The sequence below is a fragment of the Pavona decussata genome, unplaced genomic scaffold, assembly GCF_977016875.1.
Source record: "Pavona decussata unplaced genomic scaffold, jaPavDecu1.1 SCAFFOLD_300, whole genome shotgun sequence".
Taxonomy (NCBI): domain Eukaryota; kingdom Metazoa; phylum Cnidaria; class Anthozoa; order Scleractinia; family Agariciidae; genus Pavona; species Pavona decussata.
Window position 1 is genome coordinate 1052372 of NW_028145697.1, and position 60948 is coordinate 1113319.

Consider the following 60948-nt stretch of genomic DNA (forward strand, 5'->3'; position numbering starts at 1 on the left):
GTTAAAAACTTTCACCGAAGGCAATCAAAATACTCTCTCGGATGAGGCTCCACCCACCGTATGCGAGCTCTAAAGTTAATGAAATTCTCCAAGGAAAAGAATTATCCGCATAATCCGAATTATAGGGGCTTGCAATTAACAAATATGAACTTATAAATGTGACTCAGAAGTTTGAAAAAGACTTTAAAAACGTTTTCTTGGCCGTTTAAGGATACGTGAAGTGGGCCAAAAAGAGGTACTATACTTGAACGGACGGCCGGCAGCGTTAGCTTTTGATGAGTAAACAATTCGTCTTGGGTAAAATTGGGCGGGCCAGTCACCGGGTTGGGAAAGCACAAAACGCTCACAGTAATACTGCATGTTTGTTGCCATAACGATGTCTATAGCTTTCCTAAAATCTGTTTCTCTTTGCAAAGACAACTGTACACAGTCAATTAGCATTGTATCGTTCATTTTTCGCATTTCCTTTATTTGCGTTTCAACGGCATAGTCATGTGTTCTGAGGCGTTCTTCCTCATATAGTGGGGCGAAAATGTTACTTGCAATCCAGGGTGCATTTTCTTCACAGCATTGAATGAAGGTGCTAAAGCACAAGTTTTTAACTTCTTCGTTCGACGACATGTTTCTTACCAGATCTTCCACAGCAATACTTTCAGGATTGTTCACCGGTTCCATAATCCCATTCCACTGCTTCTACGTTGAATTTTTCTTAATACAATCGTACACATTTTGTTCGCTTGGGACGTTCCTTTGATGGGCCGCTTTTTCGTGTGTACATTTGTGTAGTCGTCTATATTCATTACCAGTAATGTTTTCTGCTTTATTGCAAGATCAATCCACTCGTTTACAATTTTATGATGCTCTGATGAATCTTTCGCTTTGATTAGCTGACAATCGCGATCGCTCATTGATGTGCCAAGTATCTTTTCTTTGTTTAGAATGTTAGTTGATAGTCCTGACCGTACAAGTAGTTGACCATGGTCATGGTCATGGTCATATTGAAATTCGTTGCATTTTTGGGATAATCCGTAGGTCAATAGATTTAAAATTGCAACTGTACGTTTTTCTTTTAGTTCTTTCCTTTGTTTTGAACGCCACCTTGATGTCATAGCGTTTAATATTGCGTCGAAGGCCTCTTCTGCGTTACATTCCTTGCATTCGCGTTTGAACGCAGTAGGCTCGTAATTAGGAACACTTCCCTTTGACTTGACCTAAGGATTGACGATCACATAGTTCGGGAACTCCTTGCGCCTGGTCTGCCTTGGTTTTTGTCTTTGTGTCAAAAAAAAAAAAATAAAAAATAAATAAATAAATATAACTAAAATAAGAATGATGTATTTAACCAGTAAATGACACAGGCATACACGGAAAAACATAATCCGAGTGCTCCTATCAGGAGTCGAACCCTAAGACCTTCCAATTACTAGTTTGGGTTCTCTACCACTGAGCTACAGGGGACTCGTGGGAGCTAAGGCCATTAAGCTAGGTTAATGGGACAAACATCCTGCATACTGCTAGGATTGGAATGTCAATGTGTGGCATATGCGAAATGGAAATGATGTGATGGAATATGGTAAGACTGGTGAATAAATGAGAATGATGTATTAAATCAGTAAATGACACAGGCATACTCGGAAAAAAAAAATCCGAGTGCTCCTATCAGGAGTCGAACCTAAGACCTTCCGATCGCGGCGTGCAACTGGCGGATGTATGGATTACCGTACAGAATGAAATCTGAAAAAATTGTCTCCAGCGTAATGATGTTATACGCCCATTTTTAAGAGTTTTTCCTTTAAAAATTATTCCATGTTATATAGAAATAATACGTCAAAGGGGTTAGCACGAGGTCTAAGACATGGCAATGCCGTGAAAAAAATATTGACACGCACAATATGTAAAGACAATATGGAGTCTAGGTTTCGCCGGAAAAGAGCAGTTGTAACTTCAGCTTAAGTATAAAAAGCACTTACCAGTTTGCCTTGATAACAACGTCGGCATGTCTCGCGATGTCTCGCGATATTTTAAAAGCGGTGGTGAAGGCCAAGCCCTCGTCGCTCCACATTTACAGCAAAATCTTCGCTGCTTGCAACTCACAACATGGACACAAATTAAAAGTGCAAGCAAAACAAAACAAATCTTGAATTTGTTCATCTCTATTGTTTTTTTTTTTTGTTGTTGTTGTTGTTGTTTTTATTTTTTTTGGGGGGGGGGGTATTTGTTTGTTTGTTTGTTTGTTTTTGATATTGAATTTTTTTACACACTGGCGACACTGCAGCTGAAAAACTGATTAAAAAAATGTAACAGCAATAGATAACAATCGCGAAATTGTTGAGTGTTGCAAATCCGTAGTTACGAGAAATGCTGCGGACGGCGACTTGAAATTTCTCGCCAGTGCTGCCCGCCGTACGAGCTAATCTATGTCACATGATCGCGCGAGAACCAATCAGACATTTTTCGCCAGCGAAACAAATGCGAAAATTGGTAAATTGCCGGTTACAAAATACACAGTAAGGACAGCTTCAAAAATCACTGACTTTTTATTTGACTTGCGGAATGGTTTCATTGTACAAGTATCAAAAATATAACAAAAGTGATTGCATGTACTAAAACAAGGAATATCAAAACTGCCCAAAACATCCCAGACAATCCAAAAGTAAGTTAAGGGTTAGGGTTATGGGTTAGTTGTTAGTGATTAAGGTTAAGTTAGTGTTATGATTAACTTTTTTGGATGTCAAGGCTTTTCTGGGCAGTTTTGTATTCCAAGTGCTAGGACAAAACAAAATGGTCGATATATCTGCTTGGATCCAAGAATTACATTTAACGTTTGAAATATTGCTGAGGAAATATTGCTGAGGAAATAATTTGAAACTCTCAGTTCTTAACTGAGTGAAGGTGATAATAAAGAGAACACAAAAGGTATTGCAAAGTAGTTTGCAATGGGTCATACGCGAATAAATCAAAATAATAAAAACAAAAAATTATGGTTGATGCTGCCTTGTTTTTGAAAAGAAATTTGATGAAGATTCAGGGGTTTGGTCATGAAAGACAAAAATAAACAGGAATATTGAGGACAAAAAAAATCCTTAGAAGCAGATTTTCAAGACAATTGATCTCTGCGGGCCCTACAGAGATCAAATTATCTTTTTGTTTCAACCGTTCACAATCCAATTATGTTTCCAGTCATTTTAAACCAGTCGTTTGCATTGTTAGTCTTGCAGGAACAAGGACCTAACCCCTGCAAAATTCTTGGTAGACTCCAGAATACCAAAATAAACGCTTCTCAAATTGGCCAAAGTAAAAAGAAACGGATTTTCAGAATGATGCTGATAAAAAAATGAAGTTTAGTGAATTAAAGTTAAAACTGTTCATTAAGTTTGAAGAACTTCAGTGCCAGAGAATCTGGAGAAAGAAAACAAAAGTTAAAACTGATTAGGGAGGAGTTAACGCAGGGAACAGTTCCTTTCAATAACAAGTTATAGGCCAATTTGTTAAACCAAGTTTAAACGATGGCCTATGGTTACTTCTTGTTTAAAAGTGTTAGAAACAATAGTTAAACAATGGCTAAGATTCGGACCTCTTTCAAAAAATTGTCCAAAGTGAGTTTTTGTAGTGGTTGATTGTTGTGGCAAACTCCTTACACATTTAGCTATGCACGTAGAAAAACTGATAACGTCTGGAGCGTTTTCTTTTTCATAAACTCTTGGTTAAAAAGTGATATACCACTTTTTCGCACAACCTTTTATTACAGGGTAGAAGTATTTGTTTTACACGAAAATGAAGTAGACTTACAGACTTAATCATGTTGTGTGATTTATTTGCTTGGTAACCGTTGAAACCTCACTCACCTCGTTCTCAATCATATGCTGACGCTCTTCAGGGGACAAATTATGAGGCTCAGCATCAAGTATCAGAAGCCTGGAAAGGCCACTGCAATCGACACAAAATTACCGCATAAAACAAGCTCATAGCTGTTTAAGATAACTCAATACTGAGTTGACGTTAAGATTAACGACTTTAGGTACAGGGGAGAGATGCAGCCCCATAAGATGACCTACTCATTCAGTTGTTGTGATGATTGTATACAATGAGCAGTGTAAAGGCTCGCGTTTTGATTAGTCTTGAGGAGTTTGTGATTAAAGTGCACTGTAAGACGCAAGGATGGCGCCATGAGCCGCAGAAAGTTCCCATAACCTTCCCTATTAAACTTTTGCAATATATCGAGGTGATAGATTGTCGGCTAATCTCAAGCCTTGTTAGCCTTACATTAGCCAAGAGGCGTGTTGTCTCTTATAGAAAAATAAGACAACCACAAAAACAGATTCTTCTTAGCAGTAAATCGCCTGAAACTTTCTAAGAACACAGTGAATGGCCGCGGCGGCAGACCAATGAAACAAGAGGCTTCAAGGTATACTGCTATCCAGAAACAGCCACTGCACCGGTATCGCACAGGTGATAACTTACAATCATGTTCAAGCCTGAATGTTTTTTTTTTTTTCCAGGCTTTCTTTTCGCAGCTGTTTAAGGACGGTGCCTACTAATATGCGCGGTTTGTAAGTAAGCAGAAAAAGGAGATTTTAGCAAGGGCTATTGGTATTGGAACCCAAAAAGAAAATTGGGGGTAATCACGCATTTTCAGAGATAATTAAGCAACAATAATTCAAAACAGCAGTAAAATACAAGCAACGTATGGCGTTTTATTCCATATCATATTAAAGCTTTAAAAAATGCATGGTTACCCCCAATTTTCGTTTTGAATACCAAGAGCACTTCCTAAGTTCTGCTTTCTCCGCATAGTTTTAAACCGCGCAAAAAATATCCCTGTATTAGTATGCACCACCCGTAGGAAACCCGAGTATTTAAAGATGCACAGAGCGTATGCACAGTAACAAAAGTAGGCGCCGTCCTTAAGTTGCGTCTATAACTGCAATGGCTTTCCATTATTAATTATTTCATCCACAGTTCAAAATATATCAATTTGCATATTATTTTTTAATTCCACATCCAGAATCATTTTGAATTCTTGAAATTTTAGGAAATTACAATTACAATATAAAGGATTGATACCTTGTGAGTGTATCGACGTCTGCATCATTTGCCAAGTCTTCAATTGAATGTCTGTCATTACCATGACCCGCGACATAGTCTTCTCTCTCCTTGACAAGCTTGTCGATAAGCTGGGAATAGTAATTTACAGGACCTCCAGGGGCTCTTTGAGCAGCCATCATCTGTTAATTAAGAGAATCAAGAATTTCAGAGTAGTAGCAATCAGGGAACGCTAAAGCCAAGTGAGAAGTAATCATGAATGAACAAAAAGAAATATATCAGACATATATACTTTTTTTTTTCGTATTGAATTTGTCACAGCGTGGCACTACAGAGAAAAATCTTTAATAATTCATCAAGAGAAAACAAAGAAAGTCACTGCTGTGACCGTGGTTTGGATATGTGTCGCTAACTACCATAAAAAATTTCCCAACTTTAGCCTTGAATTTCTCTAAGAATTATTGATCATTTCAGAAGCCATATCAAACACTCGAAAGTGTGTTTCAGCAGATATCCAAACATCTCGAAGACGTTTGGCATTGAGTTCACGCTTTCTGTGATTCGCTTCTTTCTCGGTGAAGTCTAAAGGCTGGTTCACACGAGCAACGCAAACGCAAGCGCAAGAGACGTTCACATGTCGAACGCAAACACAAGCAGAATGAGATACGCACGCGCATTTCAGTACCTTAAGATGGCGGCAATCCCAGAGTCCGCGTTACCCTAGAACAGCACTGAGTCGAGAAGCCAGGACTCTGGGAACGAGATAAAAGATGGCGGACGAAGGCGATGTTTTAGGATTGTTTTTCTTTCTCGTTCTCGGCCGTCGTCTGTTAAGGCGAAGACGCCAAATGCAAAGGCATACCGTTTTCAAGCCCCACTTCTCTTCCTACATCACTCCATACAAGTTGCTTCTTGTTTTTTTCTTTGAATCCGCTGCAACTTTTTTCTTAAAGCACAGGATATTTTCTAACACTCTCTGCTAGTTTTTTTCGCATGAGGACGCCATCTTGGTTTGAACTAGAACCGCAGAGACATGGAACGAGTGTTGTTCATCTTACCGTTGCGTTTGTGTTTGTATTGCCCCGATTCACACGTGTGAAATGCAAACGCAAGCGCAAATACAAGCGCAAGGAAATGAAAAATTTTCCATTTCTTGCGTTGGCGCTTGCGTTTGCGTTTGCGTTTGCGTTGTGGTAGTTCACACGTATGTTTGCTTGCGCTTGCGCTTGCATTTGCGTTGCTCGTGTGAACCAGCCTTAAGGATAAAAAAACCCGACTTTTTTTGCAGTCTACAAGACGTGAGGATGGTCGCCGAATAACTTCAGAGTAATAAGTTTAAAGAGGACCTCCTGGGGTCGTGATGTGAGCAGCGATCATCTGTCCAACGAACTGAGAGATGGGATCTCCAGATATTAACAAAGTTCTCAAATACGATGGAAAAACGTTTCGAGTTCCGGATCAAATTGCAAATTCCTACAATGTAATTGGGGCATTCTCCAGCTTGAATTGGAATTTGGAAACGTTGGGTCTTTTTTAGGAGAGGGGAAAACCGGAGCACCCGGTTCTCCACAGGAGAAAAGCCTCTTGGAGCAACGACGAGCACCAAGAACAAATTCAACTCACTGATGACGAGAGTGGGAGTCGAACCCGAGCCACAAGGGTGGGAGGAGAGTTCTCTCACCACTGTGCCATCGTGCCCTCCTAAATACAAACAGACTGATACAACATACAAAGAGAAGGAAACTGAAATCAACCTCTTGCACCACTTCTGTCGGAAGTGACCTCTTCCTTCTTTCACTGTCAACTATTACATCTCTGGCAACTCCAATCTCCTCCTGCAGGGAAGGGCGTCTCTTCCCAGCAAACTGCTGTTTAATGGCGCGGCATTTGTTTTTGGATCGTTCAACGCTCTGTTTGTAGTCCCATTTTGGTGCAACCACCTCTTGCGCAGTTTGTAACTCCTCCAGAAAAGACAACCGGCGCTGGTTCCGATTGGATCCTGGAGCTGAGCAACGGGTTTTGATCACGCGCCTTCTTTCCTTCGCTTTCTTCTCATATTGTTTGTTTTTTGCATGCCCATCAATGATTCCCTTAGCAATCAACAAACTGTCAGCCAGGGAGTCTCTTCTCTGATAGGTTTCTCTCTTGATAACTTTTCTCCTTTCCGCATTCCGAGGATCTCGTTGCCAGTCATCTGCAAGTATCTTCGCTCGTTTTACACGATTACTCTGGTCAATGAACTGAATGTTTATCTGGTTGTTTGCACGCAATCCACTGTCATGAGGCTGCACATAACCCACACCTGTCTTGACTGCAAAAAAAATAAATAAATAAAAAAAACCAGTTAGCATTAATAGTTTAATAAAGAGGAAGTATCACGGGGATTTTGACCTTTTATTGTGAAAATGGTGCGACAACGCCTTCACTTAGTTACAAAATAATTCTATTACATCAAGAAAAAGAAATCATGTAAATTCCTGAAAAGAAAAAACTCATGACCTGCTCTAGTGCATTTTGGGAACGACAACACGAGAACTTGAAAACAGTTAATTTTTACACTAGGGTGATAATTTACAACAAATGTGAACAATACTTTTAGATTTCTGTTGATAGCAAAACGTTTTGAAGCTTTTGATACAACACCAAATTCCCATGATAGTTCCCTTTTAATGAGGCGAGTTGACGGCTAACAGTACAGCTTTCCATGTACCTTAACACCAAGTGACTTGTTTTTGTAACACGAAAATCCTTGTTCAAATCATCAGCCAGACATAATGGGTAAGTGGTCATTTAACCCCAGATTTAAGACATTTAGCCCTCTGGCCAACGTATGTCAAAAATGAAGCGACGTCTTCAATAGGCGATTGCGCGTTGACATTATTTTACTACAACTATCAGAATCCTCCTTGGTTTTCCTATGTTATGTAAATTTTGTAATCCCAGTGAGATTGAGATAACAATATCCCTAATTTGCAAAACGAAAACAACAAACAGCATGATTCTCGTAGTTGAAGTAAATGGCGTCATCGTGAAAATGGCCTTTTCATACATGTATGCCGTAGCGTTCTTGCGCCAAACCTAATTGCATAAATAATAATGTATTTTTTTCAAAATGACAAGGCTTGTGATTACCTTAATCCTGGTGGCATTACCAACGAAGTATAAGATTGCATATGCACACAAAACAAAAATTAAAAGAATTTGGTTCGACATTTCCATTTAAAGCTAAGCTTAACTGTGTCTAAGGTCAGAGCAGATTCCACGCTCAAAGCAACTGCCCGTCCTCACAGAGCTGGAACGGACTGCAAAACCCCGTATGAGACCCCAAAGGCGCATGACCTCCCAAACGCCGCAGACCAGCATTGGTTCCAGTCTAACTTAGACTAAATTACATTTAGCCGCATTAAAATGTACGACAGCAATGAACCAATCAAATGGATATGCATACACATATTTTTACCTGAACTTTGATAAGATACTGGAGTGTAGTATTCTTGTGGGGGAGGAGGTGGGGGAATGGGGACAGCTGCTGAAGCATATTTTGGATCTACTCGAATGCTTGACAGTTCATCACCATACATGTACCACCCTGATTCGACATCTTCTTGGTTCTTCATACGTTGACACATATGTGCATAGTACTTTCGAACTGGCCTGTATATTGAGAGGGTAAAAGCGTTTTGTTGTCAGGAAGCAATTTAACTTATAAAAGCGAGACTACTTAGTTTATATGCACATTTGCAAAAACAAAGCCCCCAAAAATTGCAATATTTGAGCAGGATTTAAGCAAACGTACAGTCAAGTACTTTCACTAGTGACTCAAATGATAAAACTTAAACACGACAAGCTTTCATATCGTCAAATGCAAACATTAGTCAAATCTGAGCTAAAACAACGAGTTATCTAAAAAATACTACAGGCCAGTTATGCCCTGAGACCTAAATAATGATGATGATGATGATGATGATGATGATGGCAATATTTTAAGAGGAGGCCTCCAATCACCTGATGGTGGTTTTCAGGAGGGTCCTCTAAAATAAAGGTTAAAAATACATAAAAATAAAAGTAAAATACAGCTAAAAACTGGGACACAACTAAGGTTCAGTTAAAGATACTAACTAAAGTTAATTGCTTTATAAGAATAATATAAAACTGAGTTGTTCATGATTAAAATCATTCAAAACAAAAAATGAAGACTTAAACACTTTCAGTAGGGATGCATTCAAAATTTCTGTCTGCAATCAATACAAGGAAAAATTGAAAAAACAAAACACTGTATGAACGTTTTAGGCTTACATGTACATTGAATACTGGCCCAAGATGACATGGCTTTTAACATTTAGGGCCAGCACTTATAAAAGTAGTATTTAAATCATGTAAACTTACCATGCAAATACAAAAAAGGCAGCCATAAGAAGAATAACAAGCGATCCACCTGTTATAAAAATAATCACCAATGTTGTTTGAGCTGAAGATGCATCCCCTTCAGCTGCCTTCTGTTTTTGTTTGTTTGTATTAACAGGGTCATCACGACGTCTAACATGAGCCATGGCAAAACCATTCCAACGGATATCAGAAGCAGGCATGGAAAATGGTTCATCAGTATCCTCTACATTGCTTTCTTCAGGTACAGCTTGTTCTTGCCATGAAGAAGAACCTTCGCCACTGCCATCCTCATCATCACCATCCTGAATATCAATGGATTCCTCTGTGGTATACTCCTGCTCTTTATAATCGTCTCCAACGAAGTATTCTTCTGGCATTTCTGACATCAGATGAAGGTCTTCGTCATCACTGACAGCTCTCTCTTGCCTTGAGGAACCTTTACGCCTGTCATCCTTGTCATCACCATCCTGAATATCAGTGAATTCCTCTGTGGTATACTCCTGCTCTTTATACTTGTCTCCAACGGAGTATTCTTCTTGCATTTCTGACATCAGATAAAGGTCTTCGTCATCACTGACAGCTCGCTCTTGCCTTGAGGAAGCTTTACGCCTGTCATCCTCATCATCACCATTCTGAATATCAATGGATTCCTCTGTGGTAAACTCCTGCTCTTTATACTCGTCTCCAACGGAGTATTCTCCTGGCATTTCTGACACCAGATGAAGGTCTTCACCATCACTGACAGCTCGCTCTAGCCTTAAAGAACCTTGACTCCTGCCATCCTCGTCATCACCATCATAGATACCAACAAAATCCTCAGTGGTATGCACCTGGTTGTTGTTCTCATCTCCAACAAATAATTTTGATGACATATCTGACGCCAGATGAAGGTTTCCATCATCATTGACTTTAGAGACAGCTTGTTCTTCATCGTCCTCGTCATCACCATAGTGGATACCAACAAAGCCCTCAGTCGTCCATGCCTGCTGTTCATATTCGTCTCCAACAGAGACGTCTTCTGGCATTTCTGACACCAGATGAAGGTCTTCATCATCAACTCCCTCTTCACCAGCAAACTCTTGTGCTGTCGCCTCTGGCATCTATAGATTGTGTAATAAACGTTTCATTTACATGTAAGATACGTATACCAACGGTAGAATATTTTTCAGCATCCTATGGTCCACTACATTTTCAACAAATTGAGTGAAATATGACTTGTGTATATTATATCATGACTAAATGTTTTAAACATTTATATAGCAGACATTCCTCATACAGTAGAAGCCTATTTTCAATCAGTGGCTTAAAGCCATGGTGAACAAGAGACTCAGTCACTGTGAAGATTAGCATATTATATGTCATATGTTTGTCCTTAGTGTCTGGCACATCACTTATCTACTGTGGGCTAATTTTCACACAGTCACAGCATTTTATTTTAGAAGTTTCACACGCAGCTCTTCAAGCACCAGTTCCGTACTGTGCGCATTATCCTAATCATCTGTAAAAATGCCGTGGGATAAAATCTCTAGGTGGATGAGAAAACAGGAGAAATTTTGAAGCTTGAAGATCAAAGCTGTTCAAGTTGGGAACTTCACTGAGAGTGTAATTCAGGCAAAAGATATTTCATTTTCAGCTCACACATACAGTATGACCTTTATTAATATAACCAATGTTTACTATTTATAGTTCATTTAGCTTAGCCTGACTTGGCAGAGACAAAACAGCAGCTTGTGTCAATTATTGTAGGCCAATGACTTTATCCCCCCCCCCCCCCCCTCTCCCCTCCATGGAAAGATTGCACTACTAACAGGGGCTACATCTCAACAGCTCATTTGGCACAGTGAGGGGGCTCTTTAACACCTTTACAATTTTGTATGGTCAAATTGTTGCCTCAGAAACTTAGTCATTAAGATAACTAATTTATATTGGTAATTGAACTGAGTGGAGTGCAATTTGGTCTGAAATCGTACGCGTGATTTCAAAATCAAACGAGCGCGCAGCGCGAGTTTGATTTGAAATCACAAGACAAGTATGATTTCAGACCAAAATTGCACGACATGAAGTTCAATTACCACTTAATTACATCCACTTTAAAATCACAGAGTATCATTGTCAATATTAATATTCTATTTGTGTTCATTTCCATTTTGATGGGCTATAGAAAGGATGCGATTTAGAGCAAAAAATGGTGCAATTTGGGAATAAATTGCACCATTTTGGACCAATGACAGATTCCAAGGATCACCAGTGATTTCAAAATGGATGTAATTAATAGTAAGGTGTTAAATAACATTGATAATTATGATAGGTGCTAAATGTACCAATATGAAATCAATTTTAAAGGTGACAGCAAGTTAAAAATTTACAATACCATTTCCTCTGTTTCTTCTCCTGAAGATGAACCACTGCCCTGTTCTCCATCTTCATCTTCACCTGAATCAAAGGCAAACCTGCAAATGAAAGGAATAGTGATCAGAAACATCAAGGCTTGGTTGCAGAACGCACAATGCCAAAAGCAGAATCCATAGAAGTCCTTTTATGCACTGGCTGCCATAACAACAACTTACAGAAAAAGCTAACCATCTGTATAATCAGTGCTTAACCCTAAACAGTATAGAAGAAGTGCTTAGACCTACATAACTTTGTTCATTGCTTAATGCTTAACTGTTATAGGTGGTGTAAAATGCAAAGTTAAGCAACCAACTATATTATTGAGGTCTTAAACCCCTTTGTATACCATTTAGGGTTATAAGCACTGATTATAAGTTGTTGTTATGGCAGACATTCGACATTATAGGCCTACATGTGCTATTGATTTGGTGTTTGGCGTTCAGTGTTCTGCAAAAAACTCTTGCAGTTTGGTCACCTGCCGGGTAACCAAAAGCTGACTGACTAGCTGTTTAATGTGGCGCTGCTGTTTATCACTGAAGTAGCAGAAAGTGGCAGGCTTATATTAACTTCAATTTTGAGCAGGTGCGGGTTGTGAAAATGAGGATTTACTTAATCTAGGAACTAAATGTAAGGACTTTTAGACATGCGGATTTTAATTATATATAGGGAATTTTAAAATAGGATTACGGGTGTGAGGATTTTACAGTGTACGTATATATCTATTATCTTATTATTCTTACTTATTACTTTGCACGACCCCACAAGCTGCAGAGCTTTAATTTTTATCATGCTGAATTAAAGGCTGTCTGTCTGTCTGTCAGTCTGTCTGTCTGTCGGTCTGTCGGTCTGTCTTACTTTGATTGAACAGAAGCCTTGATCCTGAACAGCTGATCTCCTTACTACTAAAAACCTAAAGCAATTGCAGTTCATCTACATTAAATGATAAAAGCACAGAAATATACCTTTTTGATCAATGGTGGCCAATTTACTAATTCTTTTCGATAGATGTTAATTAGTCCTACTAACCTTATTTTAGAGTAAATTAAATTTATATTGAATTTTGCAAGTGCTAACGAGGCTAGTGAGGCTAATCATGGCTCCACATATGTGAAAGAATAATTTAAAGGCCACCATTTATGAAAAAGGTCTATAGCCCTAGTGCCCACATTTTTGACAAAATACTTCTTGATTCAGAACAAGTCCGTAGTTCAGACCATTCCTGATTTTGCACTTTACCTCCTCGGTATGAATCCACCCTTGGTACTTAGCAGAATCTTTTCTGCAGCCCTCTCTGGGGCATTAGGAGAATGTATCTCCCTGGATATTGGGTCATGCCCAATGAAATCACCTGCGGTCACCTCAGACTGCAGAGGTAACACAGGTGCGGAAGTGTCCCGACTGGAGTATCCAAGCCAGTGACAATCACCTGCAGAAACAAAAGAGAGAAAAGGTATTATGTAACTGAAAAACAAATACCTGCGGGATAAACTTCTCAGCAAAGTTACAACTCCACCATGCCTTGGCCTCCCATGTAGCAAATAATTTCCCACAGTGTCAATCTTCCAGGCTGATCCCCAGGCATTATTATCATTATTATTATTTCTTTCTTTTCTTTTCTTTTTGACATATCACAAAATGCCCCATGGTAGGGACAAACAGGCTGTTCAAATGCTCCATGATACAGCTAAACAAAGCAAGTTGACGTCTTTATTTGTGGGCATACTTTCATTCTAATCAAAGCTACAGGTAAGCATAGGCTGAAACTAATTATTCTAAAAAGTTTTATTTCTCTGTAATTCTCCAGCGACCATTTGTATTTACTGATGAACTTATTATTATTCAAAGGAAGTGATTGTGCCAGTGAGGAGAAATACATGACACAGTCAACTGCCCCTGATTAGACCAGCAGAGGTACTTTGCACAACGCTCAATGCCGAATCCATAGAAGTCCTTTTATGCAATGGCTGCCATAACAACAACTTAAAGCTAACAGCCTGTATAAACAGTGCTGAGCCCTAAACAGCATAAAGAGGTGCTTAGACCTAAATAATTTCATTTCTTGCTTAATGCTAAACTGTTATAGGTAGCATAAAATGCGGTGTTCGACATTCGGCATTCTGCAAAATACCCCTGCCGGTTAAACAATGAATGATATTATTTAGGTCTAAGCACTTTTGTATACTATTTAGGGTTAAGCACTGATTATACAGACAGTTAGCTGTTAGTTTTGTTTATGTTATGGCAGACATCGGACATTACAGGACTACTATGAATTTGGCATTCGACGTTCTGTAAAATACCCCTGCCGTGATTAGACGAAAGTCTCGCCCACGGGATGGACAATGAGGCAAAATGCCCCACTAATATAAATGTCCGGGGAAGAGATGGGTATTGCTGGAGTTGACTGATGCGCAAGGGGGAACAAAAGCTAGCTCCACACATTCATAAAACCGATACTGATGATTGCGAGCCCAAAATTAACAATCTAAACACAAGAAACAAGGGTAAGCTAGATGTTCGCACAGCACCATACTCTAATGTATACATTTTGCGACTCAAACTCTATTCATGCTTGTTCTTTGTGTAACAGTAAGAGGGTTTAATATGACAGTGATGCATGTATAAGTAAATGGGGAGCTGTGCAGGACTCTTTCCGAATCAAGTGCAACATCGCTTTTTCATATGGCCTTCACAAACCTGGGCCCAGTTGTTCATTAAGCCCGATTAAGCTAATCCTGGGGTGCGTTCCATTGGGAAATCCGGATTTAGATTTTCAAAATCTAAATCCGGATTTCCCAATCGAACGTAAAATCCGAAAACGGATTTCACCTCCGAGAAATCCGTTCTCAGGGTGGATTTCAATTAAGAAATCCAAATCCGGATTTTTTGGATTTCCCTTTTTGTCGTTCGATTGGGAAATCCGAAAAAAGGATTTGCTAAACTGTTCTCGTGAGCAGCGTTCCCGTTCCGCGCCAATGCGTACGCATAATTAGCACGAGATAGTCCGCTGTTCACGAGAATAGTTTAGCAAATCCTTTTTCGGATTTCCCAATCAAACGACAAAAAAGGGAATCCAAAAAATCCGGATTTGGATTTCTTAATTGAAATCCACCCTGAGAACGGATTTCTCGGAGGTGAAATCCGTTTTCGGATTTCGCGTTCGAATGGGAAATCTGGGTTTAGATTTTGAAAAGCTACATCCGGATTTCCCAATCGAACGCACCCCTGGATTAACAACAACCTTGGTTCGAGTTTAACACAACAATAAAGATTTTTCAAAAAGATTTTTTTCCCTCAGTTTTGACGTTGACTTTTCTTTACCACTACCTTAAAATCAGAGATTAAAAACAATTTTAACGATCGAGCAGAAAACCTCGGTTAACTTTTAATCGTGGATTAACGTTAATCGGCTTTCGAACAACCGGGCCCTGATTTGATAACAAGCAAGCCCACTGCCAAGCGCAAAGCAAAAGAAAGTGGCTAAACGCTACCTTTCCCCTTCATAAATTTCACCCGAAATAACACCAAACCTACCTTGCAATCGCTAACATAGATAATTATGTACATGTAGGTTGCTAACGCTCCTTTAAAGCGCTGAGCAAGTGAGCTTCATTTCTTTCCGCAAGATACTGAAGGAAGCCGCCATCTTGGCCGCGACTCCTACATGTACATGAAGTGGCCTGGTGTAAGCTTCAAAAGTGGCGGGAAAAGTCGCGGGAAAAATACAGCGGGAATCCCGGCGTACCATAAGTTTCTTTATTCTTTCGTTTGTTTTGTTTTGTTTTGTTTTGTTTTGTTTTGCTTGCTTGTTTGTTTGTTTTTTCGATTGAACTGCAAGTTTTGGCTAGGTAACTGCGTTCTGGTTGGTTTCTCAAAAGTGCGCAGCGCGCACGTTTGAGAAACGAGAGCAGCGCGCTCCGATATTTTAAACTCTCTCTCCACAGCCGCGGATCCTCACATCACACCCGCAATGAATGCCCATATGCCGGTCTATTTTCTTTTCATTTTCTTAACTCTAGCGTTCTGTTTGTGGGTGTATAACGATTATCAGTGGCAACAAAAAAAAAGTTTAAAAAAAAGGCTGACTAATTAAGAAAGTAAAACCGCGTGCAAACCAAAACTGAATTAAATAGGAAAACATCCAACTTACCTTGTGCAATATATGCACAAGTGAAAAAGATCAAAATGATCCAAAGCTTTTTCATGTTTTCCTTACGGCATCGCTACGTGGTTTTTTTCAACTCGTTTACGACATTGCTACATGTTGTCTGTCCGAACTCAATCGAAAGATGACTGACTCTGTAAGATGCACGTCATAAAGATTAATCGCCAAAATTAATTTTTAAGTGATAATTAAACGTCACTAATTAACCCGCGGCACCCAACGAGAACGTTGAAGCAAAATTACTTTACATGTTGTTTCCTGAAAGGCAAATTTTTCGTAAGCTAGCCCAGATCTGTTCGATTCGAACAGACCATTTCCAAGTTGCTTTGAACCTCATTATGAAAGCGAGGTTAAGTGCAAAGTTTTGAAAATTTTCATATGAAAAGTTTTGCACCTAGCCTCGCTTTCATAGTGAGGTTCGCAGCAACTCGGAAATGGCCTAAGCTGAAAATTTTAGTGGACAAAATCTTATTCCCTGAATTTACAAGTTACTGTTGACTTTCTGAAAATGCTAGCTGGCCATTCAATCGGCTTTAAACAAAGAATTTGCCTCTACGAAAACAGAAGCGGTTAGTTTTTCAGCGCTGCGAAAATTTGAAGCGATTGGCCTTTCGCTAAAGAAAAGGCTCCTTTTTCTTCATAATTGAACCCTTTCACTCCCGTGATGTAAATGTTAATTCTCCTTGACTGACTGCCAAGCATTTCTTTTTAAAGCTAGTCACAACTTGGTGTTACATCAGTTCAACGATATCACCTAATTGGTTAATTTCATTATTCTTATCACCTATCTGGTCGAAAATGTATCGATAATGTAAGGAGATATTACATATTGATCACTCCTGGGAGTAAAAGGGTTAATCTGAATTTCAAACGTGGATCCGAACCGAGATATTCCACCAAAAAAAAAAAAAAAACGAATCATTAGGGCATCAACGTGCGTTCAACACTTTATTGAACCAAATGTCGGGGGATGGACGTTTGAACAGGTCGTTCGACATCGTTGAATGTGTAAAAAAATGTTGAAAGGTTGTTGGAAACGTGTGTCATTCAACATTGATACAACATTCCTTTGTTCTCGAAAATATTGAATGGCGTTGAAGCCGTTTGAACACTCCGTTCAACATTTGCCCATTTGTCCAACATCTGCTCAACGTTTGTTGAACGAATGTTGGTCAAATGTTGGTCAAACCGTTTAACCTGGCCTTTAGGTGCCCCTGACTAACCGACCCCAGCGATTGAGGTTAGGGAACACAGAGCTTAATTCCCTAATTCATATCAAACTGACAAAATCAAAACACTTTTATTTTTCAGTCACCAAAAATTGCTTTCTTTTGTTATCAAAGGGACGAAAAATGTCTTAAAGGGATCTATTCCCTAGAGTTTTCTGGGGACAAAATATTTAGCTAAGAAACCCCAACAGATGAAACTGTGTTAGCGTGCACAAATATTCCTTTTTAAAGCCCGAAAAAGATCTTGGACGACAAAGATATCTCCCTCAGGTGAACAAGTGGTCGACTTTTCCTCCAACTTTCCGGAGTTTCTCTTCGCATTCGACTGAGAAATCAAAGAATTACAGTAAATCTGCAATGAAAATTTAAGTACTAGAAGGAAACTAAACTTATTACCGGAGCATTGCACTAGTAAGGACTGATTTGGCTTTTTTAGTACTTATAAATAAGCATATATACGTCATGTTGTCAGAGCTGGTACAAATTTATTAAATATCAATTAGTTCATGCAGGGTATCAAAAACATACAATATTTTTAATTTTTTTTTTAGTAGTGTCACAACAGTAACTAAAATTTAAAACTGCCCAGTTATGTTCGAATCACCACTCCTCTTGATAATTGTTAGTTTGCATGGAACGTTTTGATATGTTAAATAAATTTCCATACACAAGTCAGGTAAGCAAAATGCCACAAGACATGATTATGCTTTTGTTTTGTTGTTTCCTTTTTTTTATTTATTTTTCAGTAGGATTTTCCTTGGCAATCAATGTAACTCAACATGGTTGCACAAGTGACAATACTAGTACTACTACTTGTGTGTGTGTGTGTGTGTGTGTGTGTGTATATAGATATATGTATTTTTGTTGACCTTACAATAGTTAACGATTATTCCACCAGCGCGTGTTGGATATGAGATGATAGATAGCCAACGAGGCGCGTAGCGCGGAGTTGGCTATAATCATCTCATATCCAACAAGGGTGAGTGGAATAATTGTTTAATTAAAAACAATAAAGAAATATTGCTACTAGGTCTTGCTGATTTCGCTTTGCAAGAACAACCAGAAGGCAATTTACAATATATTATACTGCGTAAACTTTATGCTATGATACTTGCAGTTTTTAGTTCTTTGCACACAACACAATTCACATCTTGTACTACTTTTGAGTGGTACTGCAGAACCTTGTCACAGGAGATTTCTGCAACTCCAAATTTTTCAGTTTTTTAGATTACAAAAACTTCTAATCATGCTCTGAAAAAACAAAGTTGCTTGTTAATAAGAATTACTTTTATTAGAAGAAAAGTTTAACACAATCTCTGCCTTTTAAAAAACTGAACATCAAAAAAACTAGCCCTCCAAAGGTCATGAAACTTATATTATTTTATAAAGGTTCATTGAGGTCCAAATTTCCTGTAACAAGCTACATAAATTATACATTAAGTAACATACAGGCCCCAGCTGTTCAAAGAGCAGGCATCTCTATCCAGTGGATAAATCGCTATCCAGCAGATAAAAATATGTACTCCAACCAATACATTTTATCCACTCGATAGTGATTTATCCACTGGATAAAGTGATCCACTCTTTGGACAGCCACCTGACTCAGATATACATGTACTGATATACACGCACATGTATAAAGCCCTAAAGTATGACATTACAAATATTTGAATTTTTGAAATTATGGGATTTGTTAGTATACTCGGAAAGAGCATGATGAAAAGTGCCTACTTGCCAAAAATCAGCATCTTGTGGGTGAGATATTAGCTCTGTTATGCACTGATGACTCCATACAAATCCTTCTAATTTTGTCTCAGTTCCTAACGTTAGGAACTGAGACAAAATTAGAAGGATTTGTATGGAGTCATTGAGGCATTAAAGAGCTAATATCTCGCCCCCAAATTGCAATAAGATGCTGATTTTTGGCAAGTAGGCATTTTTCATCATGCTCTTTCCGAGTATACTAACAAATCCCATAACTTCATAAATTTAGTTTTTATGACGTCATCACTTTTAGGACTGCAAATAAATTATGTCTTCTCTAATGTCATTCCACCTTACTATGATTCTTAGCACCATTTACAACATTTTCTTTTGAGACTGGTTTTTGTCCTATTGCATACAAATATGTCGCCAGCATCACCAAACCAGCGCCAGACACAAATGGCACACTAAGCTTGAAATTAAATAAATAAACAGAAGCAATACATGAAACTACAATTGACACCGCTGCAGAAAATCCCTTCAGGATGTTGTCAGCATACTTCACGACCACTCCAACCAAAAGTCCTCCAAACGCCTGCATGCCAATAATAGCCCAAACTAGCTTGTGGTAGCCAAAAAGAATGCCCTTTTCTTTAATCTTGTCTCCATCATTAATGTATATGCCAATACTGCCGATAATGATGCCAAAGATGGCAAGCTGGAAATTCCTGGCCCAGAGTGAAGTGCGAGAGCCCTTAAGGGTTTTCTCAAAGTAGACACCTTTAAATAAAAATATATGATGTCAACATAACAAAAGATGTATATATCAACATGCTAAGTAAAGCTAGTATTAATTGACAGAAAAGTGTATAATAATTTAATAACTTATAATAATTTATTTACTTATATAGCGCCCTTTAACATTAGAATGATCAAAGGCGCTTTACAATCCAAGAAAACTAATATTAACAGTAGATATTACAATAAAAATGCTATTTGCAATAGATAATGACAATAACAGTACTAAAATAAATAATAATAATAAATAAATAATGAATAAATGGATGAATGAATAAAAAGTAAATAAATAAATACAAAACACTGATAAGATCGTGATGCGAAACTAAAATGCTAGCTCAAACAGATAAGTATGCGACAATGCTGAAAGCTAGTCTGGAAAATACCCAATAAATTTCAATAAAAGCTCAGAATCCATAATGCTTCAACCATACAGCAAAGACTTGAGATGGTGGGCAATATGGATTCTGAGCTTTTATTGAAATTTCCCCGACTACTTTTTGGCATTGTCGCGTACGCTTTTACGCTTTTTTTGGACAACCTTTGTTAAAATAGCTGTATATACATGTACATTGTAATACAATATTGACCTAAAAATGCGATCTAATAGGAATCTAGTGTTACACTGTAATTAATTCCATAAGACAAATTTAATCGGGATATTAAGCCACAATGTGTTTTAGCCTAGAAGACACAAAGTCAACTCTTTTGTTTAAAGTTTTCACTGAGAATAAAATAATTATATGGTACATGTATTTTTTCTTCTGTGTTCAGAAATATAGTACCTTCACATATACATGTACTTGAACAACGGACCACAGCTACAAAGTACATGTACATGACATGTATGGCCTATCAGTGACCAAATACATGTATGTACCAGAATAGGGTTCCATTATTGTACATGTGTTCTTAAATCCAGATACATATTAGTTACTCAATGCTTTTGAGTAGTATACCCTGAAACATCCCAAGAGTGACTTGATGTTTCTTAGTATACAAAAGAAAAATCTAGTCAGGAGTGGGATATTCACGGTATGCCACGAGAAAGCACTGCATAACTAATTTATCCCATGCCACTCATTGAATTAATTTTTCTGTTCTACCTCTGGTTCCAGGAATATTTCAAAATTAAGGTCAAAACTGGGGTATTCTTCTTCCATGTTTTAGTTCTTGACAGTAATTTTTTTCTGAATGAAAATTTTCACCTGTCGCAGGCTCTTCAATCGATCTTTCGGCGGGAAAAATTTGTAGGCCACGAGGAATGCTGGGATTCTTTTCGTGGAATACTACTTGTTGTATACCGCAGAATATGCAAAGGGCGTCTAGCTTTCTAATTGGCTGTATTGTCTATGGCATGGGATAAATCCATAATATCACAGTCAGCAAGTTTTTTTTTTTTTTCATAATGAATGGAAGACCATCAGAATGAAGTTAGCACACTATGCAGCTGACAGAAAGAAGAATATTTGTGAAATAATGTTTGTTTTCCACGAAATGTGCCAAAATAGGATTGAATGTCTACCAGGTAATGACCCCTGTTGATGTCACATCACCGTGCTGACTGGAAAAAAAGGGTGGAGAGCTGTGGGAACACATTAGGAATATTACAGTCAATTCACGTCATGCCTGACCAGTATTTCCCAGAATGAAAATGAACATTTGAATTTCTCTTTGTGATGTCCAACATGTGATAATTTCACTGTAAATCTTTCCGAAAAAGACGCATAAGCAGAAAAAAAAAAGATTCAAAATACTTGGGAAACAAATTTTATTGTTATTCTTGAAATACTTAATGCTGTAATGTTAGGAAAATTCATAGCTTTATATCATCATTAAACTAGGGAAATTTCTACAGGAACTCTGAAATCTCGTCAGCGATGTTCAAAACTGACATGTAATCTATCAAACACAAGAAAGCTTGTGTCATCAGATATCCAAACACTGAGAAGTAGGTTGAAAAAACGAGGTGCAGCCGAGATTTTTTAAACGACTTTGAGGTGTTTGGATACATGTATCTGATGAAACCCACTTTAGAGTGTTTGATATGGCTTCTCAAATGATCAACAATTCTTGGAGGAATTCAAGCCTAAAGTTGGCAAAATTCTATGGTAATTAGGAACACATATCCAAACCACGGTCACAGTTACTGTAGTGATTTTGAACTCTTTCTTTTCTCTTGATGAATTATTAATGAGTTTGAGAAGTAAATTTCAAAACTCTGTTCAAAACTCTGTCACACATGAGGTACATGTAGATTGACTGTAAAAAAGGGTTGAAACTGCTGGAAAAGTGGAAATGGCAGAAATTCTAGGAAAAGTAAAACAACAGGAAACAAATAGACTCTTCGTGACCACTATTCCCTCAAACTTTTAAGTTTTAGGGCAAATCTTCAAATTAATGGCATCTTCATGATTCAGGAAGATGCCATGTCATACAATTCCGAACACACAAAACACACAAAAAAGAAGCCTCCTAAAATAAGCTGCTCTGAAAATAAGCCCCTGGGAGCTTATACGCAGAAATTGCTCTCAAATACTGTACAAAATAAATCAAAGCAAATTAGGCATACCTTTTTGATAAAGCCTTTTCTATAAAAAAAAATGATTCTGAACACTTTAACCTTTGAGCTAGCATATGTATAAATTAAGGTATGAACTATAAACTGGTATCAATGACTTTTTTTAGGCTACACGTATGTGTAGTCATGTAATACATTTCCAATAAAGGTTATTGTTGTTGTGTTTGAAGTTAACATGTCCCTTGGGATAACCTTGTCATGCATTTCTACTGTTATGTTCAAACGCCCATATTATCATCATTTGCACATTGAAAAAATTGTTGACACAAATTTAATTCCGGCCTCCAAATAAAAGCCCCTGAATCCAATTTTGAAATGCAAATTTCCCTCCAGTTACATGTATAAGCCCCTCCAAATATAAGCCCAAATTTTACAGCGGTATAGTTTCTTCTGATTCCTGATTATCGTGAAACAAATGCTGGTTTCAAACATACTAACCTGCAAATCCAGAGCAGAAACTTGATGCCACAACAGCAGAAAGACCCAGAAGAGGATTCTGTGTTTGAGATTTTGGCAATGGACTTTCTGTTGAAAGTGATTCTTCTGAGCTCTGTGCCACAGGAGGACCAACAGGCTGCAGCTGAACTACAGACACACCAACAAACAGCATGAACAGAGAAAGCCACTGCACTTTGCTAATGGACTTTCTCAACATGGCAACAGAGAAAAGTGCTGTTGTAAGAATCTTTAGCTGGTAAGAGACCTGCAGGTCATAATTACAGAACAAAATGAATTACAATAATTTTTCTTTGAGTAAACACAGCATTGATCCTTGGCTAGTATAATTTTTTGAATGAATAAAAAGAGATGGAAGCTGATGGCAAATTGATAATTATTGGCTATTGATAGTTGCATTAATAATACTCTATGTTTCTTTAAACAATCCCCATTGAAGGCACTCATTATAAATTTTGTAGTTCCCCATTCAACCTCAGCATTTACCAATCTGATGACACGATGCAATGTTTAGCTGGGTTTTCATAATGCCGTTCAGTTCAAAAAACTGCATGGGAACTCCCTTGCAAAAGAGATCAATCAAAGAAATACCACTATTTATTAGCCAATAAAAGACACAACAATAATAACTTTATTTATCCAGGGTAAAAATCATCAAGCAATGAGAAAAATAATATTACTAAAAATTAACTAATACTTAACAAACCTATGGAGCTCTAGTTATAAAGAAGAAATCATGATGATAATAAAAGGCGCCTGCTTTCCACGAATGCCGTGCAATATGCTAAGGATTAATGTTCATACTTCTAAAAAAAATCACTGCAGCCAGATCTGAAGGAGGAGAGAGTTCACGCTTGTCGCAGCTCAGAAGGTAGACCATTCCACAGCACTGAACCTCTATGACTAAAGTTGTTTTTGACATAATAATATTGGTTCGGGGCAGTGGAGTACATGTAGCTAGCTTGCCCAGGGAATCCCTAAGAGAATAAACAAAATGAAAGATCTTACCTGATAAGTTGCAGCATCCAGATTGGAAACAGCAACATACAACAAATTATTCTGGACAGTGTAAATGCAAGCAGGCACCAACATCTTTGCCATATCCAAAGGATGACCAACAGTAACAGAACGCAACAACTTTAACAATTCAACTACACTCCGTTTCTCTCCGAACAAAACGGCTACAGATGAAATGACTTTGACAATTTCTGTTATCATCACTGCTGTGCTAGCAAAGTACATATCTCCTGGAAGTGTCCGTGTGTATCGCATTGTAAGAATGAGAGACGCATTCTGCACCGTCAGGATAATTAAACTCCAAGCCTTTATACCCATTGAATTCCCACCTGAAATTTGATAGGCATTAATACATGGAAATATCCTTAGAATCAATTATCATTCAACAAAATATGCAATATGTAATGAAATAATACAGGAAATCACTCATTCTATCCGAGCCTTTTATTGAGACTTCTATTTTGGGTGCTAATATACAGGAAGATGAAGGTTAAGTACAACAAGTGAAAACTTTAGTTGTACATATTAATATATAAAGAGGAAATCAGCAAACCTAAAACCCCACTAAATCGCGCTGAAATGGCCAAAATACGGCACACAAACACTGGCAAGATACCAAGGAGACAAGGTAAGCCATTTTTTTTTTTTTTTTTTTTTTAATTCTACCCTTTATTTTCGATTCCAAAACACGTTCGTAAATTCCCATACAAACCCTTATAATTTACGCCATTGCGTAACACTCATCGTGACACTCAAATTACAAAGGTCAAACAAAGGTCTTCATTTTAACGCTCATACAGCTTGGGATACCTGTGATTATATCGGATGGCATAGAAATCCCTAATTAACCCCTGTTAAACGATCGCTGTGAGTTCTTCGACTTCTTCTTGGTTAAAATAGCAGCTCGGCATTTTTATGTAGCGGCATTGCACGCTTGTTCCTTTTGAGCACTATAAATACTATTTCAGGAGGCCGTTTGCGAAGCGCTTAGATCTTCTTGTCTTTGTTGACCGGCTTTCTTGCGCCGTGGTGATCAATATTGATATTCGGCCTGTTTTATCGACTTAAAAACACCCCGATACAATAAAAATATCTGACCTAGACTAATATATGACTTAAGAAGCCACAAACCTAAAACTACAGAAAATTACCAAGACATCAAAACACAAGGAAATCTCTATGAATGTGTACTCACCGGCCGCCATCTTGAGACAATGCAGCTGGCAATGAATGGTGGGGTGTTATTTTATAGTGAATGCCGCTGGATTAAATGACTGTTGTCACAGCTGGGCGGAGACACCCGATTCACCCGGACAGCACTGGCTAACAGCCGCAAAAATGATACCCATCGTACCGGCTATCAGCCGGTGATCGTATACTATAGTACGACTTGTTTAAGATTCGTATAGCATTCAGGGGACGCCATATTGGCGAAGTGTAAGATGATTTCGTTTTACTGTTTTGAGATCGCGTTTGCTTATGACACAGTATAGGTTTTATTTTTACGACTGTTTTTTGCTTCCATGGTTCCTACAGAAGTTCGGTAGGTCTTCTGGTTATGTCAAAAGCTCGTTGAACCTCCGACTACAGTGTTTTCTTCGGTTATGGATCGGTAAGTGTTTTTGCTATAAGTTTGCTTGTTCGAGATTTATACCGTAATATTCGAAACTGGCAATCTTGGCCGTTTTTAAAGGCTTGTAATTATTTGTTTGAAGTTTTGAAGTGGATCGTTTCTTTTTCACTCGTGCGCTAGGCCCATACGAAAGGGGAAACGGTTGAAAGTGGAAGTCAGTGTATGGTACGACGTTGTAACAAGGACTACAGTGCAGCTTCATCTCGCCCAACGGATGATGTTAGAGACTTCGAAGAGCTGAAGAGATGCTTGCTCAAAGGTGCAGAAGACCGCACTTTTAACCACTCTTCAAATCAAAGGTTCCCTGTTTGGAGAAACGTGTTTTTTCTGTTCCTCAGTCGCTTGTTCTCGTTGCCTTGATTAACTGCAGCCCTTTAATGAGCTCTTGTGAGTCTTGTGCAGTAAACAAACACGGGGCATATCATCTTCTACCATGTTGAAATTTTGAAGGTGAGAAGTTCATGTTTTTGGCAAGATTTCCGCACAGCCCCAGAGATTTATTATTTATGTATACATTTTGCAGATTTTGAAACTCAAACTTTCTTCATGTTGGTTCTTTACAAGAGGGTTGGTCAGTACAGTGTTGCATGTATAAGTGCATGTTATGCATGAGCTGTGCAGAAATCTTTCCCCTTATTCGAATGCCTATAAAACGTGCAATATTATTGTTTGTATTGGGCCATTTCATTAATTTTTTTATTACGTGGGATGCCCTGAGGGGGCATACCGTATCTAAAAACGGGTCGATTTCTTGTTATTTGCACCCCCCCCCCCCCATTGAAGGCTTCTGTGTCTACCCCTATCAAAAATATCTTTTGCTTTTGAAGACCCCTTCAGAAATTAAGATCAAAGTGCGGACACATTCCCCCTTAGGAAAAAAGAAAGAGTTCAAAGATACCGACATACATGCCCCCTCAGCTCAGAAATTACTCTTTAAGACCCCGTCCCCCCCCTCAGATTTCTCAGTCTTTCAAAGGGGAGGGGGGAAGGGTGCAGATATTAAATGGGATGGTGGTCCATTGTGTCCTTTTCCAATTATGAGCCATGCACTCAAATTCAACTTCAATCCCCCCCACCCCCAAAAATACCCCATCAAAAGTACATTTTAGGTGCTTTATTTGTGACCATATTTTTTTTCAACCATTGTTTGTAGCATCCTTCTATACAGAACTGCAAAATTAATAATCTCTCTTCCTTGACAACCAAGTCACCATTTTGTTGGACAAAACAGGGATGTCATCCGACTTTGTCATGTTTAATATGAGTTTCTCCTTCTTTAATAACTGCACAAACATGAACATGGTTCTAACAATGGCATTAAACATTTTTCTGAAATAATCTCTTATTAAATTTGCCCAGACATGGTGTCAAACCACCAGTAAGTTTTCACCAGAGATGTCACGAGCGAAATTGAACCAAACATTGCAGAGCACTCTTGCCAGATTTTGCCAGATGTAAGTGCTGGAGTTAGGCTACATGTAAACTTTCAAATTCCCCAACCGTGCCTTGTGAAGGTCAAATATCCGACCTCCAGGAAGCCTTTGATTACAAAATTCACTTTACCCCCCCAAATCATAAATGTTCCAATGGAGTCCACTGCTGAAAAGTGAGATTGTCAATGAATGGTTAGTAATGAACTTCTTAGTTCCATGTAATAAGTACTACATAAAACTGGTTGGAACTACAGTCATTATTTCTCCGGCCCATGGCTGATTAGTAGACTATTTGTCTTGACATTCAAAGGTCAGGTCTGTGGTCAGGTCCTTTTTTCATGCTGTACATGTACTTTTCAACTGCAAGTTGCTTTATATTTGTGAGGGTTGGTCTTAATTACATTTCGCCTCACCCTGGAGAACTTTACGTAGGCATGTATGATTTAATTCTTAATCTAGTGCATTGTCACTTGACAGTAACATATTATACAATTAATGTATGGCCCCTGGGGAAAACAAAACTAACTAGTTTCCCGACGGACCATACATTAAGTGCTTTGTTATATATTTAGACTTCCCCTTTGACAATCATAGCAAAACAAACAAACAAACAAACAACTGAGAGGGCAACAACTGCAGAATTGTATCCCTGTTGGGATACATTTGAATTTGATCAGTGGCGTGTGACCAAGAATCAACCAATCACAGTGCTTGTTTTGTTGAGTAAAAGTCTAGGTATACGTGCATTAGTTATCGTGTTACCCTGAAATATTTACCTACAGGCAGTATTTTCCTAAATACATTTTTATTGTGTTTACAATGAGATGAGGATATACCTATTGGCATGGAAATAAGGGTGCAGGGAACTAATACACTCTTGAAATGAATTTTCCAATTTTTTTCTGTTCAGTTATTTGTGTTGACTTTGAATTTAAACAGACTTGTACATATGTCACATGTGATAGCCTGCATAAACCTCCATAATTTTGACCAAATATGTGTCTGAGTGTAATATTTATTATCTGTTGCAAGAACCATTTAAGTGACAATGTCTTACATTGGGCTGCGATAATTAATTAATAGATATAATTATGGTACTCTTTAATTTATAATGTAATTACCTCCATTCCTAATTAATTTGGCTCCCCCTTAAATGTGTTCTACTCCATCCAAGCCAGAGTTGGCTTTTAGCATTTCTCTTATAGAGTTCCTCCATGCCTTAAACCTGGAAATGGCAAATAGCAGCAAAAGACCTTTTTGTTGCCTTACAGAGCTTAGAAGTCGAAACCAAAATTGTTTTTGATGTAAGTGTTCAAGTAAATGGCCACTAGGGTGATTGATTGATTGTTTGATTGATTGATTGATTGATTGATTGATTGATTGATTGATTGATTGATTGATTGATTGATTGATTGATTGATTGATTGATTGATTGATTGATTGATTGATTGATTATACTAGGAAGGCTAATAGATTCTTATTGTGTTTTGTTAAAGAAAGTGCAAATGTATTGATCAAAAAAGGTTTCATACTTTTAAGTACATGTATGTTATAATTCTTTTCTATTGTTTGGGATCTGAATTACTGGATTACAGTATGAATTTCTTGTGTCCCATCCTTTTTGTGAAATATTGGTGTAGTTAATTTTCTGCAACTCAAGTTCTTCAAAGTTTTTGTTCCAAATTAAGTTTATTTGTATAGTTACCCATGACATATGGGAGTGCATGTGTACTAGCAAACTCACAATAATTATTATTGCCACAAAGAGGGAAATTCATGAATGCACTGTACTGTAAAACTGTGGGAAATCATGAAATGTTTTTTGTCATCAAGTATCTTCATCTGCACTCTAGTTTAATGGAAGTGTTAAGTAGTATTTCCAAAGAGACCCCAATGCAGAGAATGACCACACAGACATTCCTGACATTTGTGCTTCCCTTTACTAATTTGCTACTTTCACATTTTCATAATTTTGGACTGTTACACTTTTTCACTCCATCATAGACGATGAATACCTAAGCTCTTACGCCAAAACGTCTTTCAGTGTTTTTTTTTTTTTTGTTGTTGTTGTTGCTGTTTTTTTTTTGTTTACAAAATGTTTGCTTTTTAACGTTTTTTAAACCAATGTCAAACCATTTTCAGGGTTGTCGCTAAGCGCCGGCTGCCGGCGAAATTCGCCGGCTGGGAAAGAGGTCATCGCCGGCTGAATTTTGGGTGGCAAACACTCGGTTAAAAGGGCAATGAACAGTTCTTCAGTTATCCACTAGCAATGGTTCGATTTAGAATAATATATTTTAAGTGAAAAGGTTGAATAAACTCCTGACTACCAGGCTTGAGTATCGATGCCATAAAGTAATTGAAATAAAGTCTTCTTTTGAGGACTTGTTTACCGTGTCCTCTTTCCGTTTTCTGCGTCCGCCATCTTGTCAACACGAAGCTTGGTAGCCCCCGCATTCAAGGCGTTGCGAAAGATTGGGAAACGAGTTTGTTACCAGGTATTTGTGTCAGATCGGAGAAAGAAGAAGTCTTTCTCTGTAGCATGACAGAGAAAAAAAAACATGAAGGAACTTCTTCGTAATGTTTTAATACAGCTTTCAATTGATTAAATTTTATTGTTTATAACATGTTTATGCCCATGAATAGCAAGAAGAACTGGGCAAACGGAGGAACAACTGAACAAACCAGAAACCAAAAACCAGAAACGTAAACGGTCCGCCGAGTGCTCGCCGGCGAAAACGAACTAACGAGAAACCGAGTGAACGAACCCGCGAAACTGGATGAACAGCTGAACGACTGTGTGGACAGCTCTTTTGTTTGCAGTTCTAAGCGTTTATAAGAATCAATTTTCTGATATTCTAGTGCAAACTTAAAAGCACTTGTCTTTTCGCAACGAATGGAAAGCGATGTAGCTTTCGTTCTCATTACTTTAATGTTAAGTAAATATTGAAAATCTTACGCACGTATTTTCATTTTTAATGTTAGAGTATACACGGCATTCATGAAAAATGGGTTTTAGTTAGATTAGATTAATTGTAGTTAGGCTTTGAATTTTGTTTAGGATAGTTAGGTTATTTCTAATTTTTATATTCCTGATGGATTTTACCGTGTTTAAATAAAGAACTATTCTTCTAGTGAGCTCACCAAAAAGAGAATTAAGAAAACAGCATAGATTAACGAACTGAAGTAAAACAAAGCACTGTCTGCTCAGAAGGTCTGTCATTCCCCTTAGGGGCACAGTGAACAGACCTGGTAGAGAGTTCAAGGAACGCCAAACAACGAAAACCACACAAAAGAAATATGGAAACGTAAAAGCGAAGGAGAAAATTTTGAATAAATTCAGGGTGAATCTCTGTACCTTCTCTTTAGTAGTAGTTTCTTTTTGCATAAAAGAGCCCCAAGATTTCACCAGAGTGCACCAAATTGAATTAAAATTTTCAAAATTTCCTGAGGAGGCCCCCCATACCCCCCTAATGGGAGGGGGCGACCCTCTCCCATACCTACCCCTCCGTCGGCTACGCCGACGGCAGAAGGCACTTCACGCCTTCTTTAGCCGGCTCAATTTCTCAGCTAACCGGCAGACAAATTTCTTAGCTACAACCCTGAATCATTTTACATATCTCAGTTGATTACTGTTTGTATTCTTTCTATAGGAACTTGAGTCCATTGATGCGCTATTTGGCTGTAAAATATCTCCTGGAAAAAATATAAGAAGTCCTCCTTTGGGTACTATCCTTTCTGGCGTCGAGAAAAATGTTGAACTTTGTGGAACAATATCCTTCAAAAAGTGGCAGAACTGTACAGGAAGTATGATGAATCCTTACACAGGAGAAATTTTTGGAATCTTGAAGTCCCACAACAGTTACGAATCCTCGCAGAAATCTGCAAATGGTTAAACTTGGCAGTGAACCATCAAGCAGTACATTTTCCACTGTTCCTTATGGTCTTCATCCTGGCCAGTCCAGCCTCTCAAATGCTCCTTCAGTGAACTATCAAGCAAGACATTTCAAGACTGTTCAAACAGTCTTCATTTTTGGAACTCAAGCAACCCAAATACTCTTCCAGTGAACTATCAAGCAACACATTTCCCACTGTTCCTGACAGTCTTCATCGTTGCTACTCTAGCCTCTCAAATGCTCCTCCAGTGAACTATGAAGTAAGAAATTTTCCTCCGTTCCTTGCAGTCTTCAGCATTTATCCTGGCAACAATGAGTCGGGGTGGTTACCCGATGATACCCCCTGTTTAACAGGCTAATACCTTTGACTAAATGAAAGTTAAAGGGGGGACCAGGAAACCAATCCCATCTCCACACATCCTCAAACCTAAGTCTACCACACAACTCTCCCTATGGTGGCAATCTTGGAATATTTCTAAAGGGGTTAACCTATGAATAAATGTAGTCACTTAACTTCTTTACTAATTTTTTCCTAGTCTCTTCCACTTTTTATTTATTCCAGACAATAACAATATAACAAAATTAATAGGCATTTCCTTTCTATAAATACCTTCTTTTTATCTAACCCACGCATATCTTTAAAGTTCTTCAACAAAAATGACTGTTATATAATAACAGCCAGTTTTGCCACTTATCACCATACCTTACCCTGCTGCCACACTCACAATATACATATAGGCCCTTGCAATGCCATTCTCAAGTAAGACCTTCGTAAATCTTAATCTCTTTGATTGACAGGCATTTGACCTAACCCAACCCTAACCCCCCAAAAAGCATTGTGGTTACAAGCCAAAACCTCAGGAAAAATACATGAAATCTTAATTATGTGACAATGAACATCGCACACGCAAATACCATGAAAATCTTTATTAACGGTAAAGCAATTCAAGAAAAAACAAATGAATAGAAAAATACAAGATGGCCGCCAAAAGAAAGAAGAAATTTTAAAATGTGAAAATTTTTCTTTTGGGCTTGCACACCAATATAAATATGATTCCCATAACGAAAAAAATGTAACAGAACACATAAGAAATCTCTTAAAATTACGAAAATATTCAACTTTCAAAAAAATTGTTGGCACATCAACATTCTTCGAACCCTAACCCTAACCCTAGGTAAAGACCACGCGATAAAAGCCTCCCAGCAGAAAATTGTACACCAAAAAATCTGGTACGTTCAAGGTTTTACATCACAACCCCAGGTACAATATCACATTCATAATGGATTGTATGTTGGACACAGGCTACCCTAAATTCCCCTTTTAAGCACAATTGTCCATACAGATGTATATCTTGGATACTTTAATAATACTTAATGATAATACTTTATTTCTACACGTGACACCAAGGAGCTCCTCAGTGCTTGTTAAGACATGCACGTGTGTACAAATGTAATTAATAAAATTGTACAAATGTAAAAGAATAAGATTAATCAGTTAAAAATTGTACAAATGTAAAAGAATAAGATTAATCAGTTAATCAATAAACACTACCGAAATACTAACTAGTAATTAATCTATATACAAAATTTACAAACTTCAAAAATTTCAATTCTCCACGCTTCAAGTCATATGAACTTTAAGAGCCCGCTTAAAAGATACAATGTCTTTAGTTTCTCTAACCATTGGAGGTAGCGCATTCCACAGATTACTGACCAAAAAGGTAAACGATCGATGCATACACTCCAAATTAAATGGGGGAGCTTCCAACCCACGTAAATTGAATGAGGGATGAATTCACGACCTTCGCGGACTTATTACTTTCCGCACTTTACAACACCCCAAAATGCCCGTTTTATGCAAAATTGACCATATGTCTTGGATGAAAGGTAATTCAAGGCATTCACGGGGTGAGTTTCACTTATTACTAAACCCACTTTACATCGCCCCAAAATGCCCGTTTTATGCACAATTGACCATTAATAAGTGTTGGATGAGGGGTAAATTCAGGGCATTCGCGGGGTGAGTCTCACTTATTACTAAACCCACTTTACATCACCCCAAAATGCCCGTTTTATGCACAATTGACCATAAGTGTTGGATGAGGGGTAAATTCAGGGCATTCGCGGGGTGAGTCTCACTTATTACTAAACCCACTTTACATCACCCCAAAATGCCCGTTTTATGCACAATTGTCCATATATCTTGGATGAGGGGTCAATTCACGGCATTCGCGGAGTGTTTTTGACTTATTACTTAACCCACTTTACATCACCCCAAAATGTCCGTTTTATGCACAATTGCATTGTCCATATATCTTGGATGAGGGGTCAATTCACGGCATTCGCGGGGGGTTTTTGACTTATTACTTGACCCACTTTACATCACCCCAAAATGCCCATTTTATGCACAATTGACCATATATCTTGGATGAGGGGTGAATTCACGGCATTCGCGGAGTGTTTTTGACTTATTACTTGACCCACTTTACATTACCCCAAAATGTCCGTTTTATGCACAATTGACCGTATGTCTTGGATGAGGGGTGAATTCACGGCAATCGTGGAGTGCTTTTGACTTATTACTTAACCCACTTTACATCACCTCAAAATGTCCGTTTTATGCCCAATTGTCCATATATCTTGGATGAGGGGTCAATTCACGGCATTCGCGGAGTGCTTTTGACTTATTACTTGACCCACTTTACATCACCCCAAAATCAGGTCCGTTTTACGCAGAATTGACCATATATCTTGGATGAGGGGTCAATTCACGGCCTTTTTAGGGTGTGTTTGACTCATTACCTAACCCACTTTATGTCAACCCAAAATGTCCGTTTCTCGAACAATTGTCCATATATCTTGGATGAGAGGTGAATTCACGGCATTCGCGGAGTGTTTTTGACTTATTACTTGACCCACTTTACATCACCCCATTATGCCCATTTTATGCAAAATTGACCATATATCTTGGATGAGGGGTGAATTCACGGCATTCGCGGAGTGTTTTGACTTATTACTTGACCCACTTTACATCACCCCAAAATGCCCATTTTATGCACAATTGTCCATATATCTTGGATGAGGGGTCAATTCACGGCATTCGCGGAGTGTTTTGACTTATTACTTGACCCACTTCACATCACCCCAAAATGCCCATTTTATGCACAATTGTCCATATATCTTGGATGAGGGGTCAATTCACTGCATTCGCGGGGGGTTTTTGACTTATTACTTGATCCACTTTACATCACCCCAAAATGCCCATTTTATGCACAATTGACCATATATCTTGGATGAGAGGTGAATTCACGGCATTCGCGGAGCTTTTTGACTTATTACTTAACCCACTTTACATCACCCCAAAATGCCCATTTTATGCACAATTGACCATATATCTTGGATGAGGGGTGAATTCACTGGTTGGCGGGTTGCTTTTGAGTAATTTCTTAACCCACGTTACATCACTTTAAATGCCCTTTTTATTGAAAACAATGATCTCGTTTCGCATCTGAAAAAATAGTTGTTTTACAGGAAAATTGCTCCACATCTCTTGGATTGGCCATGGTATCATATCTGTGCTTAAAGAGGCACCGTCACGGGGATTTGTTAATATTTCAAATCACATAAATGCTCGTGGATGTGTTCACAGTAACTTAAGAAAAATGACCCAGATTTAACACTATAGTGTACTAAAACTCCCTCTGGGGTCTTTTTTCCATAGACGTACTGGGTCGGGATAACTCAAAACTTATACTATTGCATTTTAACAAAAAATAAATAAATAAATGAATGAAAAATAATCAATAAATTGTCGTCTTCATCATTTTCTCTTTGGCAATCCACTTAATTGTGCCCAGCAAACGTGATATATATGAAAAAATAAAAAATAAAAATAAAATAATTAGATGTGGTCCTAAGCCCTTAGACTTGTACCGTAAAGTTCCGATAGTAGCGACCCTCGTTACTTTCGGAATTAGCAGCTTTTGGGCTCATTACTTTTCGTGGAGTCGTTACTTTCGGGGAACAAAAACCAGAAAGCAAAGCTAGCGCTAGCTTTTTTTTCCGAAACGAAAAATAATATGATTCTTACAGGGCGCAAACATTAGACAGAATAAAGACTATTCTGACGCAAGCGTGCCAGACGACATTTGGGCTTGCAACTCCAGGTGCAACGAGCAAGATTCAACCACTCGATGTTGCATTCAATGCTGAATTTAAGAAGAATGTTGACAGACTCACTACGGAACATTTTTTCGCAAGGCCCAGAGCTATTTATGAGTGGAAAAATAAGCGCTGGTGATCGGCGTGTGCTTTTCACGAAATGGGTGGACACGGCATGACAAAGAGATCTCGTGTCGGCTGAAAGACAGAGTTATCCGTTCATTTGTGAAATGTGGTCATGGTAGTAGGGACAGTGAAATTAACATCGATGGTCTACCGGACTACCGCATGAATGAATCAGCCGATGTAGAGGAAACCGAATTCTTCTCAGTGCTTTTAGTCCATGACATATCAATGCGTTTTATACTGCAGTATATAGAGTTTTGACTTTTAATTTGAAGAAACATTTCTGTTTAACGCGAAATTTTACCAGTTAAGTTATCACATTGTGCCATCGATAAGTGAACTGATGTCAACGACGGATGATGGCTTAAGGCTTTCCCTTGTTTTAAAGTGCCTTATTGTGATCATTTTGTCAATGCATGAAGATATTAGTTTTGTACCCATGGTTTAATGATGATATAATATTCAGGCTCGAAGGGACAGGAGGAAGGGGCGAGAAGATGAAAGACAAGTGGACTCCCATCGGATCTAGTAGTCAGTTTAAAGTTAAGAGGAATTATGTTATACATCTGATGAACGAAGCTAGATGTCCTTATTACAGGCAATTTATTGATAAAAATAGTTCGGACCAATCAAAGCTGTTCCGGGCTAGTAAGAGTCTATCAAATCTTCTAGCGGAGAAGTCTTTTCCAACTCATCAGTACCAACGCCTCTGTTCTCGCAAATGAGATGGGTGTGCCCTGGAACCCTTCCCGTCATCCGTCTTGTTGCTTTGTATTGAGGAGTTACTTCATGTGATTAGTAGGATGGCTGGAACATATCATTAGAGCATGGTTACTTCGCTGACGAATGGAAAAAGGCATTAGTGCATCCCCTGCTCAAAACATCTGGTCTGCAATTGATAAACAAGAACTTTCGGCCTGTGAGTGACCTACAGTTCACGTCCAAACTTACAGAGAAGGCGGTTGCCCACAATTACAGGAGCACATGCGAATCAAAAAAATAAAAATTTGTTTATTTAAAAAATAAAAAACAAATTGGAAAAAACTTTAAAAAATTTGTTAGAAGCCACAAAGTTTTGACGTTACTTAATTTCGAGGGGTCGTTACCTTCGGAGGGTCCTTAGTATCGGAACGTTACGGTATGTTGTGGGACATCCAGGCACTGGAGATGTTTTGCGTATCGGGTCCGCGATTATGTAGGTGTTGTCTAGTAAAACGTTCCACACAAATCAAGGGCTAAAATGATTTAGTTTTGATCGTAAGCAGCACTACGTTTATTTCTGACGTAAAATTGATCAAATTTCGCAGCTTCGTAACACGGTTTCTCACTCCACCCTAGCCTATACAAATATACCCGGTCATCGTATACGATGGCTTGCGGGACCATATTTAGAGATGGTTTACGGAGCAAAATAAGGCCTAAAATGATTTATTTTTGATCGGAAGCAGCACTACGTTTATTTCCGACGTAAAATTGATCAAATTTTGCAACTACGGGAAACGGTTTCTCACTCAAGCCTAGCCAACATGTACAAATTTACCCGGTCATCGTATACGGTGGCTTGCGGGAATATATTTAGAGATGGTTTGCGGAGCAAAATAAGGGCTAAAGTGTTTCATTTTTGATCGAACGGCAGCACTACGTTTATTTTTGACGTAAAATTGATCAAATTTCGCAACTTCGGGAAACGGTTTCTGAGTCCAGCGTAGCCAATACAAATTTACCCAGTCATCGTATACGATGGCTAACGGGAATACATTTAGGGTTTACGGAGCAAAATAAGGGCCAAAATGATTTATTTTTGATTGTAAGCAGCACTACGTTTATTTTTGACATAAAATTGATCAAATTTCGCAACTTCGTAAAACGGCTTCTCAGTCCAGCGTAGCCAATACAAATTTACCCAGTCATCGTATACGATGGCTTGCGGAAATATATTTACAGATGGTTTGCGGAGCAAAATAAGGGCTAAAATGATTTCTTTTTGATCGTAAGCATCACTACGTTTATCTCCGATGTAAAATTGATCAAATTTCGCAACTTCGTAAAACGGCTTCTCAGTCCAGCGTAGCCAATACAAATTTACCCGGTCATCGTATACGATGGCTTACGGGAATATATTTAGAGATGGTTTACGGAGCAAAATGATTTCTTTTTTATCGTAAGCAGCACTACGTTCATCTCTGACGTAAAATTGATCAAATTTCGCAACTTCGTAAAACGGCTTCTCAGTCCAGCGTAGCCAATACAAATTTACCCAGTCATCGTATACGATGGCTTACGGGAATATATTTAGAGATGGTTTATGGAGCAAAATAAGGGCTAAAATGATTTCTTTTTTATCGTAAGCAGCACTACGTTCATCTCTGACGTAAAATTGATCAAATTTCGCAACTTCGTAAAACGGCTTCTCAGTCCAGCGTAGCCAATACAAATTTACCCAGTCATCGTATACGATGGCTTACGGAAATATATTTAGAGATGGTTTACAGAGCAAAATAAGGGCTAAAATGATTTCTTTTTGATCGTAAGCAGCACTACGTTTATTTCCGACGTAAAATTGATCAAATTTTGCAACTTCGGGAAACGGCTTCTCAGTCCAGCGTAGCCAATACAAATTTACCCAGTCATCGTATACGATGGCTTGCGGAAATATATTTACAGATGGTTTGCGGAGCAAAATAAGGGCTAAAATGATTTCTTTTTGATCGTAAGCATCACTACGTTTATCTCCGATGTAAAATTGATCAAATTTCGCAACTTCGTAAAACGGCTTCTCAGTCCAGCGTAGCCAATACAAATTTACCCGGTCATCGTATACGATGGCTTACGGGAATATATTTACAGATGGTTTACGAAGCAAAATAAGGGCCAAAATGATTTATTTTTGATCGTAAGCATCACTACGTTTATCTCTGACGTAAAATTGATCAAATTTCGAAACTTCGGGAAACGGCTTCTCAGTCCAGTGTAGCCAATACAAATTTACCCGGTCATCGTATACTATGGCTTGCGGAAATATATTTAGAGATGGTTTGCAGAGCAAAATAAGGGCTAAAATGATTTCTTTTTTAACGTAAGCATGCAGCACTACATTTATTTCCGACGTAAAATTGATCAAATTTCGCAACTTCGGGAAACGGCTTCTCAGTCCAGCGTAGCCAATACAAATTTACCCGGTCATCGTATACGATGGCTTGCGGAAATATATTTAGAGATGGTTTGCGGAGCAAAATAAGGGCTAAAATGATTTCTTTTTTAACGTAAGCAGCACTACGTTCATCTCTGACGTAAAATTGATCAAATTTCGCAACTTCGGGAAACGGCTTCTCAGTCCAGCGTAGCCAATACAAATTTACCCGGTCATCGTATACGATGGCTTGCGGAAATATATTTAGAGATGGTTTGCGGAGCAAAATAAGGGCTAAAATGATTTCTTTTTTAACGTAAGCAGCACTACGTTTATCTCTGACGTAAAATTGATCAAATTTCGCAACTTCGGGAAACGGCTTCTCAGTCCAGCGTAGCCAATACAAATTTACCCAGTCATCGTATACGATGGCTTACGGGAATATATTTACAGATGGTTTACGAAGCAAAATAAGGGCCAAAATGATTTATTTTTGATCGTAAGCATCACTACGTTTATCTCCGACGTAAAATTGATCAAATTTTGCAACTTCGTAAAACGGCTTCTCAGTCCAGCGTAGCCAATACAAATTTACCCGATCATCGTATACGATGGCTTACGGGAATATATTTAGAGATGGTTTACGGAGCAAAATAAGGGCTAAAAGGATTTATTTTTTATCGTAAGCAGCACTACGTTTATCTTCGACGTAAAATTAATCAAATCTCGCCACTTCTCGAAACGGCTTTCCAGTCCAGCGTAGCCAATACAAATTTACCCGGTCATCGTATACGATGGCTTGCGGGAATATATTTAAAGATAATTTGCGAAGCAAAATAAGGGCTAAAGTGACTTATTTTTGATAGTAAGCATCACTACGTTTATTTCCGACGTAAAATTGATCAAATTTTGTAACTTCGCGAACTGCTTCTCAGTCCAGCCTAACCAATTCAAATTTACCCGGTTATCGTATACGATGGGTTACGTGGCGTTGTGCAGTGCGTTATGGGTAATATACTATAGTCGTACGATACACGGCTGATTGGTGCATTTTCAGCGGCTGTTACCCATTGGGGTCGAGTGAATCGGGTGGCGGAGAACGAATCTAAAAGTATTCCGAACTGAGAAGTTCAATATTGAAAGCCGGAGAAAAGGATTTCATTTTCATGTTTATATTGCTTCAGTGGTTCCGGTTAGCTGGATAAATATGTCAACCACAAAAAAGAGTAGTTCATGATCGCAGTATTGATCTAGAAGGATGGCGTTTACGTCGAATTTCAACCCGGACCGGAAATGTGTTTCCTCCCCTTCAAACTCGTGCTCTGCACAAATTGCAAACGATATCGAAGGAGATTTCTCTCGCCAAAGCTCGAAATATCACGCCAAAGAAAATGGTGAGTAAATTACTTAAGCATGTAAAGTATTAGTATTATTTTGCGTGCATTTCGTTGCTAGCGTATAAACGTTAATGAACGAGAAATGATGCATTCGAAGAATTTCCCTCTTAATCTGAAGTACTTAATGAACCTCGGGAATGAAATAAAACAAATTATTATATCAGTGTCTCCAAAAGGGTTCCGATCGTATTTTTCCTTAGTTAAGGACTCACAGAATCTGTAAAACACAAAGTTTTCGATAGAACTCACGAAAAGCAAAGGACTGAAGTGATTAATATTTAAAATTAAATTATTGAAAAAAGTGCATATGTACAATAAGCCTCATTTAGTTTTTGTAGTACAGTCAACACCCTTTATGGGTTTTTTATTGCGGCGGATACGCTTGGGACTGCAAGGTATTGTCCTTAATAGCGAGAGTCCGTTATGCGGTCTAGATGTAGTATAAAAGAATGATGTGAAGTTTAGCATATGAGCCAGTCTACAATTTCTTACACATTCTGCACGGTGAAAAAACTGTTACCCAACAATGTATGGCGGTATGTGCACAATTTCTACGAAAAAAAAAATTAATCATTTTTGAGGCAGTTTTCTCCAATAGAATAAAATGAGACTAGTCTTTGCCCAGGTTAAGTTTCTTTTTAGACTGCAATACAAGCAACTTTCCCTGCAACAGATACCTTCTGGACAACAATATCCTGGGGCAAGACATATTTTCTGTAAAACTTTGTTGCTAGGACTTCAGTCATAATAATAATAATAATAATAATAATAATAATAATAAAATAATAATAATAATAATAATAATAATAATACAGTACCACCTGGAACTATTGACCCATCGGGACTAGGGCATACCTCGTCTTTACCGTGGGTAGTGGCCGCGCGTTCACCTAGGTGAAACACGGTCGTTCTGCGGTGAAGACGAGGTGCGGTGCGGTAAATTTGCCGAGGACGAAAAGACGAGGCGTGCCGCGGGAAAGAACAATGAGGACTGGTTGCATTTCTAAAATAAGCGTTAGCGTGAGTGAAGACATTTATACTGCAAGTGTTCGAGGTGCGAAGAATCAGTGCCTAATCGAAGGAGTAATTTGAAGTCAAAATGGCGTTGGGTAGTTCGCGTAATAATTCAAATACTGAAATCCTGAATCTTTGCCTCGGCAAATGTTTGTATTCAGTCTTTTCAGAGATAATAAAAGTAACTATAACAATCCAACACTTGAAAGAAGCTTGTTACATGTATCTCCGGGGTATGTTAAATACGCAGTGAAATACGTGTATGTTGATTTACCTGCTTTTCAAAACACTCAGTATAAGTTTACGAAAGAGAGTTCGCTGAATTGTCATAAAAAATCCCTTTTTTATGACAAGCGACAGGGCAAACGTCTTGTAAATTAACCGTAATTTGCATAGGAGCAAGTTTGACGTTTGTTTTGCACTCGTGGGAACCGCTGCTTCTGATTCGTCAGCTTTTTTTGTACGTGTCTGACCAAACAGCTGCTAAAAATATCTCCTGAATTTTAGAGCAAGTTTGTGTTCTAAAAAATCGGATATTGAGAGGGAATATTATTCTTGTTGCAGTGCCAAGTTCATTTTAAAAGAAAGAGGTTTAAAATAGACTGTAGACACAAGCAACAAAATTTGCAAAGTCGACACAAGGGTTTCAAGTTACAATAACATCGTCCCGCGCGAACATACATGTATGTTTTATAATCTGTAAATTTCGTGGGTCAGTTTTTTTTCTTTTGCTTCTCCTCACTTAAAATTGAAATAACTTGGGAAAAAATACAAAGTAAACAGCGGACTAACATTCTGGAACACTGCCGTGTTGCATCAAACAGCTTGTCACGTCAGGAGTCCGAGTGACAATGACCGTATTCGGGCGCTGAGCTATGGTTGGCGAAATGGTGCAAAATTCAGGATAAATATTTATTCACATTCATCTATAATATCCATTCACATTCACGATTAATATTTTGATTAACAAATAAAATCGTTCACATTCAGCATTTATATCTATATTCTGGATCAATATTGGTTCACATTCAAGATTTGTATTCGTTCAGTAGTTATAACTTCATCCACATTCAACTATTGTATCGGTTCACACTCACAGTACGCCGAATGGTGCAAAATTCACGAAATATTTCCATCCAGCAATTTCTGCGCATCGTATCTTGCGCGCACCACATGATATAAAATGACCTCATACCCAGAGCCCGCGCTTTCGTGATCAAAATGGCGGATGCGGGTGAATATGGTGTCTCTGATTGAAAACTTTTTTTGGAGCAATACTTGTTGTCCTTAACACGTTCATCATTAGCAGCTTTTGTCCCAAGGCAATAATGATCACCACATTACTGAGTTGGCGCATGTTGGTTTGCTTGTTTGCACAGATGATACTCACATTTTTCCCATCCCTTCAGGGTTGAGAAGAAAACTTCGTGAATCGTAAAATATCTCGTGTTATCTGTAACACCATCGAGTGTATCTCAATGTAAGATAAAATGATCTCAGTAAGCTTAACATGTCAACAGGTAATTCAACTCCTATGCCTATCTTTGATGGTTGTTAGTTTACCTGGCTCAGCCGAAATATTTAAAGATTACTGTTCTATCATGATGTTTAATATAACAACGTAAATATCAAATAACTTATACAGGGAAAAGCATGACGCAAATATCAATTTTCCTCCGTGTCCAATTCGTCCTTGAAATCCGTTGCAGGGAATAAGTACAGGGCTGTTTTCTTATTCAATGGATTATGTTTCAGCGCAAACATGCCAGATGCCCTGGTTTATTGCCCTGTTGATTTTAAAGGAAGACAGAACCATTACTTTGAAAAGAGGAAACAATATTGCAAGGGTAAGATCTTATGAAGACCATGAAATAGATCAATTTGTCCCACTTATTGTATGAAAGACCTACAGTTTGTACTCGATTACATTTAACAGTTCAATTTTATATCACATCAGTGTTATTGTTGTCTGTCAGGATGTCTCAAGAAACAAGGTCAATTTTTTCCGGGAGTCATTGCTTGCCATTTTAATTATGATTGACAGAAGTATAAAACACAACCATTTGCTGAGTTGAGAAATACACAGAAAAAGTCTTACAACAGTATATCAGTTCCATGTTATAGAGCGGTTTTCAAATGAGTGTCGTAAAACCAAGGGTGACCTGGAACACTGTTCGCCCGTTTTGGCCCGGGACGCTCTCTTGGCAATTCTCTTGCGGCTGAAGAAGCCGCCGATTGAATCAGGTCCCTTGTCTTGTTGAGAAAGCCGTCGTCTCACACCCTGGCATTTCGCATTTCCTCTCGAATGCAGCGTCTGATGGTGTCCTCAACACGCTCAACATTCTCCACCATGTTCCTTCCGCAAACACGTCACGTGACACAGGAGATTACGTAATGCGCGATTTTGCTTGCTCGGTGCGACCTGAATGAATATCCCACCTCATGGATATCCATCGTGAATGTGAACAAAAATTGATCCTAAATATAGATAGGGATGCTGAATATGAACGTTATTTATTTGTGAATCAAAATATAAATCGTGAATGTGAATGGATATTGAGTTGCTGAATTTTGCACCATGTTGCCCACCATACTGAGCGACACAAAACATGCCAAAATATTGTTTGTTTTCAATTTATAAATGATTTTAAAAGGTCCGGCAAACGGAACTCCACAGACTGAGTCGAAAATTCAAGTTTGCTTGTTTTTTCTTGGGACGTTCGATAGTGAATATTGCGCATTGTCCACAAGAAGTCTTCAAATATTTTGGGTATACCGAGTTTTGAGATATTAAATCAGAATCTTCCTCAAAGGATTTTTGAAATGTGGTCGGATACTCGAAAACGGATTCTCATTTACTTCAAATGGTTCAAGCCTTCAAGGGCCGAGAATCGTATGTGTATCGCACATGATCGTCATCCCTGGTTAATGTTCTTTGGTGTGATTTTGCCATTAGAAGCTGACGAACCAAAACACAAAGTAAAGGAGACAAAAGCGTATTCAAACTCTACCGCGTCTTTTCTTTACCGAGGTTTTACCGAGGTGAACTTTCCCGCGGCAACTTTGGAGCCATACCGCAACTGAACCAAGGAAAAAAAACGTCCTACTGCGGGAATACCGAGGGAAACCCGCGAGTAGGTCCCGCGGCAACGACGCGGCAAAGGGTCTATAGTTCTAGGCGGTACTGTAATAATAATAATAATGACCGTTTATTAAGATTGAACTTATAGCAGCCTGTAAGGCTAAATTACAGAGTTACAATACAAACTAAAATAAAGAAATGGTATTATGTGGAGCATTAAATCACAGAGGCTAGAATAAAACTATTTTACATGTACTATAATAATATATAAAACATAATCACAATGAAAATAACAAGTGAATAAAATATAATAATGAGATAAGTCAATGTACAGTTAATATTTGAATGTAATAAACTGCTGCGAATGCTGTGTTCTGCACCTCTGCCGGTCTCCATACAAGAAACTTCTAAACTTACACCTGGATCTTAAATCATAATTAGGGGCTATCCGTTCTACTCTGGGTAAAAGAAAAGCCAAAGGATGCTCTGGGGATTTTAACTTTTCTATGTAATTAAGGACGCTGCCTTCTTTTGTTACTGCGCATACGTTCTGTGCATCTCAAGATACTCAGGTTTCCTATGGGTGGTGCCTACTAATACAGAGATATTTATTGTGTGGTTTAAAACTATGTGGAGAAAGCAGAACTCAGCAAGTGCTCTTGGTATTCAAAATGAAAATCGGGGGTAACCATGCATTTTTCCGAGATAACAAAGCTTCAATTTGGAAAAAAAAAACGACATACATTGCTTTGCATTTTAGGGCTTTTTAGAATAATTGTGGCTTTACTGTCTCTAAAAAATATGTGGTTACCCCCAATTTTCTTTTTGGATTCGAATAGCCTTTACAAAGATCTGCTTTTTCCGCATAGTCATAAGCTGCGCAAAAATACTTCGGTGTTGGTAGGCAGATCTTCTATCCTCTATGGTAGTAAGGCTGGCAGCAGCCAGAGCCTCTTGATAAGTAAGCACAGGGAAAATAATACTCATGGCTTTTTTCTGCACATTTTCTTATGTATGTGCCAATACATTGTGGAATATTCTGCCAAACAGGCACAGCATATTCTAACAGAGGTTGAATAGTTGATAAATACACCTTAACTAATGATTTTATAAAGAAACCTAATTTCTTATAAGCCTCATGATATCATTTAGTTTAATTTTCCTTGCCATTTTTACCATCGACTCAAAAACCTGTATTTAAATTTAAATAAATAATAAAACTTTCATTTCATGCATTGTTCTGTTTTGTTTCAGAATCTACACCATTCACTTCCTCTGCTGGATTCAGGACCATCATTTTTGCTGTCCTAACACTTCAAGCAACATGTTATTTTTCACTGCTCCGATACTCCAGAACGAGACCAAACAAAATGTACTTTGCCTCCACAGCTGTCTTTCTGGCAGAAGTTATAAAGCTGTTGGTGACCTTGGTAGTGATATATTTTCAGCACAGGAGTCTAAAAAGTTTTGCATCATTTGTCGTGGACAATTTTCTATTAAACCCCTTGGACATGCTCAGACTCTCAGTGCCGTCAGTACTGTATGTTATACAAAACAATCTTGTTTACATTGCAATGACACATCTGGAATCAACAACATTTCAGGTATACATGTAGTAAACATGTGCTTGTTAAAATAATTTTTCATTTTTTCAACAGGCTTAACATATTCCATCACATTATTTCCATTGCGCATATGCCGCACATTGACATTCCAATCCTAGCAGTATGCAGGATGTTTGTCCCATGAACCTAGTTTAATGGCCATACATCTGTAGCTCTCACCAGTCTCCTGTAGCTCAGTGGTAGAGCATCCGAACCAGTAATCAGAAGGACTTAGGTTTGACTCCTGATAGGAGCACTCAGATTTTTCAGTTTCCGAGTATGCCTGTGTCATTTACTGATTAAATACATCATAATTTGTCATAAAATAACACTTGGTTGGGACAAATGAAAGAAGACCCTTGCTTACCGTTACTTAAAAATGTAAACAACTTTTATTCTTCACGTAGCTGTCGATTAGCATAGCTTAAGAATTTGGTGGTGGCTTTTCTAATTCAAATTTGGATCACGCAAAATTTACAATTCACTGATTTCTAGCTTTTTGTTTATCATCGTCATGGCAATATCAATCTTGCCAAAACATCAATCCTGGCAAACTTCAATCCAAAACCAATTACTGGTGTAAATTTTGCATCGATTGGTATTTGCAGAATCTTGACTGCACCTAATTTAGTAATAGCCAGTTGAAAAAGTACAGTACCACCTGGAACTATTGACCCATCGGGACTAGGGCATACCTCGTCTTTACCGCGGGTAGTGGCCGCGCGTCCACCTAGGTGAAAACACGGTCGTTCCGCGGTGAAGACGAGGTGCAGTGTGCCGCGGTAAATTTGCCGCGGGAAAGAACAATGAGGACTGGTTGCATTTCTAAAATAAGCGTTAGCGTGAGCGTGAGTGAAGACATTTATACTGCAAGTGTTCGAGGTGCGAAGAATCGGTGCTTAACTGAAGGAGTAATTTGAAGTCAAAATGGCGTTGGGTAGTTCGCGTAATAATTCAAATATTGAAATCCCAAATGTCACGTCAGGAGTGCGATTGACAATGACCGTCAATGTGTTGGAATTGCAAATATTATTCGGGCGCTGAGCGGCACAAAACATGCCGAAATATTATTTGTTTTCAATTTATAAATGATTTTAAAAGGTCCGGCAAACGGAACACCACAGACTGTGTCGGAAATTCAAGTTTGCTTGGTTTTTCTTGAGCAAATCTGCACGCTTCGAAGCTTCGATAGTGAATATTGCGCATTGTCCACAAGAAGTCTTCAAATATTTTGGGTATACCGAGTTTTGAGATATTAAATCAGAATCTTCCTCAAAGGATTTTTCAATGTGGTCGGATACTCGAAAACGGATTCTCATTTTCTTCAAATGGTTCAAGCCTTCAAGGGCCGAGAATCGTGTGTGTATCGCTCATGATCGTCATCCCTAGTTAACGTTCTTCGGTGCGATTTTGTCATAAGAAGCTGACGAACCAAAACACAAAGCAAAGGAGACAAAAGTGTATTCAAACTCTACCGCGTCTTTTCTTTACCGAGGTTTTACCTAGGTGAACTTTCCCGCGGCAACTTTGGAGCCATACCGCAACTGAACCGAGGAAAAAAACCGTCCTACTGCGGGAATACCGAGGGAAACCCGCGAGTAGGTCCCGCGGCAACGACGCGGCAAATGGGTCTATAGTTCTAGGCGGTACTGTACAAGTTTGCAAGGTATGGTCCCTAAAAAACTGTATTGAAACACCTTTAAATACCGCGTGCACTAATAGATGATGAAGAGATGTATGAGAAATTATTAAATGATTCATTGATATTAACTATTTCTCTTTTGTTTTTAACCTCTCGTAAGCGACCACTTGTCACATACGTCCTCATATCTATCTCCTGCTGGGAAATGGACAATTTACCGGGTTTCCTGAAATAGACTTTGCCTTAGCGAAACAGACTTGTCCCATCATCAGTTTGCCATAATTTATCACAGGCAAATCATCAAATTGGATACTGAAATTCTTTGGCAATATAATTTTGGGAAGTTTAACAACATTGTTGTGGCTACTTAACTCTTGAGTCACCTTATAATGCTAATGAGTTCAAAATTTAGACCCTTCATGGTCTGACCTCTCGTAAGCGACCACCTCCCGTAAGCGACCACCTTGACTTTACGTTTTGGAAGTTTGCCTGTGGGAGGTTTGACTGTATTTATTTATTTATTTATTTATTTATTTATTTATTTATTTATTTATTTATTTATTTAGTATTAATTAATTGTATTAATTAGTCTTCATGCAAGCTAGTTAGGCAACCAGAACATTGTGAGTATTGCAAGTATTGTAAAAATTGTTTGTAGAGTCAGCAATGTACATGTACATATGATAAGTATTGTATGTCTTAAATTATACTTGGGTTATAGTCAGTATAAATAATATGTCTAGTTAATGTCAGCATCGTAATTGTTATAAGTAGTCTACATGTATGTAGTGTTTATTATTGTTAATGTTGGTGTCAGTTGTGAATGGCTAATAATAAAATAAAAAATGACAAAAAAAATAAATTTTTACGTATTTATTTTTGCAGGTCACAAACCAGCTAAAAATCCTCAGCACTGCGGTGTTTTCCATTGCCTTACTCAACAAACAGCTCACAAGAATAAAATGGATTTCTTTGATCCTCCTTTCGTTGGGTGTTACAATGGTACAGATTGACTCACATACATCTCTTCAGACAGACGTGCTGCCAAACACTAACAGTGCTACTGCAAAAAGGGAGCAATCTGTGATCCTTGGACTTAGTGCAGTTCTTGCATCGTCCTTGGTATCTGGTTTTGCAGGTGTTTACATGGAGAAAATCTTCAAAAGACGGAAGCAAACATCTTTTTGGATTTCAAATGCGCAGTTGTATACATCTGGGATTTTTCTTGGACTAATTGGAGTCATTTACCAGGATGGTGTTGAAATTGCAAGGATGGGTTTCTTTCACGGCTATGACTTTGTCGTCTGTCTGGTTGTGTTGTTTGCATCAGCCGGCGGCATTATTGTTTCATTAATCTTAAAATATGCTTCATGTATAACTAAAGGATTTGCCACATCCTGTGCAATAGTTCTTTCTAGTGTGGTATCGGCATATCTGTTTAATCTTGTACCAAGTATGTTATTTGTTGTGGGAGCGCTGTCTGTCATTTGTGCTGTATTGATGTACAGCTAGTCTTCTTTCCTTAATTTGGATGACATTACATGTACGGTACGTGAAAACAACATGCTCCAAGGTTGTAAACTTGGCTACCTGGCTCCAGTTGTTCATAGGCCGGATAACTTTATCCTGTGGATAAGTCACTATCCGACAGTTCCAATCTGTGCAAAGATTTCAGTATTTCCTCTTGTACAAGTGAATATGCACACTCTAACCACAGTAGAGTTTGGGAGTGTACGGAAACCTTAGACAACTTTGAACGCGAAGTATATTTTAGACCCTGCAAGTGCCTTATCCAGCCGATAAAGTTATCCGGCCTGTTGTTTTAAGCACAGGGCTGCAAGGATTTGGTAGGGTGTGGAATTTTTTTAATTGGGAGCAATAGGTTTGCTGTGGTGAAGTCAGTTGTTCAGTTGATACATGAGGGTACTGTACTCTTTGTTGTACCTCAATTTACAGTTATTTGAAACATCCGGTACCGCATCTTGAGCATTAATGAGCTTCCTTTTGACAGGAATAATGGAGAAGTCACCCCCCTTGGGAATTCAGCAGGCCTAGGGGTGGGTGGGGGTGGTGGGGTACCTCAATAATTATGTTAGCTACATGGCTGTGTGCTGTTTTTGAAGGGTTACTTTTGGTCTAATTTTATGGGGAATTGATTGGTGGTGTGAAGAATTTAAAGTGTGAAACTTCATAATGGAAAGTACTGACAAAATTAATGGTTGCTGATTTATCCAGGTCAGATTTCTGTGTGTGATAAGCTAAAAAACGAATGGAACACCGGAAACTGGAGAGAAACTGCAGAGTTTCTAAATTTCAAGATCTGTACATTTGCAAAACAAGCTCTTGGTAGACTGGAAGGGATTTAACTTGTTTAATTTTTTTTACTAAAATATTGCTTTTCTTAAAAGGGCCTCTCAGCAATCATGATTTCTTATAACAAAAAATAGTGAGCCAAGAGGTCCAAAGTGCCTTGTCTCGCCAATTACTGATCTGCCTTCTGTGACACAAGCTCTGCGTAGATTGACATATTTAACTTCCTTGTTTACATTCATGAATGCTTTTCTTAAGTCAAGAATAACTATTGATGTTCTTCTCCTTGAAATTTGTAAATAAAATTTTCAACATACCGGTAACCGCATATTCTTTGGTGTGTATGAGCATGTGCATGTGTGTGTGTAATGTACATGTATGTGTAACGTGTGGAGGTGTGGTGATCTTACCATTGGAAGATGGCGGGGTCAGTGTCTGGGTACTTGAGATTAGTCTCTCAATGGCCATGTCTGCTTTGACATAAAATGTACATGTAACTTCACACTGTCCATATGCATCTTTTACATGTGTGGAAAGCCATAACTTTCTTATGTGATCATTTATCTGTTGATGTTGAAGTTTTATTGTGATAGTTTCACCCTGTTGCATTTCACTGACATTGTAGCCTGCCTACCTGTAGCTTGCAGTTTTGTTTGGGTGGAGTCAAAGGTTTTGGTGGTAGAGAGACAACCAAACCGCCAGCTACGCAGGCTACTGACATTGTAACGCCTTGCGTCTTTCTCATCATCTTACGTGTTATGATCAAATATAAACTAAAGCCCCATTCACACGAACAAAATATGTTTAATTAAACCAGGTTTAACATAATGAAAATTGTCAACAGAAAGCTGAACCATTGGCTTTGACATAGGATTCAAGTAACCTTTAACTTATGCTTTCATTTGTGCTAAATCTGCAGTCGACAATAATCCGAAAGCAGCTTTTATGGAGGAAACAATTTTAAACTGTGTTTAACTAAACAGCTTTTAAACGTGTTTAAGCCTTGGTGTGAATGGGGCATTAAGAAAGGCTTTCCATTATGCAGGCTGATTGCTGGATAAAGATCCCAGAATCTCATCTCAGTATCAGGGTTCGTATAGAGTGTGGAATTCTTGAAAAAGCCTGGAAATTTGCAAACAAATATTTCAGACTTAACAAAAAAGGTGTCAAAAATAAATATTAAGACTGGAAAAATGAAGAAAGTGTCTGGAGTTTTGTTCAAAATTGCAATAAGTGTTATAGCTGCTATATTTAAAGTGATCTCTTTGGCAGCTAGTCAAATTTAATTCATCAAAATTTCTTCTAGCCGAGTGTAATTTGACTCAATTTTGAGTCTGGAAAAAGAGAAAGGTTTCGAAAAAGTATGGAAAAAGTCAATTGAATTTTGCGTACAACAATGTGAACGAACACTGTCTTATGGTTGTGTATAAAATTCATTTACACCCCTGAGGAACCAATTTCTTTGACAAATAGTTACTGTACATGTAGCTATAACAAAAGTCCTTTACTGGGGATCTAATATAATTATAATGGTAATTGAACTGAGTGGAGTTCAATTTGGTCTGAAATCATACGCGTAAACTCGATTTTGAAATCACAAGACGTTCAATTACCACTTTATTACACCCATTTTGAAACCACAGTAGTTTTCTCTGTTAACATTAATATTTATTTATCCATTTTCACTTTTCACATTTTCATTTTAATGGCCTAAAAAAAGGATGCGATTTAGACAACAAAAAATAGTGCGATTCGTGAATAAATGGCACTGTTGAAAGCCAATCAGATTGCAAGGATCACCAGTGATTTCAAAATGGATGTAATAAATAACAAAACCGCTATTTGAAATCCTGAAATAGTGGAGTGTGATAGTGATAGAGTGATTAAAATTTTTTTATAAGGACCACCATATCACTATCGTCTGGGAGTCTTTCCACCTGGGCTTATACATGTTCCTCATTCACCAACTGGTAACATTTGTTTTATTCATTTCTTTTTTTTTTTTTTTCCTGTGTACAGCTTAATGCACAAATAGTCTAGTTCGTGGATGCTAGTGAATTTTTCTTGTGCCAACAGGTTAATCGCAGGCCTTCCTGCAGCGGCTTACAATCCAGTCATGCTCTTTATCATCTGTAAAACAACAAACTTTATTTAAGGACGGTGCCTACTATTGTTATTGCGCATACGTTCTGCGCATCTTGAGATACTCGGTTTCCTATTGGTGGTGGCTACTAATACTGGGATATTTTTGCGCGGTTTCAGACTATGCGGAGGAAGCAGAACTTAGCAAGTGCTCTTGGTATTTAAACAGAAAATTGGGGGTAACCATACATTTTTGAGAGATAATAAAGCTTCAATCTAAAATCCGCTTTTCCCGCATTGTCATAAACCGCGCAAAAATACTTCTGCATAAGTAGGCACCGTCCTTAAGGATGACGTCTACTAAAAGTGTATGTAGTTTTCGTGTAGCATCCAGAGCAGACTCCTTTAGGTTCCCCATTGATCAGTCAAAGAGTTTGTAATGAGCGTCATAAGGGTGCTCCGGGCGGCGAGGGGGGGGTGGGGGGTGGGGGTTAGGAGCTTGACGTGCTGTACAAGGCAGATCAATTGGATGAAATTCTTTGTGACCAATAAGGAGTACTGTATGGCAGAATTGGCAACCGTGACGGTTTAAAAATAAATTTGAGATCTTTGTAACCTGTATTCCGAAGAAAGGTGTGGTTATCATAATTGATGACAATTCGTTTCTTGGCGTCGTAAAAGCCATCTCCGCAGTCATACGTGCCTTCCGGTATGGTCCGAGGAGGATGCTGACTGGTCAGTTGGGATCGCCCTAGCAACAAAAATGATTGGCATTTATTAACAGCCTTGGATCAGATGAGATCACACAGTCCAGGGCTAGGTTTACGCACCTCTCCTTTGTTGTTTCAACAAAAAAACTATTGTTGGGATAACAATAGACTTTTCTTCAGAAACAATGCCTAGGATGAGATTGTTGAATAGCCCATTTCACAGTTGTGTGCTTAGTGACTTGGTCTTGGATTCTAAGTGAGGCTGGGGGTGACCTTGTTTTGATACAAACCCCACTGCTTTTCATATGTAGATCATACTGTTCTTATGCTAACTATTTGCATTTACATATGAAAAGCAGTGAGGTCTGTATCAAAACAAGGTCAACCCCAGCCTCGCTTCCAATTCAAGACCAGGTCACTAAGCACACAACTGTAAAATGGCCTATTATTCAGTAAGTGACACAGGCATACTCGGAAAAAGGAAATCCGCAAGCTCCTATCAGAAGTCGAACCTGAGACCGTCCAATTACTAGTGCGGATGCTCTACCACTGAGCTACAGGAAACTCGTGGGAGCTAAGGCCATTAAACTAGGTTCATGGCACAAACATCCTGCATACTGCTAGGATTTGAATGTCAATGTGTCGCATATGCGCAATGGAATAAATGTGATGGTATATTCTAAGCCTGGTGAGTAAATGAGAATAATGTATTATTGAAAGAGACACAGGCATGCTCGGAAAAAAGAACTGATCCGAGTGCTCCTATCAGGAGTCAATTGGGAACCTAAGACCGTCCAATTACTAGTGCGGATGCTCTACCACGGAGCTACAGGAGACTCGTGGAAGCTAAGGCCATTAAACTAGGTTCATGGGACAAACATCCTGCATGGTGTCAAAATCATTGCATTCAGGGGGAAAGGGTAGGGGTTATTTAAGTACATGTATATACATCTCCAAAGGGTAAGGTACACATGTAGCTTTAAGCGGTTTAGGGTTGAAATCGGGCATGATTTTTATAGAAACGGTAAAAGCATCCCAACATATTACTCTGTTTTCATCTTCCAACCAAAAAGACAGGAAAGGCAAACACCAAAATACAGTCGAAGCTCTCCTTGCGCCCATTCTCGTAAGCGACCAGCTCTTGTTACAACCAACACATTGTGAAACCCTGTTTCAATTGTTACTTAAACTCTGTAATCAAAAGCTCTTGCGACCGCTCCCAAAAGCGACCGCGACCACTTTTGGAAATTACCAACTAGTCTTTTCCTTTGTTTTAAACTCGTCAATCTGTTTTAACCAGTCAATCTGATACGGATCTCGGCAACTCTTTCATAAAAGTATACACTTCGTGATCACATTTACAGTAATATTGCAATGCCTAATAATTAATGTTCGTAAATTAAGATCTCGAATCTAAAATTCAAGAGGATTTATTGCTGGATCAAGAATGTTACCCTGAGACCGAGGAAGAAAGCTTTATGCTAAACTCTCTGATAAGTGACCAGCTTCAACTGTTTCAGCAGTTTTGGTCGCTTTTGAGATTGCATTCTCGTAAGCGACCAGCTATAGTTACGACCACTTTTTCCAAATCCCGAGGTGGTCGCTTAAGGGAGCTTCGAGTTAGATCTGAAGATTTTATATGACTCTTTCAGGTGCGTAAGTGACAGGACTCAGCAGGGTCAGGATTTCGAGGGCCGGACGGTACTGACATCACCAACTAAAAGTGCTGAGGAGTAAACAACCCCGCCATTTTATTTGCACAAATATATGATGATTGCTTCAAAAGATTTTCGTATTGAACTTTTAGTTATTTTGTTTGTTTGTTTGTTTGTTTGCTTACCTGCTGGTCTCAAGCCATTTTCAAGTTCAGATTTAAAAACTCTATTCTGATCACCATCGCAATAAGTCCAGTTATCAAAATCGTATCGTAGACCGTCTTCAAATTCAAAATACCCCTGCACAGAAACAAAACACTCAGAGTTAGACCTGTTGCTGGATGTTTATTTTGTATTATTATTATTATTATTATTATTATTATTATTGCTTGTTTGTTTGTTGTTGTTTTTTTGTCACCGCTGAATACATGGATCAATGCCTATTTAAGCAATAGACCGCACTTTTCAGAAGTTTACCAGCGTAATAAAACCACGCAGGATGTTGGGAGAACACGAGAAAGCTTGCCATCCTTTCTTCTTCGTACAGTCGCATTTATATTTGGAGCTCACAACAATTTGCTTTCTGGCTGTTGAACGACTTGATGCTTCAGATTGTATCAAGATTTTAAGTTTTTCAAAAGTTTGTTACCTTGCCTCTTTATGAGACAATTGTTTTGCACTTATGACGTAATTTCCACTTCGTGTGTAGTAATCGTGGAATATAAAGTCGCCTCCACCCTCTGCAAATCGAACAATACGCACTGTTCCTAGTATGGTTGATTTCTGGAGAACAATGATGATGATGATGATGATGATGATGATGATGATGATGATAATGATGATGGTGATGATGATGATAATGATGATGATGATGATGATGATGATGATAATGATGATGATGATAATGATGATGATGATGATAATGATGATTGAGTTAGATAGCAAATAAGAAAATAAATTACAACAAAAGAATAAAGACTTGGCACGGAACAACTGGCAAAATCATAGCATAATAAACTTGGTATGACAGTATATAATAGCATATATAAGATATACAAGGATACAGTCCTACCTCGATTGCCCTGCCCTTTTCAAATTTGCCCGTATAATTTACTCCCAGTTCAGGAAACTTCAATTGTCCATCGCCGTGAAACCTGGAAAAAGGACAGTTATATCTGCCTGAATGCTACAAACTGGAAACTGGAAGACAGCGATTATTTAGACGATTGTGGGAAAAAATTCCTATTACTCTTTGTTTGAGTTTCACCAATCTCGTACCCAGAGTCCTACAGGCTCTTTGGCCAGCGGTTGATCTCCAGGAGAGACTGGAGAATTCGAAACAAATTTAATTTTTTTGATTGGCTGCCCCGTAACAGCTTCCATTGTTTTACCGCACAAATCCTGCGACCTGTGGTAATAAAATTCCAGTTACCCAGAGTCTCTCCCGGCGACCAACCGCTGGCCAAAGAGCATGAGGATTCTTGGTACGAGATTGGAGTTTCACGCTTGTCGAAGCTCAACCAATGGGAATCCAAACTAAATCCAATCGTGTTTTCGCCGCACGCATTTTCCCGCACTCGGTGCCGGTTACATGTATTTGCTTCGAATTCTGATTGGCTCGTTACGTTGTTTGCATCTATTGCGATTGGTCAGAGTAATTACGCTGGTTTTGGTTTTACGACACTCATTTGAAAACCGCTCTAAGAATAAAGTCTATAACTAAAAACCATACATTCCGTCCTCAAAGCCTCCTTTGTACTCTCTCTTGAGGAGACTGGGAAATGAGTAGACGGCTTCAGTATCATCCATTCTTAAAAAGAAGCAAACAAGCAAACAAACAAATAAATAAATTGTGCTAACTGGAAAAACTATCAGAACTAACTTGAAATTGGAAGTATTGATTTGTTTGGAGCTGGGCCTCATCCAATGGTTGGAGTCCAGTATTTCTTCTACCTAAACTCTTTTCCACCGCACCGCCTCTGATTCCCATCAATCAGGTATCACGTCAATTTAAATTTTGATATTGTAACGAAAGTGATGTTTTTTTTTAAGACAGCGAACATACAGTTCCTAGAATTCCGTAATTTTGCAGACGTTTTGTATAAAGACCGGCAGAACGTGCCTGTTTCCACACAAAGTGTCTATCAAATTCTTAGATTTAATGAAACTATATCTTCGTTATTTTAAAAGACAAAACTCTCACAATTTGGCTTTTACTAATTTTAAGGTGACTAAAATCACAAATACAAAGAACGCAATGTCTTTCAAAACTGAATAAAAAATGTCAGAAGCATAACGTGCCCTGTACATGATTTCGTCCAGATGTAATCCGCCATTTCAATGCACCCACAAAATTTCTGTCTTCTTGAAACCTTGCTGTTTCAGTTGCTCATCTAATCAACAGCCTGTCTACAGGCTCCACATGTTTTCCAGCGCTTGAGTCCATTTACATGTTTTCCTGCCTTAAGCTTAAATAGTTGCCAGTTTTCCTAAGGCCGGCGACACACCTGGCTTTTTTATACGCCGATCGCAGCGAATTTGATTGCCAGCGAAAATCGATTGCGATTTTTGCCCCCGATTATTGCGGCCACTTTTAGAAATTACCAACTGGTCTTTTCCTTTGTTTTTAAGCTCTCCTGAGCGACCACTCAAAGATTCTGATACTCATTACGGCAACTCTTAAATAAAAATATAAACTTCAATAGCAGTGCCTAATCATGATGTTTGTAGACTAGGATCTCGAATCTAAAATTAATTCAAGATGATTTACGGCTGGATCAAGAGTGAGACCTGAGACCGAGGTAGAAAGCTTTATACTAAAGGCTCTGGTAAGTCACGGTGACCAGCTTCTATTGCTTCAGCGTTTGGTCGCTTACGAGATAACATTCGCGTCAGCGACCAGCACTAGTTAAGACCACTTTCTCCAATTCCCGCGGTGGTCGCTTTCCAGAGCTTCGACTGATTTTTAATTCACGAAAATTAAATTGAGGAATCTTTTTGTTTTATCAGTTCTTTAGTTTTTAAATCTTACCTGCCGTTAAGGAAACACCCATCATAACTAGTTCCCATGCACTGCATGTTCCTTTTATTGGCGCAGCCCAACAAGACTTAAAATGAAGACAAAATTAATGTCTATTCCAAAGTGTTCCTCCACTTTGTTCTTTTAATTCTAAACTGTTATGTCATAACTGATTCAACGATTGTAATGGTACTCTGTGCGCGCGAGCCAAGACAAACCACGTCAGCGGTAGTCATAGCTGGCTCTGGTAAATCGATCTAATCCAGGACCACTGAGTTGTTCCAAAGCCAATTAACGCTAATCCACGGTTAAAAGTTAACCGAGGTTTTCAGCTCACTTGCTAAGAATCTGTCCGCAAAAATATAACAAACATATCGCGTAAGGGTGGAAAACTCAATTTCTTTCATATTTTATTTTAATGTTATAAAGGCTAGGACTTAACTAAAATCACAGTGTAGCTTTTTTCGATGAAATATCCTTTTATTTCAAAGAAAAATGCAAATAACGAAAATCCGTTGAAATCGCCATTTGAGGCACTAAATTTGTACATGGGCTTGAGAGCCTCGCGTACAAAATAAATCATTTTACCGCTTTTAAAACACTGTTGGAATGATTTTGGGAAACATTGCGTTGTCCTGTGTATACGAAATAATTTAATTTCGAAGGCATACAATTCACTGCAGTAAAAGTACTTCGTGAATAAAACTAATTTTCATCATGTGCGAAACCTTAAACTCGATTAAGCTTCTGGTGGTTGAATGTTAGAAGGACGGTTTATACATTCCTGTAAAAATTTCTTTGGGCAAATGATTAAGAGCCGACGCGAGAGCTTTGCAAAGTCCGTAAAAATTGAAAATACTAGATCCTCCTTCTGAAATATGAATTATATATACTATATGGAATAAGTGGCATAAAATATTTCGTTGTATATAGCTTTTAAACAGCATAATATGCCGATGTAATTGGCTCCCCCGGAATTGACCTTTGAGATCAAAAGACAAAACATGCGACAGACCATCACGCAACTAATCCTTCAAACCATAAATGAGATTTGAATAAGAAGAAAATCCAGCCCTAAAAAAAAATTTACGGGGGACATAACTCATTTCATAGAGGCTGTCTCAAAAAGATAAACCCTTGAGAGCAAAACGTTTATTTAGGCCTAAACACGCACGTGAGAGTCTTGCAGGCCTGTCAACCCCATTTACACAACCCCATTAAGCTGGGCATAGTTCCAATTATACTAGTTGTAATGATCAGCACACGTAATTCAAACTGAAAAGGCTTTATTGAGTCAATCCCCTTAAATTTATACCTACGTTTGTACTATTCCGATACCATTGCTTTATGTAGTCTCAGTAGATTTCACAATATAATTCGTAATAAGTCCCAACACCAAATAAAATTCCCTTAACTATTTTAACCCAAAATAATTGCGTTGTAAATATTTTTTATCACTGACAATGTTTGTCATCTAAGATGAGAGGTCTACTCCCGTGACGAGTAACAATCTTAATAGCAAGGTAAAGGGATATTTTCTGGGTACAACAGTTTGAACAGGGCTTCATCCATTTTCAGGCCACTCCAAACTCAGTGTGCGTAGATAGTATAAACTCTCCGCTTATCGGGCACCTTCTCCAGCATCGCAAATGCAAGAGGGTAATTTTCCTGGATGTTTGAAGGCATTGGCAGTGGGCCTGACGAAATTAAAAATATGGAGAGTAATCATGAGTGTGATGCATTGATTTTTCAGTTTTAATGTCATGATGTTCAACTCCAGGTTCTAAGATTACCAATTATTGTCCTATTAGAGCTGTTTTCAATTGAGTGTCGACAGTAATTTCACGTTTGTTTTGGTTTTCCTTTACTTCGTTCTATAATTGGGAAGCAAAACACGTGCCTCCTTCTCAACCAATCAGCGGCAAAACCAATACCAAACATGCCTTGCTCAACTGACGCGTTTTCCCGCGTTTAGCGCTTCGTTTACATATATTTGCTTCGATTCCTCATTGGTTCATTCCCCTTTTTGCGTCCGTTGTGATTGGCCAAAATAATTAATTTGGTTTTGGTTTTACGACACCCAAATGAAAACCGCTCTAATTAATCACTACTTTGTGGCTAGATAAGTGCATTGATTAACATCGTAAATTTGAAGTCTTCCATTGCGTTTAATGTGAACAGGGTGGGAAAAAATAAACACTTTGGTTTGAAGGAAGTTAACAGTTTAATGAAGTTCTGCGGATCCCCCTTCCCCCCCCCCCCCCCCTTCCTTTCCCGCAGGGTAGCATGCAACCAAACGACAAACTGCACCGTGCGAAATCTGCATGCCCAATATGCTTTCAAATTAAACTGGCAGAGAGGGATCCACACTGAATGAATTCACAGTTCCGTAAAGTGTGGATGGCTTTGATGAATTGTGTTCAAAACAGGCGGCAATTGATGTCCAGCGAATCTTTTAAAGGGGGATGAGCGAACTTGCGTTTGTTTTGAAGTACCAAGCCGTTAAGACTCTGGCTGACATTTTTGTGTTTTCTCCAGTCGACTTCAATGTTGACTTATAGCTTTCAAAACGGCACATGCCATCTTACAACTGCATCTCAACGAACTCTCAACCAACGCCGATTATTCTCAACTAACTAGAAACTTGAATGTTTACAATGATTAAGAAATCTTTGGATTACACGATCGAAGTAAACCTAAATATGCTTACACGGCCATACAATCCACTAACGCGGTGAAAAGTCGAAAAAAACAACAGCTTAACAAAAACAGACTGTTCAAATACAATGATTCAAGCCAATGGGTCGGCAAGAACTCCCAAGCATGTCTATTTCGAGAACTAACGCTAACTAAAAGACCTAAATAATAAACCAACCAGACGACAACCTACAAAACGTTTATGTAGGATAGCCTAGACTTTGAATTAAGTGCACCCAATGGTTCATTTCGGTCGACATATCCGTTCGGAAGCGGCCTTTGATCGCTTTAGAAATTGGGATTCGGTCGTAAAGAGATGAAATCTACAATTTTGTTCAGTAAAATGTTTGCTGGAATTTCGTATCGATGGTAAACTGATTCCATTCGTTTTCGAAGGAACAAATGTCTCGTTTAAAATGCGAAAAAGGGTAAGCCTGGACTTTTCGTAAAACAAACAACAGCTAGTAAATTTGAGTCCCACGAAACATTCCTCAACTTAAATTTTCAGCATCGGAACAAATCAATCCCTATTCCAATTACATAAAGACCGGCAAAAAGCGACCTGGAAACACAGGAAAAATCTGACGTATTTTACTACATGTTTGGATCACAAGATATCAACATGATATCACACTACATAAGTAACTCAACGGCATATGCTCAACAATTGTAGCAAAAACACTTTGCCCAAGAATTGCCTAAGATGGATTTTCAAGATCAATTTATTGCTATAAATTTCGGTATTATTTCGCCCACCGTATTAAAAAAAGATCAACGATTTTAAGTTTCTGGGAAAGAAGTAGGCCGACGCAAGCGTTTTGTTGACAATGTTGGCCAAAGTGCGTGCGCTCTATTGCCAAGCAAACATTTTCACAAAACTTTGAAGTCTTTTGAGAGGGAAACGACACTATAGAATTTTTGGTTTTAGCTTCCAAAGCGATTCGTTCCTGATAAGAAACTATAATATTTCCTTTACCTTTGTCATCAGTTGATTCGGAATGTTCCTCCATCGCTTGGAGTGGGGCCTTGTCCTGCGCAAAAGAAATGTTGAAAATGTTATTAGAGGTAAATGCCTTGTATTGAGAAAAGAAGATGAAAGTTGTCTCTTAAAACAAACGAGACTTTTTAAATAGTGAAAACAAATGATATGTACCTCGCCTGTCATAGACATTGTAGCACAGCTAACGACTCTGGAGAAAACGTCAGTGTTGGTTGTCTGTTTATAGCTGAGGGACTACTGCCTGAACTTTAGGGTAGAAAGAAAATTTATTTAGGAGTATGTGTGCGGTAGTGAGATCAAATTTCGTGTTCAGCATTTGTCATGTCATGTTGCTCACTGTGTCACAATTTTCTCACTTGTGGTGTTGTGATCAGCACGTCTACTCGGTACATGTCCAGAACATGATCATAGTTTGTTTTAACAGGTTTTAGATCGGCCCAAATTAAGTAACTCTTTGTGCCGTAACAATGATCAGCATCAAGTTTCTCCTGGTAATATCAATGGTTTCTACGTCTCCCTAGTAATTTCATAAGAAAAGTATGGGGACAAGATAGGAGAATTTGTTCTTTAACATATAAGGACTTCAAGGT

At 38.4% G+C, this 60948-nt stretch overlaps 4 protein-coding genes, 1 long non-coding RNA gene and 1 pseudogene across 11 annotated transcripts in view; 1 reads left to right on the forward strand and 5 right to left on the reverse strand.

Annotated features, from left to right (window-relative positions):
- Positions 1-2094, reverse strand: part of LOC146454512 (uncharacterized) — a 3618-nt pseudogene extending 1524 nt beyond the window's left edge. Inside the window, exons 1-2 of the transcript XR_014859209.1 lie at positions 1971-2094; positions 1-1272 (exon numbers count right to left, since the gene is read on the reverse strand). The exon at positions 1-1272 is cut by the window's left edge and continues 1524 nt beyond it. The product of XR_014859209.1 is annotated as an uncharacterized LOC146454512 (transcript). The remainder of the gene's footprint in view (positions 1273-1970) is intronic.
- A 752-nt stretch (positions 2095-2846) lies between these two features.
- LOC146454513 (uncharacterized) lies at positions 2847-16129 on the reverse strand. Its single transcript, XM_085095099.1, has 9 exons — positions 15971-16129; positions 13057-13246; positions 11801-11879; positions 9430-10529; positions 8504-8697; positions 6798-7354; positions 5065-5225; positions 3846-3927; positions 2847-3399 (listed from the first exon to the last, which is right to left on the reverse strand). The coding sequence occupies exons 1-9, from the start codon at positions 16023-16025 to the stop codon at positions 3385-3387; spliced, it is 2433 nt and encodes an 810-aa protein (XP_084951225.1). The 5' UTR covers positions 16026-16129; the 3' UTR covers positions 2847-3384.
- A 1917-nt stretch (positions 16130-18046) lies between these two features.
- LOC146454514 (UDP-galactose translocator-like) lies at positions 18047-25005 on the reverse strand. 3 transcript variants are annotated; one of them, XM_085095100.1, is made up of 4 exons: positions 24966-25005; positions 23762-24099; positions 22736-23000; positions 18047-19698 (listed from the first exon to the last, which is right to left on the reverse strand). In XM_085095100.1, the coding sequence occupies exons 1-4, from the start codon at positions 24973-24975 to the stop codon at positions 19262-19264; spliced, it is 1050 nt and encodes a 349-aa protein (XP_084951226.1). In that variant the 5' UTR covers positions 24976-25005; the 3' UTR covers positions 18047-19261. The 3 variants fall into 3 exon arrangements, with proteins under 3 accessions (XP_084951226.1, XP_084951227.1, XP_084951228.1); XM_085095101.1 differs by having other exon boundaries at positions 24869-24970; XM_085095102.1 differs by lacking the exon at positions 24966-25005 and adding an exon at positions 24922-24942.
- A 14240-nt stretch (positions 25006-39245) lies between these two features.
- Positions 39246-49452, forward strand: LOC146454515 (CMP-sialic acid transporter-like). 2 transcript variants are annotated; one of them, XR_014859255.1, is made up of 4 exons: positions 39246-39540; positions 44894-45243; positions 47771-49343; positions 49395-49452. XR_014859255.1 is itself a non-coding variant. In XM_085095425.1 (3 exons), exons 1-3 carry the CDS (start codon positions 39405-39407, stop codon positions 48395-48397), a joined length of 1113 nt encoding a protein of 370 aa, XP_084951551.1. In that variant the 5' UTR covers positions 39246-39404; the 3' UTR covers positions 48398-49446. The 2 variants fall into 2 exon arrangements, 1 of the variants encoding a protein (XP_084951551.1); XM_085095425.1 differs by having other exon boundaries at positions 47771-49446.
- Positions 49453-51160: 1708 nt separating this feature from the next.
- Positions 51161-56834, reverse strand: LOC146454516 (MORN repeat-containing protein 5-like). The gene is made up of 6 exons (XM_085095435.1): positions 56674-56834; positions 55375-55452; positions 54715-54796; positions 53828-53942; positions 51894-52028; positions 51161-51325 (listed from the first exon to the last, which is right to left on the reverse strand). Exons 1-6 carry the CDS (start codon positions 56718-56720, stop codon positions 51273-51275), a joined length of 510 nt encoding a protein of 169 aa, XP_084951561.1. The 5' UTR covers positions 56721-56834; the 3' UTR covers positions 51161-51272.
- Positions 56835-57930: 1096 nt separating this feature from the next.
- Positions 57931-60628, reverse strand: LOC146454517 (uncharacterized). 3 transcript variants are annotated; one of them, XR_014859260.1, is made up of 4 exons: positions 60512-60628; positions 60335-60389; positions 58220-58358; positions 57931-58118 (listed from the first exon to the last, which is right to left on the reverse strand). It is a non-coding gene; the product is annotated as an uncharacterized LOC146454517 (long non-coding RNA). The 3 variants fall into 3 exon arrangements; XR_014859259.1 differs by having other exon boundaries at positions 57931-58358; positions 60512-60623; XR_014859261.1 differs by having other exon boundaries at positions 57931-58358; positions 60335-60383; positions 60512-60604.
- Between the last annotated feature and the right edge of the window lie 320 nt (positions 60629-60948).

Bases quoted from the DNA above. Each gene is read 5' to 3' on its own strand.
- LOC146454515 (XM_085095425.1), top strand. From the start codon at position 39,405: ATGGCGTTTACGTCGAATTTCAACCCGGACCGGAAATGTGTTTCCTCC. The intron at 39,541-44,893 runs GTGAGTAAATTA...GTTTTGTTTCAG, and splicing joins ATATCACGCCAAAGAAAATG to AATCTACACCATTCACTTCC. The intron at 45,244-47,770 runs GTATACATGTAG...TTATTTTTGCAG, and splicing joins TGGAATCAACAACATTTCAG to GTCACAAACCAGCTAAAAAT.
- LOC146454516 (XM_085095435.1), bottom strand. From the start codon at position 56,720: ATGCAGTGCATGGGAACTAGTTATGATGGGTGTTTCCTTAACGGCAG. The intron at 55,453-56,673 runs GTAAGATTTAAA...CTTCTTTTTAAG, and splicing joins GGGTGTTTCCTTAACGGCAG to AATGGATGATACTGAAGCCG. The intron at 52,029-53,827 runs GTAAGCAAACAA...TTTTGTTGCTAG, and splicing joins AAATGGCTTGAGACCAGCAG to GGCGATCCCAACTGACCAGT.
- LOC146454513 (XM_085095099.1), bottom strand. From the start codon at position 16,025: ATGAAAAAGCTTTGGATCATTTTGATCTTTTTCACTTGTGCATATATT. The intron at 10,530-11,800 runs GTATTGTAAATT...CACAATCTATAG, and splicing joins GAGAAGAAACAGAGGAAATG to ATGCCAGAGGCGACAGCACA. The intron at 7,355-8,503 runs GTAAAAATATGT...TTTTTTTTGCAG, and splicing joins AGTATCTTATCAAAGTTCAG to TCAAGACAGGTGTGGGTTAT.
- LOC146454514 (XM_085095100.1), bottom strand. The intron at 23,001-23,761 runs GTAAGATCTTTC...TATGACCTGCAG, and splicing joins TGGATGCTGCAACTTATCAG to GTCTCTTACCAGCTAAAGAT. The intron at 19,699-22,735 runs GTTAGTATGTTT...TTTTATTTAAAG, and splicing joins TTTCTGCTCTGGATTTGCAG to GTGTCTACTTTGAGAAAACC.